This window comes from Rhamphochromis sp. 'chilingali' (genome assembly GCF_963969265.1).
Source record: "Rhamphochromis sp. 'chilingali' genome assembly, chromosome: 7".
In the NCBI taxonomy this organism is placed as follows: Eukaryota; Metazoa; Chordata; class Actinopteri; order Cichliformes; family Cichlidae; genus Rhamphochromis; species Rhamphochromis sp. 'chilingali'.
The window spans coordinates 12,748,335-12,810,658 of NC_137934.1; the positions used below are offsets into that span (position 1 = coordinate 12,748,335).

Below are 62,324 nucleotides of genomic sequence, written 5' to 3' on the forward strand. Positions count from 1 at the left end.
CTGCTTTTTTACGCCCATCAAACCATTATCTATGGCATTTTTAATAGGTTTTTACAATAAGCTGCCAGTAGCAAAGTGCTTAAAGATACAGTATTTCAGTCCAGGGTGCATGGACTGGACTGAAATACAGTAAATACAGTACAGGTAAATTTGTATTGTTCTTTGCATGCCATGTTGAATGTTAATAAGAACAAAAATATTATTAATGCTGGTGGCTTTATGTTTCTGTCCAACATTATCTGCTTTGTAAGGTGTGTGAGCACATAGACAAGAGGAAGGAATATAACCCTTTGCATGTTCAATTAGAGCCACTGAGAGGCTTTGCCTTTACAAACAAAGCAACAAACGATTTTCCATTTTATTTGAGACCACAGTTAAGTGTGCTTTCACTCAAACCACAGCAAAACCACCTAAGAAATGAAGCGAGACATTTGAGTGGGAATCTGCTGAGCTTTAATTTAACTATAATGGTGAATTGATAACAGAGGTTCATAGTGATGGATGCAGGTTTTTGGATGAGGTCCAGTGCTTCCACAAGTAATAAAAATCAATTCACACACATTTTGCCTCCAGGGGCTTTGACTATTGATAGCGGTGATGATGGACATGCGCTGACATAGGTCTCATGCGGGGAGGGAACTGGGTCAATGTCAGTCCCGGTTCGGGATCGACCCTTCTGAAACGCCTGACGCTCAGTGTTAATGAAAATTCGATCGATCGCCGTGTACAGTATTGTCACCACAACAGAACTCATCAGCCGAGCTCAAGTCATTAACCACCAACAGCCATCGCTTGAATTACTGTTCCTGCTCAGCCAGTTAAGTAAATGAATATCTGGCTCCTAATTAACAAAATTAATCTTGCTCCCCAGCTTTGTCCATGGGGGGGAGGGGGGGATACTTTAAAAAAGTATTGCTGATCACATAGAGTCTGTGAATATAGTTGCGAAATTAATACGTTTTTTAAACTTTAATTTCTGATTTGCCTGCAGCGGCTACAGTATGTTTTTTTTTCCCATTCTATATCAAGTGTTTAACCTCTTCAGAGTTTTCTAATATTATGGTTTTATATCAGGTATCCGTGCTTGTGATTGGTCAGATGCTTACAACACTGCCACTTTCTTGTGAGTTGATAACCAGCTTCGTAGGACCATTTATCTTTATTACTGATGTTACAGTAAATGAATCCAGATAACAGAAAGATACCTGGGGTATGCTGAACTCACTTTGTAGTACGGGCACCAGCAACATATGTGGACAACAAAGGGCAAAGGTGAGAAAGGGCTTAACACACAAGAGGGGTAATTTTACAGCAGGGAAATGAGGCATGGGTGAACTGATCCAACAACTGGTTGAAATAATGGGCGAATCAAGGGAGGGCACATAGGATGTAACACAGAATGGGGAACTAAAACAGTAAAATAGGAAAGAACCAAAAGACATAAAAACAGATATGAATACTAACCTTTAACTAGATAACACAAAGCATAAATAATAGCAAAACTAATACAAATATCAGTAATAATGGGCAAAAACCAAAACACAATATCAAGTGAAACTAACACTCATCACTAGAATGGACATCCAAGAGCTAAGACTCCCATAATACTAGAATAATGAATGAGTGAGAGTGAGAAATTCTTTATTTATCTCATATTTGATAAAAAGTTTAATACATATAGGTATTTATAACATCTGGTAGAGGATCCCCTGGCAGAATGATAGAGCATTGTATCATGGCGGTTGTTAGATTGTGGTATGAAAGATTTCCTGAATCGGTCTGTCAGAGAAAGTGTTGTGCTGCCTGTCCAGGAAGAGGTGCAGAGGGTGGTCGGGATTATCCATGATGAATAACAGTTTGTTCAGTGACTTCCTCTCCTCCACAGCTTCAAAGGTGTCCAATAATAATAAGGAATCAGAACGGGAAATCCCACAATTCAACACACACACACACACACACACACACACACACACACACACACACACACACACACACACACACACAAAAACAAACCTCAGACATTTGAAACATAAAATGACAAAATATTACCTTGGACTAAAATATATTAAATAAGAATCACAAAGAAGAAAATACTATACAGCTTAACCCCAAGGACCAAAGAGGTTAATCATGGAAACAGGCTGACAGGCTATTCTGCTGCTTGCTCTATCAGAGCTATGCTGCATGAGTGATGAATTTTAAATCACTTGCTTTAACATTGCCGCTAAAAGTTACATAAAACCATATTGGAAATTGTGTTATTATCTCAGTCTAAGATGACACATGCCTAAATTTGAAATATTGAATTGTTGCCCTGGGTGGTATTTCTACAAAGACACACAAATATACATGTATAATTTTTTTGGGTCACCGGTGTTTTGAGAGTAGCTTCTGCTCAGAGGGCCTGAGTCATTCTACTTAAAATTAAATAAATTATGGTCTGTTCCTGTTTCTTATCAAAAAATAATTTCAGTCCTCTGCAGACTAAATCATCGTGTTCTCCTTGGATCAGAGCCAGTTTGAATGGCCAAACAGTAGCCTGAAAGCAACTTAGTACCTTTAGTCACAGAATATAAAAATCTTTTTGTTTTGAAAATATGTATTACAGCAAAAACTAGATATATGATTGTTTTCCATATGGAAAGCACGTGTAGCTAATGTACTAGAAAGCATCTGCAACTCAGCCTCTGTTGACTTTGTTAAGCTTCAGTCAGACACATTCAACATAATCCCAAACACTGCAGTTCAACTATTTGCCTTGAAGGTTTTGTTTTGTAGGCGGGTACTGTTTAGCTTCACATTGAATGTAAGGACTTATGTGGATGTGGCTCCACTAAAGAGACAGGGACATCAAATATTGTCTGCTTCCCTGTTGTTCCTTGCTGATAAGATTCAGCACCAAATCTGCTCATCCATCTAATTATCTGTCTACCTGCCGTCCCTTGTCCATCGCCACCCCGCTCTATTGTTATTCACTCCAGGCAACACAAACATGACATGTTGACCCCTGCCCATTAAAGACCTTCCAAGCAAAACTGTTTTTACCTATAGTGTTCAGGGTCATTGAATGCCACTGTTTCTATGGAACACACCATTGTATCGTTAGAAAAGAGGATAATGGCCATTTGTTCTTGTCAGGTTTGATAACACCAACTATAGCTTCCAAGTAGACAAAAGGAACTAGCCCAACTGAAACCAGTATAAAACATCACTGAACCTTAAGACAGAGCATCTCCTGCACTTAGGGGTTAATATATAATCACATGCTCAGAGTTTCTTCCAAGATCTCAAAGACAAAGAGAGGCTTGACCTGGATTTTTGTAAAGCTCTAACTCTGAGCGATGGTCGTGCTATTCAGGGATATCAAGTCTTATCATCTTCTCTTTTTTTTTCTAAGTCGAATCGCTTACTTTCTTAAAAGCCCTGGCTTGTAACAATAGGTCTTATTCTCTTGGTGATTGAGGTGCAGCTTTATGCTATAGCCCTTGATGCATAGGAAGGTAATTTCATGGCTCCTTCCTGCAGACACGAATCAGACACAGCGCTCTATTATCAAGCTCTGGGTATTAGGCCTCTAGGTAGGAGATGGAGGTGGAGGGGATATTAAACCTCAGAGGGTGTGTATGTGTGTACGTGACAAGTTGAAGACCGAGCCAAAGAGAACGTGACTATATACGCTCTTCATGAAGCAATAGAAAGGGAATGGTGAAAGTGTGTGTGTGGGGGGGAGACTCCTCAGCGGTCCTGTGTGTGATGTATCACGTTCCCGACTGTGTGGCTGCTGCCGTCACATCAAAGAACAAAGGGGTGTTTATGTCAAGCCTGACTGATTTGGTTTTTATTAATGTCTTACCTCCCTTTCTCCCCATTACCATCAGCTTCCACACATCAACCCCCCCTTCACCCCATTATATTAGCTCCAAACGGTGCTTTGGAGACCACACTGATTTCTTTTGCATTTGTCACAAACCCTTCAACATACACACACGCACGCACGCACGCACACATGCACAGACTGTGCAGGGTTCTTGCACGATTCCTGACTTAGCGGGGGCCTCCCTGAAATGTGCCATGTTTTCTCCCAGATTGGATGAAGCGCACAGGCAGACATTCATTCCCACTTGACTTCCTCCTCCTCCCCCCCCCCCCCCCCCCCCCCCCCGAGCCATTTACACAGTGGAAAAGGTTAATTGCTTGAAACACCAGCGGTGTTATTTCAGCTGATTCCAGAAGCATTGCATTTGATATTAAACAGACAAGAAGATTAGTGTGATGATAACAGACTGTGAGCCAATGGATTATTTATACATATGACTGTGATATGGTCTAATTCTTGGGACGTGCAGAAGGAATAAGTGTTGGAGAAAAGGCACAAATAATAAAGCTAATCCGTGTTTTTGCTTTTGTTTTGTTTTGGGGTTGTTGGTTTTTTGTTTTTTGTTTGTTTTTTTGGGGAGGGGGGGTTACTTAACAGTCACAGTGCAGGAAATCCACAATCACACAGAGAAATGGAATTCAAGGCAGATGCAAAGTTGTTAAATCATTTTCTGTTGAAACTCCCTTTTTCTCTCAGCTGTCCTCACCCATGAGTGATGGGTCCATGTGCAGAGAGCTGCTCTAATCCCTTATGACTGCATTGTGCACAGTACCATCGCCCCATGAAGACCATTAGCATCATAGCTGTGGGTGATTGGTTTCCACAGCTCTGGGTCAATGCGGGTTTTACTTTGAGAGTCGTAGGAGCCTAGAAGTAAGAAATATGTTGATCCAAGTGAAATTATTAGAGGAGAATAAAGAGGACATGCTGAGACACTGAATAATTAGGGCAAAGAAACGTTTTAGTTTAGATAAAGGAGGAAAGAATGAATTGCTGACACTTGATTTCACAAACTGAGCAAACCATTTTTCCTTTTCTCTAAAGAATGATAATGCTGCATTCAAATTTGCCGCTAATCAATGACTTCTAAAATTCTTGTTTATTATTGAATATTATGAGTTTGAAGTTTAGTTATTATTTACATTTTTATCATAATTTATTCCTCAAGTATTTTGAATCTTTAGTGCCACCCTCTGTTTCATTATTCATTATCATTTTTCTCATTTTTGCTATGTAACTTTGCACTGTCCACTTTCTGCTGTAACAAAACAAATTTCCCACGTGTGGGACTAATAAAGGTTATCGTATTTTATCTTATCTTGTTACCCTGTGTCTAGTTCACTTTTGTTCAGTGTTACTGATTCTTATCTCTGTATCTCCATTTTTCAGTTATAGTTTCTTCTTGTTTTATTTTGACAGCCATTTGCCTCCATTTAGTTTGATTTCTTGGGTTTCATTACTTTGATTAGTTTCAATTGTTTCACATTACCCACCTGTTTCCACTTCCCTTGTTGTGTATATATAGTGCCAGTCTCCCTCTGACCTCTGTTGTAACAAGATACTATATTCCTGTCTGCTTAGCTCCCCCACGGTTTCCCTTCCATGTACCTCAGTGATTATTTGGACTTCTGTTTGCTCTTTTTTGGACTCTCTTTTTGAGTATCAGACACATAAATGGTTTGCCTTCTGTTTGGGTCAATCTTACAGCTCACCTCATGCGTAAATACAGTATATAAGGCAAAAATATTGTTTGTGCAATTTTAACAAGCTTGAAAGTCAATATTTAGCATGATCACTGTTATTCTTCAACATAGCCTGAAGTCTCTTTGTTCAACTTTTTAGTCATTTCTTTAAGTATTCTTCAGGAATAGTTCTCCAGCCCCATTTAATGAGACTCAAAGCTCATTTTTGGACGTTGGCTGACTTTTTTTTCCGTTCTCTGTCAAGATCATCTCACATTGCTTCAATATTGTTGAGATCTGGGCTCTGGAGAGCCCAATACATGACTGAAATGTTCCACTGCGTGCTTTTTTTGTCCAGGTATGTGTTCACTACGTTGGCAGTGGCTATGCTGAAAAATAAAGCTGTTGCTAATCAGACACTTTCCAAATATATTGCTTGGTGGATCAAAATTTGACGGTACTTTGCTGCATTCATAATTCCGTCACCGTTGACAAAATTTCCAACACTAGTGGATGAAATGCAGACCCAAATCACGTTCTTTCAGAACATACTGAGAACAATTCTAGCCCAAAATTTCCAGTTTGGATTGACGTGTAATTTGGCATACATAAGCCTTTTTTTCATTTCCCTTCCTTAAGAATGGCTTCTTGACAGCCATCCTTCCACTGAGACCATTTTTGATGAGGCTTCAGTGAACAGTAGTTGGATCTACTGAAGGACCAGATGCACCAGATGTGTCTGCTCTTTGCTACATTTTTCTGTATTTGTGAAGGACATGACCCTGTTCATCTTCTTGGATATTTTTTAAATTATCTTTATCTTAAAAGCTTTGGCAGGTTTACCCTCTTGTCCAGTTTCCTCAAATGTGAAACAATACTAAATTTACAATTTAAAATTGGTTCTTTGTCAAGTTTTTGGTAATGTGTGGGCACAATACTGGTTTATTCGTTGAGTTAAGTGCTTTTTCTGCTTTAATAATTGATAGGTCAGCGTTAAGTGGTTTAACTAACAGAGAAAAAAAAACCTCTAAAAATGGTCAGATACAAAGACCTGACTGAAAATGAAAGAAAAAGCCAATGTCCAAAGAAAAACTTTAGAAGGCCTTCAGAAAGCCTGGAGAGCTATTGCTCAAGACCATAAAAAAGGGAATTAGAAGTTTGCACAATCCTGTAGCTGTAACTAAAAAGATTTACTTTACGTACTTCTCATAGATTAATATTCCTGTTGATAGAAGTTTGAATCTGTGATAAAGCTTTAGCTCAACTTACAGAAATAAATTAGCCTAAAACTGATACTTGGACATCTGACAGTGACAAAATGCTTTCTGTTCACCTACACATACTGTGTGTGTGTGTGTGTAGGTGTCAGAATCTCACAATCTTTCCATTTTTCTTGCAGATGTCTCAAAAGCTGTATCCGCTCAGTTTTTCTTTTCAGCCCCTTATAAAAACGTAGTTCTGGGTTCTTTGCCCTTTTCATCCCACCACACTTCAGCTGTAGGTGATTAATAGACAACAAGTATTTAAGAGTCGATATAGAGCTGCAAATATTTTTTTCTGCTAGTGTTTGCACCGCATGATTTTGAGTAGTACTAGCAAGCTAAATTATAGCACTAGTAATGTTCATTATCGAGGATTAGCCTGCTAGCTACTAGGGGGTGGAGGTGCCCTCAGCCTCTCGGCCTGGGGCTCGGTCACTCTGGCACAGCTAGCTGCCGGCGGAGCTCACAAGCATGTCACTGCAACCCCCCCCCATGGCTTCTGCTCCGCGGCTGCTGAGTGACCCCTCTTCTGGGGCTCTCCTCAGCTCTTTCTGGGATAGTGGCACGGCTGCCCCTCTGTTGGTCTTCCTTGGTCTGTTGTGTTCTGGGGGCCTCTGGATGTCTGGAGTTTTGATCTCCTCCATACCTGCTTCATGCCCTAGAGGACGGGGCTGTGGCTCCCCACACCCTCTAGCAGATCATTACATGAAGGAACCTTTTTAATACAAGCGCGCTCATGCTCACAGGTGTACACACGGGTGCTCACACACACACACAAACTACACCCTTTTTGGCTCCTACCTCAAAGCACACTGTGCGCTGTTGATCTTACGTGCTGCACAATAATGTTTAATATTTAGTATTTACTGTTATATTCCCATAGATCATCATGATGTTGTTTATTATGTTGCTCTTTTTTTTCTTCTGCTTGTTATCTCTTTTTTCTTTCTCAACAGGTGATCCAGGTGATTGATATATGTATTTTTTGTCTGCTTATTTTGTTGGTTTTTGTTTTTTGCCCTTTATCCCCGTCCCTCTTCCCTGCTGTTTTTCTTGCCCTCTTTCTTTCTCCCCTTTCTTTTCCCCAGTCAAATCTGTCCCGTATTTAGCAAGTAAAAATAAAATAAAATATTTCACTCTGGACAAAAGCAACACACCAATATTGCCTTCTACAGAGCCATGCTACTAAAATAATAAATGTCCTACCTCACAACCAGCCTCAATGATGCATTAAAATACATTTTTAATTATATATATATTCAGTATATTTTATCTATTCAAGCCCTGGTCTTACAATAATGTGTAATAAATGCTGGCAGAATTGGCTGCTGCCTCGCCTCATGAATTAGTTATTTTCCCTGCATCCAGCTTAATCGGTTGTGTGCTCAGAGCAAAAAGGAAAAAAAAAATCATCCCAATGTATGTGTGTTGCTCTGTACATGTGTCCATGTGGGTGTATGTGATTCTGCGATTCTGTGAATGCTCAAACACATTAGGTGTAAGAGGCGTCGAAGAGGCTAGCGTCGTCAAACAAATTACACAAAGAGAGAGGTAGCCTGCGCTCTCCAACACATTGCAGTGATTGAGCCTGAGAGGCAGAGTGTGGCATTCTTTAAACACAGTGTTTGGGGAGAGGTGGCGTATTCAAACACATTATGGATAAGAGAGATGGGGGTCGTGTAGCAAAATGCATTACAGAGTCGGAGAGGTTGAGGGAGTGCAACATTTCTAAACACATTATGCCGGAGCGATGATGGCATGCTTAAACAGAGTGTTGATGGAGAGTGGAAAGAAAGACGGGGTCAAGAGAGTTTCTGTTTTATTTCGCCGAGGTGTGTGTGCTTTGTCTGTCCGCTGAGTGCTGACTGAGTTTTGACATCAGCTCAGCCTGGGTACACAAACCTACCAGAGTGACTCGTTTTTCCTCCAAGCACACTTGAGAGTTTATTGGCGCACACATAGTCATGGTGAACACAGTGAACTGACAAATGCGCACATACGTTCCCGCCGTGTAGGCAAATGGGAAGAAAGTCACATACTGTTGAGCACACCCTATTTTTCCTATGCTTGAGTCGTTCAATAGCACCAGCTTGTACAATCCTTTCCAGAACTACACTTCTGACCCCTCCAATAAAGCCAGTCATGAAAGATTAAGCACAGATCCAAAAAAAACCTCAAGACATGTTGTTCCATAGTTTATCTCAACACTTTGTCCAGCCCAATTAACCTTACAAACAGGCCCTTTTTGCATGTTGCCAACTTTGAATCAGTATGGGGTAGCTCATCCTTGGCATTTTTCTGTGCTTGGCAACAAAACACTTTGTACAATACAGAAAAACTCCAAAAAATGCTCTCTCCCACTCTTGTGTTCCTGTGGCGGAACTCTGGTCGAATCTTTTCAATTAGCCAGGTTGACTTTGCATGCCTAATTAAGTCCTCATCCTTGACGAGCTGTCTGACTTCTCCTTCAAGCCTCTTACTAGGAGCTTACAGCCCTGCAGGGGCCACCAGCCAGACGGATTGTTGTCCAGCTGGAATGGGATTAGCAGCACGCCAGGGGCCTGAGGCCCACAGTCCCTGGGCCTTTGTTTGAATCTGAAGTGTCGATTTGGAAGGGGTGAAGCAGGGAGAGAGGATTGAGGTAATCCCCTCTTCTTCAGGACTGCTCCCCAGAGGAACGAATCCCCAGTAAACCCTGAAGACTCTAGACCACCAACCGCCATCAGAACTGCTGTTTACTCATCACAGCCCAGCAGGTAGACAGCCAAATAAGAAGACTCGCCCACCCTGACATGAATACATGTATGTTTTAAATGCTATTGTTTAATCGCTGAAATCAAAACATGTTGGTTCTTGGTCAAGTGTAAAATAAAGGAGTTGTCTGGGTAGGATAAGAGGCCTCATGCTGTGTAGCAGCATGATGGGGGGTTTGTGTTGTAACTACCACATTTTATATAGCCAACAAACAGCCAAACTCCTCTTTACTTAATTATTTATAATGGTAATTAATTCACCCGAAGAAAAACCTTAAAGAATGCCAAAATTAGACTGGGTAAATTATCTTTACAGGCCTGGAAACTTTAAACATTTCATTTATTCTGCCTTCTGGCCTTTGGGAGCAAAGTTGCATGTTGTGGGTGGTTTGATTCAAGTCTTTGAACGAAATGCAAGAAGAGTAGTCAAGAAGAGGCTGCTGACTCTCTAAAACATTCAAACACACCTGTGGCACGCAGGTGTTTTTGGACATGTCCTTGCTGCAGAGATTACATAGCATGATTCTACAGTGTTGGTGCGTGCGGATTATAATAGATGACTCAAAGGGCAGGCATGTTGTCAGAGGGCATGTCTTGTTTTGAGATGTAGGCTTTGTCTTCATATTTGCTCTGACAGCTGTTTTTCTAAGGTGATCTCTTATATTGAACATATAGTCGTGTTAATCATTAATAGCTTAGCTGACGAGGTTAAACTTTTCAGCTGTTCAACATCCCACGACAAAGAATGCAATGACTTGTTTGTGTTAAAAACCTGTACCCTTTTAAAGGATTAGGGAGGGGATAAGCACAACACAGGAAACTGTCTAGTTATTGCAAAATCAGGTTCATATGGGTATGTTTTATGGTTTTAGGGTGAATGAAGTGTTCACAGAAATCCCCACACAGCTAATTGTTTTTAATTTCTTTTGGACGAACACCATATTATTTTGGTACAGTTTGATTTCAGAGTAAATATTATTGATGATGCAAATGTACTGTAAGACTCAGCGCCCAGTAGTGTGAATTTTCTCTCTCTCTCTCTCTCTCACGGTGCACCTGTGCCTGTGAGTCAGCCTCAGAATTAAGCCAATACCAACAGGCTGTCTTTCATCGCAGTGTGACAGAAGCACACGAGATTAGAGCAGAATCCACCCAAAACAACCACACTGAGCTCAGGGATAATCCAGATCCCAAACATCAGAGGGAAACAGGAGGACACTGCTCCATCTATCATCCAACGAGAATCCACCCTGAAGAAAAACACGGGGACGAGTGATGCGTTGCTATTGTCCGACCTAGCTGGCACAGGAAAAACAGGATGTGATGAGTTTCTGTGCCTGAGGTGACTGGTGAACCACAGTGGCACCAGCCTGGAAACTTGTATGTTGGCACAGCTTTTTGTGCCTGCACGAAAGTTTTCTTTCTGTTTTTTGTTTTGTCTTTGCTCCATTTGGAAGCAGACAACTGTGCAAAAAAAAAGAAGAAAAAAGTTGGATCGAATGCAGCTTTATCAATGAGTTGTGCATATGAAGCTCTGAATAGACTTCAGGCTTCGGGGTATTTTTAAATTGCGACTCTAGCTAAATAAAAGCCGTGCTAATTTGAACAATATACCATTATGCTCCATTCATCGCTCAGGTGAGTGATGTGGTCTCTTAAACTGTCAGTCTTCTACATCTTATTTTACAGTCATGACAAAGGCTGTAGTTCAAAGGGATGACTCGGTGCCAAAACATATGCAATACAGCTGTTTCTGACACTCAGTATATCCATATCATCTTAATCTTTTCTTTTTATCAAGAACCAACACCCCACCGCACACACACAGCCCCTTACTTATGTACAGTATTATGCTGGCTCTTCCTACTGAAGTGCAAGATGGCTAGAGTACAGTGAGTCTTGTATGCATGCCCGTGCATGATGCAGTTATGCGTGTGTGTGTTAGCGAGCTTTGCCCAGTTCTCACCAGCAGGACCAGAGGCTGTTTTTAAAGCTGCATTTCTCGCATCAGTTCTCCGAGACATCGGGACTGTCGGGTCAGAGAAAAGGAGCCTTTGACTGAAGAGGAATGAGACTGATCCCTTGCCAGACAGCCTCAGCTGGGGGGCTACCATCCACTAATATTTCCAATAAGTCTCCACCCCCACAAACCCTCCATCGTCCACCCACTGTCCACCCTCCCTCCATTCATTTCTGGACATGCAGCGATAACAAAATTTCCAGGGAACTGTCCAAACAGAATGCGCTGTGTGTGCTGTGAGTTGTTTTAGACGTGGCACAAGTTGGTATTAGATGACGGTCGGCTGTGCATTATCAGCACTTTAACAGGGGAAATAAGGTTCCTGTTTGCGACACTGAGTAGTGGAACAAACCACAACTCGTCATTTGTCCTGTGAATTGATTGTGTGTCTGCTTTCTCTCCTAATTTCCCAGATAGAAGACTGTTCAAGCTGGTCCTTTATGCTTGAGCTTGAGATATTTTCGCTCATGTCCCAGATGGACTGTGTTGTTCCGGTCAAAGAGAACATACCAATGACACACTGACTTATTTATTTTAAATAGGGCTTGTTGTAAACACACAAATAGCTGACCTTCGTGATTCTTTGTCTTCTTCCTCTCATTCTCCGTCTTTTTATTTCTTGCTTTTTTTGGTCACTTGAGGAGACAGCATCATGGTCATTCCTCCTGATCTCTGGACAGTCTTTTGTTTTTTTCAAAGTCACAAAGAAATTCTTTAAAGACATTTATTATAAGATAGTAAAGAGTAATGGGGTGTTTCATTTGCCATAATGAAACCTAATCATCCTCTGGATGGTCCTTTGAATCCATCTCTGTGGTTTAATAGTCTAAGTTGAGAATGGGTCTCGGTCTGCAGTCTGTCAGGAAAAGTAGTTCGAGGAAGGTATTCCTTTACATACATTAAAGGACTGAAGTGTGTGGATGATGAGGAGATAAGTAGTGACTTTTTTCTTTTGGAAAAATGGATTCTGACAGATGCTGGTGAATACTTTAAGAGAACTCTCAAGAGACTTTTTTTTTTTTTTGTCGAAATAAAAATATCTTTTTTTTCTGTTATGCTAATTCTGACTTTTGACCAACAGTGAGCCATCTTGACAGTCTTTTCCTGTGAGGAAAGGCAAAAAGGAAGAAGCTGCTTTAGACTTTGCCTAAATACTGGACAGGTTTTTAGAACAAGCAAGGTAATAGCTTGTGATATTATAGTCACATAATTTGTATCAACATCTCAGACGTCATTGAAAACTTCAGTTCAGTGGATCAAATTAACTGAAGTGGCACCGAACAGACAGCAAATGTCGGCAGCCACCTGTGGTTGAAGTATACACAGCTGCCATAATATAAAAGACACACATTATGTGGACAAAAGTACTGGATTAACTACACTTTACATCTAAAGGAGCTGCTCGGCCATGGAAACCCATGCCATGAATCTCCCAGTACATTTTGTTCATGCTGATGTTAATGTCAAAGGAGGTTTGGAGCTCAGCAAGTAAATGTGTGTAATTGGAGACTGCATGGCCAGGTGCCCTATTTTATACCCCTGTGGCAAATGGACTGAAATCACCTGAATTCAAAGATTAGAGGTGTGGCTTAATACATTAGTCCATAGTGTGGCTACAGTGATGTCACCTATTAGTTTGTGAAATCCTGTTGTGAAGCCAGGGTGAACATTTTGAAACTGAATTTAATGAGAGAGGAGTGTCTAACTGTGTTCATAGGCTCACGACCTGTCAGTCACAAGTCACTAGTCAATGAGCATAGGCTAAATAATCCTCCTGACTGAGATTTACCAAATAGACATAATTTTTTATTCAATATTATCCAAAATGAGAGATTGAGACGATAAAATTATGAAAGTGTTTATAGAGATCAAGTCATAAAACTGTTATATGTTTGCCAATCAATTCAATTTAGTTTAATTTTATTTATGTAGCACCAAATCACAACCACAGTCGCCTAAGGCACTTCATATTGTACGGGAAAGACTATGACTGGTGACAGTGACTGGTGTTTACGAGACTGGACTGGTTTGCAGGCTCGTGTGACCAGGGCCTTATTCACGTGACTTGCCATTGTCAACATGATCGTCACACGCCCAGCAAGCAAGTTAACATAACATGGTTAGCAGTCACCCGTGTGCAAAAATGGGACCAGAAGTTTTTAGAACCACAGCTTTCACCCCCAGCGGCCATTAAAACAAATGCAGGTGGTCACTTCTTTACTGGCGTCAATGTTCAGACCTGAAAGCTGTATCCATTTCATTTTTTATACAGTCAGTGGTGAGAACCCAGCTGTCCAAATACAAATCCTAATCCTAATGAGTGATTAAACAGATTCATCACATCATCACAAGGATTTAAAATGCTCATCTTTAAACCAGTCCAAGTGGCTCAACTGCTGATTTTAACTTAAAGCACTGGCTTCATATTTAAAATCCAGAGGTGTGACCAAAGTTTTCTGCTGCAGGAATTGACAGATTTGGAAGTACGCATCTTATGAAAGGTATTTTTAATGTAGTATGAATAATTGTAGCTGGTTAGAAATCCTCACTCATTAAATATTTGCTCTAGCATTACCTTTTTTCAAACAGCACTTTCGTATCTGCATACCGCATCAAACTTGCTCTACACTTTCGTGTGCAGCCAACAGTTTTCTGTTTAGAATGCGCCTATGTGCCAAGAAAGAGTGAAAGATAATTGGTCACCTAGGAGGTTTTAATGGAGCTGCTCTGATGGAGTCATTTAGTTGTACCGCTTTGCATTTCATCACTTCTGTCTGTCAATTATACTTGATTTACAAGGTGTCTAAGGGACGGCAAATGTGAAGCATCAATTTGTGAGTGGATGATTGCGCTAGAGAGAACGGAGATGGCAGGATATATCATTCATTAACGTGGCAGGCTGTCCTTCAATTATGCCTTGTCAAATTGGAGTGAGTCATTTCAGTCACTGCTCTTATCACGAATGACCTCTCCCAGGTTTAAAGTAAGAGTATGCATGATTGTGCATGTGTGACTTTTATGAGAACATAACCGCTAAGAAAGCCTGGGAGATTTTTCCAGAGGCATTGTGCTTTTGTACAGGTGGGACTCATCGCTCACCATGAAGGCCTGTCAGAAGTCTGTGTTTACACAGATGGTTTGTGTTCACCCAGGGCTCTATATGAATGCTGTAAAGCTAGCAGAATACCAGGACTTTGTCTGCCCTGTAATGAATGGGAGTACATGACAGTTTTGTTCTCAAGGTTACATGACACGAGGTCTCATAAAAAAGTTAAAGGTGACAGACGTGAACCCCCCCCCCCCCCCACACACACACACACACACACACACACACACACACACTCACTCACTGAATGAGGAACAAAGGTTTCCTGGAGTTCCCCAGGCTGCGCTATGAGCCTTGATAAAGCTGACCTGATAATACTGCGCTAATGGTTTTGGGAGAAGGCTGAGACAATAAATAAGAAAAGGTAATTACGGTTAAAAGGTTAAAAACAAGGGTCTAGAGCTCTGGTTAGGAGTATGGTTTTTATCTGAAGGTAAGACAAATGATGATGAGAGGTGAAAAAGTTTAGCCGCTCTGACAGAACGGTGGTGTACTTGTGATTAGTTTTGTTTCTCTTGATAAAACGCAGCGCACTTTTCCCTTGGTGAGGATGTGTGAGGCTGTTCACACAGCTGTTGCAAAGTGGGGAAATATGTGGTGGCTGAATCGCCCACATGGCACAAGGCATCTATTATACGAAAGGGAGACATTTGGCAAGCAAGCTCAAAAATGCACAATTTTACTTTCAGATAGCTTTAACTGCAATCATATGGTAGTGATCAATGCTGGCCTTACTTCTCAAGGTATATTATACTTCTCATTTGTTCGTTTAAATGGAATGTTATCACTTTACTTATTACTCCCTGAGAGCAGTGATTTATTGTAGCGTTCGCGCAATATATTAGTTATGCACACCGAACTGGCAAGAGCTGCATCTCCTACTGCTGAAAATGGACTTTGCTCAGTTTCCCAACTTTCCAAAGGATTTGATTATTTTAAGCAATAACACTGTACAAAATCTAACATTCAGTGCCAGAAAATAATTCCACATTGAGAAGAAAAGTATCAGTGTCCTTTACTTATCTATGCTTCATTAATGTGATGGATGCAGTCACATGCATAAACTGTAAACAGTGCATATGTCTTAAAAGGGCCAATTTAACGAAATCAGACTTTGCGACTCTAATGTTATTCCTGGAAAGTAAGACTTCATTAATCAATCTTCTTAACACTGACAAGTAATTCAATTAGTTATGTCTGCCAGGCTCAAATACTAACATTAATGACGTTTTGTTTTGATTTAGTTCTTTCACTTTAGAAATAAAAACGCATTAATGGTGGAAGCGGAAACTCTGTGCCAGCCAGAATCCCTCGGCTAACTTTCTCAAACATGCTCTAGTGAATAAGTCAGATATGTCATAAATAAAATAGGTTGAGACATTTTACATAAAGATATAAGTTTAAGGGGCGCTGTGGGATTTCACGCTTCAGGTTGACTTAAAAAACAAGAGAACTCCCATTTGACCACTCGCTCAGCAGGATGAACTCAGTTGGTGTCTCTGTGTGTCTGTATGTCTCTCCGGCTCTCCTCGTTTAACACACATATTCTTGGAAGCGAATGTGAGCCATATTAAATCTGACTCCTCTGCTGCGCAGTAATGCGAGCGCCGGCGGTTAGTTTTATATGTTTCACAAGCATGTAAATATTTAATAGAAGAGCGGGATGGAGTGCTGTGTCACTGTTCCGGCTCTGTCGGCCCTGCAGACGAAGACGGATAAAATACTAAAAGAATTTCTTCCTGACAGAATAAATTATGAAGCAGCTAAAAAAACGCAAACGTAGGCCTTATTCGTCATTACAGTCACATTCTTGGATTGTGTGACACAGACATGGACATACAAGCTGTTTATGCTTGGAGATGATGTTAGTTGGTATAGATGTTGTTACCTAACTTGATATGGATGAAACACGATGGGAGCCAACAGCATTCCAGAGTTAGGTTGTGTGTTTGGGCATCTGTTTGGCATTTTGTTGCTACATAGTGAGTGTGAAAGTAAATAGCAGTTATGACTCATCTTCATCCTCTTCTTTTTTCGTCTGCTGCCTATTAAGGGTCGCCAGAGCAGACCATTTGCCTCCCTCTCACCCTGTCCTTTGCATCCGTTTCTGTCAGCCAACTTTCTGCATGTCGTCCTTTCACCTCATCAATTAACCTTCTCTGTGCTCTTCTTTCTTCTCCCCTTAAAGCAGTCACAGTCCCTACATATAAAGCCTCTACACTCACTTCTTACCCACCTTTGTCTTTGCCCAGTAGTAGCATAGTTTTCACCAGCACCCTGTTGGTCAATAGCAGCAGAAAGGGGGTTATTCTTAACCAGAACTCAACCGATCTAGTATGGAAATCAAGTTTTTGATGATCCTTAAATTTGGTATGCAAGAATGTTCCACTTAATGCTCTCTTTTTTAATTCAGACCTCCCAAATTATCCAAGCTTGGAAAAAAAATACTGACAACTTTTAGTTATCAACTCCTGACGAAACATTAAAAAGTTAAAAATCATTTTTAAAATGCTCTTTAGAGGCTGTGTTGGTTGTCAAGGGTTTGTATTCCTTGTCATTATTATTTTTATCCAATGAATTATTATTATCCAGTGAAAAAATAAATAATAAAATTATTGCCAAAAAAATGTAAAAAAGAAAAAAACATTAATATAATATAATAATAACAATATTAATAATAAGAAGAAAATTTTCACTTTACCAAATTAGTTGCACAGTTTCAGAGTAATTTTGAATCAAAATAACAGTTAGTTGAAGATGCAGACAAGTTAGATTTAAAATTATATTTGACATCTTTGTCTGTTTGTTTGGTCGGATACTGATGATGTCATATATTTGTCATATTATTTTGAGCTGTCGTTATTTGAAGGTATTAGTGCCAGCTGTAAAAAATGTGTAGTATTATTTTAAAAACAATAACTTTAGTTTCAGGAACAGAAAGATGTTAGAGCAGTTTTTTTTAAACCTGCTTGTAAAAGCTGAAACTCCAGTACAGTGAAGCAAAACTGTACATGTGAGTCTTATAAGAAAGGCAAGTTGTTGCTATTAAAGTTTAAAGATATCTACTACACAGATTGTTTGGGTTTTTTTTAACCTGATTATTGCATGTGATGGACAATTTTAAGATTCTTCTTCTCGTCTGTGTCAAGATGACCTTAATAAAGTGAAGGCTCCAGATTTTTTTATTCTGTCTCCATGTAATCTTTCAGATATAACACATATTGTTCTGACTGCATTCTGTGACCATGACAGATAAGACAACTTGTCTTTATAAGTATTTCAGTCTTCGAGTCTCTCTTTATCAAAAGGCAAAAAGCTTATTTCAGATTTCCATCACGTGAACAAGGCCAGAACTGTGTAACTTTAGCCTCCTTTTACTTTGCACTACAGTTGGGGAAACATGTCGTGTAAAAGCTAAAGGCAAAACCTGTAAGCTGCACAGTCGCCTCTGTGTGTGCTAATGTTTTAAATTAGGCATATCCGCCTTGCGGCACAAATTTTCCATTCTGTATTTAGTGGCGACTCAAACATAATTCCGTCACGGATACAAATTTTAGTGAGTGTTAGATTACATACGGGCGACGTACGTTGAGAACGTGACACATGAAACAAAAACAGCAATGCAAAAATAAACATTATGTATTTAAAAAACTCAAAAAAATTGTGAGTTATAATAAATGATTAAAAAACAAAGGTATAGATGTTAATAGTCACTGTATGTGTGAGGATGTCCGTGGAAAGTTTCAATCAGATTGGCCCACCTGTTGCAAACATACACACATATGCTGTGATGATTAAAGCCAGATAACAGTTTTAGACATTTGATTTGTCTAACCAAATGTCAAACTTTATTAACAGATGGCAAAACAAATGCTATTAGGATCAAACTTAATCTCTGAGCCGACACGGCATGAACAGGGTTCCCCTCTGATGCTTTTTGTGTCATCGTTACTTCCGCACAAAATTCTTGCCACTCAGTTTATTTTCACCGACCTAGAAGAGAAGTTAATGCTCTTTGAGGAGATCTGTCACAGCCCCTATTCACTTTGACTCTGGGTGGAGATGGGAGGAAGGGGTGAGAGAGTTCTTAGAGGCCTATAAGCTCCCTGATTTAACTACACACAGGGAATAATGAGCTACTACGCTGTTGTCTCAGCCCAACTGCAGACTTAAGTCCTCCCCCAACAAACCCTCATTCAGAAATGCGAGTGTTTTGCATTTACATATACATACAATTTAAAGGAATCCTTTAGGTCCTGGATTAGTCCACTCCCCCCTCGCTTTAAGGTTTCTATTGGTCTTTTCCGCATCAGTGATGCTGCATGATGAGCTTTCTCTGGAACCAACCAAGTTGCAAGAAGTCTTTCACCCCAGAGCTGAAGGTTGCTCAATAACTAAACATAATTCTTTTTTTCTTTTAAGTCGACCTGAAGTTACAGAGAAGGACAGATTACACTTGTGACATCATCAAATTGTGGCTCAACAAGTGCAAGCCTGTTAATGTCAGCGAAAACAACTCCTCCACATCTCCCCCTCCCATGTGAACGTCAGCAGTATTGCGCAGGAAATAATCCCGTTTTTTATGAATCAGTGTGACACTTCAGTCAAATTTCCTTCCTTCCTGTAAACGATTCCTGATATCCCTCGTACCACCGTCATCAGATGTATGGGGTGGACACATCTGTGTGAGTCAGAGCTCCACAGGAGACCAGAAGATGGATTGAAATGTATCAGCGACGAATAAATACACCCAACAGCTTGCCTTCATCCATCCCTCCCTCACTGCAACAGATGTTACAGCTTTCCCCTCGTGCAATGTGGTTCCACTTTTGTTTATTTGCGCTCCGATTCCCGTCCTTGTCTTGAGTGGATGCGGAAACACCACGCGAAACCGCGTGTTAGTTTGCGTCGGCGGAGCTTCTCGCTAAAAGAGATTACCCAAGTTCTGTCATGCACACGATGGGGTTGCGTGACCCACATTGTAAACCTGAAGGACGACCTCTGACCTTTTGAGATGCGATGAAATGGAGGGAAACCTCCCATTTCCCTCCACCAGAGTTGGAGGCTCTTCTGGGGTAGAGGAAGCATTGTTAATGAGCTCTAGAATTGATTTTTAATGAAACCACCACTTTGTTTGACGAGTAAAAGAGCAGAGCCAAAAGAGCATGTGAGAGCAGAAACAGGTGTTGACTGGAGAGCCAGTAAATTAAGAGGATGATTTTATATGTTTTGTGATTTATTTATATTTTTTTAATTTTTCCTTTTAAAAGGCTTAGCAAGGGGTCACATAATGGCTTATTTCTGTCCCACTTAAGCTGCTTTTTCTTCAAAAATTCTCTGTTTCTCTGGATTTTAGAATTATTAGAGACCCTAATATTAAAACACTTTCACATGGTTACGGAAAAATACTTTCAGGCTTCATCTACTTTGATATATAGCTCTTTGTAAACTTCTGACAGAGAAATATACATTTACCGCGTTCCAATGATGATTGTCCACACAGATGTTTTGGTTTTTTTGCTTGCTTTCCCATACACTGCTACATGCTCAGGCAAATGCTTAATTGTGACATAGCATTCGCGCAACTGGTGGTGACATATAAAGGGATTTTCCTTTTTCACAACAAAATGTGTGTGATGGAAAGGCACGCAGTTGCAAAGTAATCAGTCTTAACTTACTCTTTCCTTCTCCTTCCCTTTGCAGTAAATACTGTCATGATTACTATAGCTGATATTTTACAGTTTCCTTTCTCAACTTGTCAAGTTACTGTATCTTTTAAGGTGTTACACGATCACCTCTTTCCTGCCCGTCCCACGCACATATGTGCGTATATGAAAAACACCACACTGACCTTAGTATCCTTCTTTTGCTTGCCAAATAAGCAACATTAGGCCCTTGGTTAGCTGTTCTCCAACACACGCACGCAAGGAGATGCCGCTCTCATAACTCCCACGACATACTACTGTTCTTCCTCTATCCTTCCTCCTATCTATCCTGACCTTTTCCTCTCATTTCCTGGATATGCCATTTGCTGAGTAAGGGGCTGCTGTGTGACCTTTGTTAACATAGAGTGGGTGTGGGTGTTTGGGAATAGGAAGTGAACAAGAAGAGGAACCCCGGCAGTATCAAGGAAATGATGGCTGGCCGTACCTTGAACTTGAAATGTCATTTATCGGGACAGCGAGGAGTTTTGCGGTGTTGCTCCCAGTGGCAATGGCCTCGGGAACTTGGGGTCAGTTAGGATATGAGCAGGAAGGTTTTAGGTGTGTGCTAAAGAAGAGAAGAGGTCAGAGGGCGGTGTGCGCGAAGTACTGGGTGGGACATTTCCGATGTTCTCTTTAAAACAGACATCTGGCATCATCTTACCATAATCATTTTCTCTAACGCGCACACAAGGCATTAACAGCGGTTTCCATACCGCCGGATGAAGATACACCGTCATATCAGTAACAGCACATTGACACTCGCCGCACACACAGACCCGCCTGACGCCGCTCTCCTATCTGCTGTGTCCTCATAAGCAGGGTGTCTCGTGTCCTCTTCTATTTTTACCGTCAGGCGCTGAAAGCCTGTGGAAGCTCCTTGTCAATGGGCATCTCATTCTGCCGCCAACGGCGTGTCACCATTTATTAAGCCGTCATTACTCAGGGCCGCTCCGGCTGCCGGCGTGCCAGGGGGGTGTCGCAAATAGATCCGCAACGATAGGTCAGACTGTTGCTGCACTCCCTAAAGGGCAACCCATAAAGGCGTGTTCCAGCACATCTCACTCCAGGGGTGAGGATCGATGCAGGTAGCTGCGCCGCTATTAGTTTGCCTAATACAGATAAATGGAAGGAAGGTGGCGGATCGGGGCAGAGGAGAGAGGCCGAGGTCGATGGAGACTGGCTGAGTGAGACGGGAGAGGGTACTTTCACGTGTCTGTCCACACATCTTTTTGTTGTGGGTAAACAGCTAAAAAGGCTGTTTGGACTAAAGGGGTGATGAGATACAAAGCCAGGGACACCACGATGGTGGAAGTGAATGCATAATGGAACAAGGATGCGCATCAAGATTCAGTTACACCCACTAAGACAGAAATAAGGACTGTAAATGTACAAAAAATAAATAACTTTATAATTTAAATCAACAGGTCAGTTCTCTGAGCATCATAAAAGGGGAGGGGTTTTAAGGAAAACTGCTTATCGCCATAGCTTTAATTAATTAAACTGTTAAAGTTGTGGTAATATTGGAGCTTGAAGAAGACCAATAACCCCGAGGTTTAAATATCAGACAGGTCAGAGGATCAAGATTATCATTAAGCCTGATTTTGTAAAACATTTTATGTTATGTTATTAAGATTTGAATTGTTCTTAATAGCCCACCTGACACGGCACACCATCTATCATAGTTCAACAGTTTTCCTCCATCTCCTCTTCTAGAAAACTTAACTAAGCCTCAACTAGGTTTTATTTAAACTCTTATATGCTGCTGCATTTCTTGACCTCTGTAGCTAACCTTTTGATGACAGAGCTATTTGCTTTACAAAAACCTTTTTCACCTGTGGAGCATGCGGTGTCATATTTGAGTTTATATTGCCACAAAGGTACAAGATGTGTTTTGAACTTTTTCTACCCAGTCTGTTTATGTTAAAACACTCCTCAGCGAGGGGTTTTTGGCTCCACCTTCAGAACCACTCGCTTAAAGAATACTTTAGTAAATAGAAGATGTTTGAAACTCCAAAAATGTAATACAAGTTGTAATAAACTGGAAATAACCTTCTTGAAAGAGGCAGATATCACAAACAAAACTTTTTGTTTGGAGGGGGGCAACTGATATCAAAGCTTATGCTAAAATCTTCCAGACAAACAGATACACAGATCAGATATGCTGTATGATACAGCAACAAAAGCCTCAAAACACAAACACACTGGTGGGAGCGCTGGCGTATAGGGGTGCCCTCATACTACAACACACTCACCGGCCCAGTTCTCAGGTTGTTTTCCTTTAGTGTCTTGAGGTGTGTGAGTTGACACATCAGCACTCCTGTTTATCAAAGCTTTTATCACCTCACCACTGCTATGTCACCCCTCAGAGGAAACAGGAGGTGCCCCCTCTTTCTCACACACACCAGCACCTCCAGGGGCCGGCGGGGGTTAAGAGGAGGGGGGTGTTGTTGACCTGCCTCGCTGATGTGAATGACTTTAGCAGAGACAGGATCCCTCTCAGACTATACAGGTTAACTACCAGCATGTGTTCCCTTTAACAATGAGGTTTCATCTGGATAAGTCGAAAACACACTGGAGCGCTACATTCTCCGTGTGCATGGAAACATTTATTTAAAATATTGCAATTCAAAATTCAAAGAAGTATATCAGACAGAAATCACATTTTAGGCCAAGCATGAATATAATATTGTTATTAAGGAATTGAGACTCACATGTCGGTACTTTTTCTAGCACCACCATCTTCATACTGAAAGTTTCAAATTAAAAAAAATGATAAAATAAATAAAAACCTAAAAAAAAAAAAGTCAAAAGTTTCACCTTGAATAAAATAATGCAAGACTTTTTATCAGACTTTCTCCTTTTATGTATTTAATTCCACCCATATTATTGGTTAGGTTCTGCTTGTTCTTATTCTGCTTGTCCATTTCAGGGTTGCATAAGTGCTACCGTAGGCTAAGAAGCAGGATACAGCCTGGACAGGTCAAAGGGCTAACATTTACACCTGCGGCCAATTTAGAATCGCCAACCCCATCCATGGCTTTGGACTGTGGAGGAGGCTGGAGTACCCGGAGAAAATCCACACAGCCGTGGGGTGAAGAACATGCAAACTCCACCAAGACAGTCCCCAGTCGACCGGTGGATTTGAACCCAGGACCTCCTTGCTGCGAGGAAACAGTGCTAACCAAAAAAAGAACAGGAAAACGGTGTGTTTTGGGGATTTTTATTGGGCGTATAATCACACATCCTGACGGCACCCTGAAACAGCTGCAATAAAAGATATAAAATGTGTTAGAAGATCGCAAAAAATCATAAATATGTGTATGATGTCTGTCAGCCTAAAAAAAAAACAAAATAAATCACACATTACGTAAACAATAATTTAATAAAAGGTGCCTTTTTTCACTGTTTCACTTAAAAATTGAGCCAATGATTAACTTTTTAAATTATTATTATAATTACAATTTCCAGATTTCAACCGAGAACATAAACACGTAGACAATAATGTATTTCATGTCTAAGACCTTTATGTAAAGTATTCTTTTAAAAAAAAAATTTTAATTAATAAGTAAATTAATGTATTCATTTAAAAAAATGTCGGCTCTGTCAGTTGTATTTATTTGGAGTTTTTAAATTAAAGTCAAGCTGTTTTGTGTGCAAGTATTTACTCTCCTTGTTAATCGTTACAACCTGAGATCAAGCTGTGAGTTACTGTACGTGGCCAGAGAGAAAGACTGGGTGAAAAACTGAAAGCGTATGAGTTTTAAAATAAGTCGTTAGAATAGCATTAGAGAGGAACTGATGACGAATGATAAAACAAAAGGAAAAAAACAGGAAATGGGGAGGGATGACTGGAAACTATAAAAACCTAACCATTCACAATAGTTCTATCCACTACACTGGCTTCATCATTTCTTTCAAGTCATAGCGCCCTCCTCTCTCTCTCTCTCCTCTCTCTCCCTGTCGCTCTCTTTCTCGCCGCTCTCCTTCCCCTCCCCTCCCCTCCCCTTCTGTGGATGGTGTAGCTCTCTCTCTCTTTCTCTCTCTCTCTCTCTCGCAGTCTGGTGGAGCTGCACACAAGGATTAGAGGGTTGCTGTGAGTGTCTGCTCAAAGAGAAGAAGGCAGAAAGAGATATCTATTTTTTTTTTAATCTCTAGGACAGGATAGCCTTACTGTTGTGGATAAGTGTTCTGATTTACCTTTGCACAGCATCTACCTCTCCTCTAAATCGCACCAAGCTGAAGCGCTGCTGCGCCTTCACCTGGGGGAGGACAGATCACCCCGGGGGACTATCTTGCCTGGACCTCCACACGGGGAGCCATGTGAGCAGCACCCCACCACCACTACCGACTTCACACTACAGAAGTCCCCCTCCACAGTCTGCACTCTGAGCTGGGGAGCGCAACCAGGATTTTTCACCCCTCTCCCTGGAATCTCTACTTTCAGGGCTTGAGTGTAGGGACTCTCCAAGCTTGGTGTACCCCAGTGGAAGGCACTCTTCTCAGGGCACTGGTCGGGCTGTGAGTGCCCCCCTGGTCTGGAGGCCAGCCAGCAGCACTCCAGCACCATGGAATACCTTCTTGGGATTGTAGTGCTGCTGTGTGGGGCGGTGCAGCCGGGAAGAGGAGTTAATCCAAAGCACAACGTACCCAGACTAAAGCTGTCATACAAGGGTAAGCCCATTCTCCATTCTCCCCTGGCTCCAGGTTATATAGGCTCACCGTAGTAGCTGGCGCTTTTAGCCAACACTAGCCTGTCCAGTTTATTTTTCTTGCCCATGGGTTCTCTTTTATGCTTTGCTTTTCATCTACTCTTCCTCATGTTGAGTATGGCTTTTTCCTCCTCTATTTCTGTGGATCTATTTCTGCCTCTGTGTCTGTCTCATTCACTCTTTCTCCCTCTTGGTCAGCATACATGATCTGACTCTCTCCTTAACCTACTGTCTTCCTCACTCCCATTAACTCACCCCTTCTTTCTGGCCAGTTCTGTCTGTCACTATCCCACTTACAAATAGTCAAATTGGTTCCATATGCTGCGAACGGCTCTTGCCTGAAGTTAAATGTATATATTGGCCCCTGTACCAATTTTCCCTTGTGCTGTCCCCTTGTGCTAGTACTGTACAGCCCTGTTAAGTGCTCTGCACGGGCAGTAGAGCCTCTGTTTTAATGGCTTCTGTCCCAAAAACTCCTGAAAAAAAGGAGGAGATCTGCTTTGGTTGTGACACAGAGCCCCTCTTTATGGGGCCAGGTAGATTTCTCTACTTCACATTACTGTATCCTGTACGGATCCAACAGTTGGAGTGTGTGTGTGTGTGTGTGTGTGTGTGTATTAAATCACCTTTTGCACTAGAGCATACATTAATGGTAAAAGAGACATTTATTAGTTTTCTCCTTTTGTTCATCTTCCTTTTTTTGTTTGTTTTACATCGTGCACGTGTAAGTTTTTGACGTATATAGCAAACATGTTATTCTCTCTCCTTGTGTGTTATTTTGAGGGGAGACTGCGGAGCGCCGGTTCTTCCTCTCCTCCTCCCTCTTTCTCTCTCTCTCTTTCTGTGTCTCGTCTCCTCTCTCACACCCTACACTAAATCAGGCTCTTTGTAATAGCAGACTTTTCATCGCAGCTAGAAATAACTGGCAACATTTTTGGCATTTTTTTTTTCTTTTGCTTTTTAATGTCAGTGAGGGAAGGCTATTGTGGTTCTTTGTCCTAAAACATGACCGAAAGTATATGCCTGGGAGTGTGGTCTCTCAATTCTTTATTTTCGTCCCGTTTCCCTCGTAAGACGTGCCCTCTGAAAATTTACGAACAGGCTGATTTGCCGTCGGGTTGCAGCCGAAAACACGAGCGTGCGGTTGAAAAGTACGCGACTGTCACCCAGAGCTTTTGCTCCTCACATGATTTCAGTCCAAGTTGAGGGAAAATCACATTTCGGGCTTGAGGAGGGTGAATATGATGTTTGTCACAAATTCATTCTCTATCTTTAGACAAAACCTTTACTATAACTTATGTTTAGAGGCCTGCCGTATGACATGCACGTTGTAATTTGGGAGTAGTATATTTTCATTTATCACCCTTTCAACTTCCAAATGTGTATGATTGTATGTGTTTTGAATCCAAAATAAAATCTGTGTGAAATAGTATTTAAAATTCTAAAAAAGAAAAATAAAGCCATCATCATACGGGAATTCAAAGGGTGATGACATGCATTTTCCACATGAGCTGAATAAATCTGGAAAGCATCATTCTTGAACTCACCTGCTGCAAGTCATGTATCCCCTGGGCTCCATCTCTTCAGTTCACACGAAGCCAAGCCTCTAGGCATGATGAGACGATGTCATCCCTTCTTTACCCAGCCATCTGTTTAAAGAATGTGAATATAGTTCCCTCCTGCCCCCTTTTTGTGATCCTCTTCACTGTTCAGTCTGACAAGTGAACATGTTTCTGACAACAGCACTAGACAAGAGATATGTCATCAACCATCAAAGTCTGTATTGACTGACTGTGTGAGTGATGGACGAGTGAGAGCAGGTCTGCTCGGGAAGCCTGTCACGCTAGACGTACTTTTATGGATTTCTTTCTTTTTTCTTTGTTGCGCTAAAAGTGCATCAAAGCTTTGTTGTTTATGTATGTGTGCGAATGTTCTTGCCACATCTTGGTGTGAGAACTCAACACCCTCTCTTGTGATTTCCTCCCCTTAGACTGTAAGTGGTGTCTCTGCATGCGAGTGTGTGTGTGTGGCGCAAATGTGTCAGGTCTTGCGTGTCCCCATATAATTAGACACCTGGTTGTGTGCATGTGCATGTGCCCGCGCGCATATGCATGAGCTCACAGATAAGTTTCTTTTATTGTGCCGTTGCATCAGTGTTTCTATAATTATGCGTGATTGCATTCTGCTGTTGGCTTGCGCCGTTGTGCATGTCACAGCGCGAGCGGGCGTGGGGTGTAAAGGCATGAGAGCGTATCGTGCGCCGCTCTCTTTGTGTGTCACCGCTCGCCAGCATCTGCGCCTGTGTCTCGGGCCCACAGGTGTTTGATGGCTCTCTTGATGTCTGTCAGGAGACAATTCGCAGTTCACACCCACATTGTGACGGATGGAGGGAGGAAAGGGAGGACGCTGGTAGAAATGGTGGAGGAGATGAGATTCGCGTTTAATGAAGGAAGAGCTGGCAGGCGTACAGTTGATGACGCAAAAGGATGGGAGGCCGGGCTTCGAGTGAGGTGTCGCTCATCCCTTCTCCCCATGCAAATCCAGCTTCGTAATTAAGTCAAATAAACAGCAAGGAGGAAAGCTCCCGGGAAGGACACTCGGGCAAGCACCGAGCAAAAAGTCCAGCACGAGAGCCGAGAGTGAAGGAGAGACTCCCAGGCATAGGACGGCCACAAGAACTAGCAAGGTTTGTTATTTGTGGCAGTCATATAAACACAGAGCATGTGAGCAGGGGCCCATGAAATCATTCTCAAATGAGCACTGATGACACGCCTCCAGGGGCCGATAGTCACACAAGACGGAGCGATTTTCTTCTTCTGGAAAGGACGGGCGGAAGATTGCAGAGTGAGCAGTTTGTGACGGAGAGCGACTGAGAAATGGGAGACAGGTAGATAAAATGACCTCTCATGGGACGGCTGGCAGGGCAAGCATGGAGTAAATGATTTCCCTGTGGGGTCAGTTAGACGTTCAGCAAAAAAGGGATCGTGCTCTGCGGGGACGGGACGCTGATCAAAAGAGTTAATGATTTTCTCGTCTCCTTGAGACTGAAATAGCGCTTACTTACGTCGCCTTGAAGTAGTAACACAAGCAAGGAAGGCGTAAGGTGAAACTCAAGTCCAAGTTCAAATGATCTTGCTTAAATTTGTGGCACGTGTTGATACCATCTCATCACAGTTCTGCTTGCGTGAAGAAGAATTTAACGCTGTGTGTGTAATGTTTTAAAGCAAAAGGCCGACTTGTTACTCAAAGTGAGTCATTACCACCTTGAGTTTTTGAGCAACACATGTGGAAATCATCACTTTAGAGTGAACTGCGACTGCTCCACAGTCCTGTTGCACCACTGCAATACGTCATGCATGCGAATTACAAGGAGAAAACACGGGTACACTCCCATGGATCAATGCATACCTGCACACACATTCCTGAACAATCGATGTACAGCACTCTCCCTTACTGTGCCATCAGGAGGAAGACTGACCCCTAAAGGTCATCTGAGGTGCATGCAGCATGAGGGGCCTTTCTGTGAAACTCCCACCAAGACCCAGTGTGTCGGTCTTATAATGAAATGAAAAGCGAGACTTAAAAACTTTAAAATGTCCCATCAAACAACCTGATAAATACTTTCAGTGTGTTTGATTATGGAGCCTAGGTATGACCTCTCAGCGCCGTCGCAGACGCCCCACGCTGGCTCGATGGGTGGAGCTGATGAGGAGCCGGGGAATCTGGAGTTGGCTCACAACCCTTCAAAATAGACACTTGGTGTGGAACCGCACTCGACGCAGTCAGTCTGGACTCAGCCCCCATAATAAGCCTGTCTGTGCGTCCATGTGTGCTTGTGTGTGGGCGTGCCTGCTCGCCTGTGAAAATATGTGCCTGTTTGTATGTTTGCGGGTGTTTGCATGTGCGTTGGGTTCGTCACTGTGTGTTTTTTCTATTTATTCTTTGATATGTGAATGAGCATCTGGGTGTCTCGCTCTCAGCTTCTCTCTGCTGTATCTGTCCGTTCTTGCGGGCTGGGGCTGACAGAGCGGATGTAGATAATTATAAGGTGTTCGTACAACGCGGCAACTTTGGAGATGCCTGCCTTCGTCTCTCTCTTTCTCTCTTTTTCATCGTCCTTTTCTCCCTAACCCTCCTCCCTCTCCTGCGGCTCAGTCGCTTCAGTTGAGGAACCACAACACCGCAGACCTTAAGTACAATCTTCAAGCAAGCTCTGTGTGTGTGTTTATAATTTTTTTTTTTATGTTCGTCTCCTTTTCCCGTCTCTTTGATTGCAGCTCACTTGATACATATCTTTTGGCTATCCTTCTTTTCAACTCTTTTTGGACACACACACACCCACACACACTGAACTGCCCTCATCTTTTCTCCCACACAGCCACATTCCAATAGTATAAACCAATGTTTTGCACTGGTTTGGTTTTCAACTATGCCCCTGTGTTACATCGGAATATATTACTTTTCCTTCCCCTGACTCACAAACCTGACCACAGAGTTTGGTGAGCTCCCACCACCCCGAGTCCACAAGTTTAAAGATGGCAGAATGAATTTGTGCATATGTGTGTATTTATGTGACACTCATTGCCCCACAGATACCCAGCTCCACTTGGGAAACAAAAACAAAAATCCATTCATCAAATCCATGAAAAAAAAGCAAATCTGTTTTCACTGAGCTTTTATACCGCACCAGCTGATCTCATGCTGTGGCATATAAGAATATAATGCAGGAGGAAGACAGTAGAACCCTTTGTGTAATTTGCAACTTCTATGAGCATCCGTTGCATGTGTCTTCTTCCCATCGCTTCCATTTTTAATCAGCTATTTTCTTTTTTAAATTGTCATAATAAAATAATCTGCATGTGCACTCAAATGTCACAATAGAAGGGAGCGTCAGCGCAGTTGGTGTTTGCCGGGAGATGAATATGTGTGCGCACTGCAATTGTGTATGTTCGCTGTGCATTTTTTGTGCCTGCGCGCGCATAAACACAGTACGGGCATGCACGCGGGAAAAATATCCCGTGTCTTTGCATCTGTGTTTGGGATGTAGGCTTAGGTTACAGCATGGTGCAGATTGCTGAACCGTGGGTATGAATGGGTCCCGCCACCTGCTAAGGCTTGTCAGTCAGATGGAGAAAGGGTGCACCGTTCAATCTGAGCAGAGTCGCGTTACAAATGAGGGGGACATCTCTGCAGAAAGACAGACCGAGGGACCGACAACAGACGAATAAAAGGGGAGCGGCTAACAAGAAAATGTTAAGAGAAAGTAGAGTGTGTAATGATTTTTTGCACAGGCTGATATTACTAAGCATTAGTGGCTATTTATAAAAATTATAGACACTGTTAACGATTTTAATCTGACTCTACCAATTTTAGTGTTATACTGTCAAAATCAGAGGTCAACTTGAAATAACAGCGCCTTAAAAATCACTTTAATTTAAGACTCAATTTAATGTGAGGTCATTTTTTCCCCGTTTCCTCAGACTTGCTGTTTTATTCCTGTCATAAATAACAGGAACAGCATAAGACATAATGAGGAGGGGTTGAAAACATATTGCTTCATTATGACAATATTAGTCTTGACAGTTTAAATTGCTGTCATTATCATTTTCCAGTGGAACTGCCTTTAACAAAGTGCACACAGCAATAATTCTTTTTTTTTGTTTTTGACATGAAACCTAATTTGTTTGCACAACCCCCCCCCCCCCCCCCCCCCCCCAAAAAAAAAAAAAAATGCTGCACAGAGCTGAAATGTGCATCCTCGCCCGTGGATTTGTGTCGCATCAGTGTGTTTGCTGTCACTTTCAGATTCCTGGCCCTGCCTCATTAATTTGTAATAAAATGGCAGAGCTGACATTCAGCTACACTGTACAGCTGACAGGCTGCACTAACAGGCAGTGGCTCCAGACATGACCACCATAACCACAGCCTGGTTCCTCTCAAAGTCCATCCATCAAACTGCCTGGTGATAGCACCAGTGGCTTTGCAAGAGGAGCGATTTTTTTTCTTTTTTTCTTTGAGTCTACGCGTACGTGTGCTTGGATAGACACGACCATTTCTGCCAGTTTGTTCATACTCCGAGAAGTTTGGATGGCTGACTGCTTACGTACAAAAGTCAGTGTTTAGATTCCCTTGTGTGTCTGTGTTTTCCTTAAAAGTAATAAGAACCAGGGCAGGCCTCATTATACCGTGAACATTTAGTGGTGTGTGAGTGCGGTAGGCACGGCCAGGCCTCGAGCCGTCTGTGGTCGTAGCCCTGGTCTGTGGTCCAGCCGTCCAATGACAGGAGGAGACACACGCTAATGAAACGGTTCCATATTTGACCGCTTTTTTTGTACGCAAGCTTTTTACGGGTTTCTGCCTCTGTTTTGTCATTATCCTTGATTTGAAGGAGGTTTCTGTCTGTTGCTCTTTCTCTCAGTCTCTCTGTTTTTTCCTCCCGTCAGATTTTCTAGTATACCGTCCTCTTGTATGCTGTATTCCTCCTCGCTCTGTCTTTTTCTCTCTCCCTCTCTCTCTCGAGGGAAAACAGGCATGGCATACGGTGACAAGGAAGTCTAGCATTTGGGTTGAAAAAGATGAATGAGCTGTGTGGTGAAATTCAACACATACTTAAACTATTCATATAGATTCGGTGCGGTTTGGGTTGTGGTCACGTTTTCCTTATTAGGGCCTCTGATGCATATTCTGTTTTCACATGCACTGAGTCATATTCACAGGACAGAATATGGTATTAAAATGTCCCATAAGATACGGTACTTGACTATGAGTTATGGCTGTGAGTCACTTTTGGTTAAAAAATAGAAAATTATTATTGAAACTGTGTAGAAATCAAAGGAAACTTGCTCATTCTTCCTGCAAAGCACCATCACTGTGGCTTCAAAAGCAAATTTGTGACATATTTAGAGTGGCTGTAGTAAATAGTCCATCAACACGGGCTTCATTCACACACAACCACACATACACACACACACGTGCTCCGTTCTTCTAGAGTAAAACACTCATGGGAGTTCCTCTTAATTGTAGAGTTCGGGGCACCGTGTGTAAGGAAGCACATTACCTGTCAGAGCTGTCACTCAGCTGCACCTGAATGAGAAATCCAACAGTCCAGGTTGTGTTATACAGACAGTCGCCATGGAAACCAACCCACACCTGCTACTGTGCTTAGAAAGAGAGCGAAAAGGGAGGGAGGAACACCGAGAGGGGAGGTGAACTTTTAAGGCATGTGTGGATATCCTTGAGCTTAGGATAATGTTTGAGCACTTTGTTAAGCAAAGCTCTCTGCAAATTTCCATGCGGCGGCTGTCTCCTCTTTTTCTGCCTCACACCTGCGTTTTGTGGCCGAGGCCATCACGAGAGAGGCAAAATGTACACTGCACCACACACAGAGAGAAAGGAAAGCATTCAAGAGCTGAGATGCCAAACCAAACCGCTGGAGATATTATAGTACTGTTCGCCTTTGCTTCTGCAAAGCTAAGCTTGATAAACACGTGCCATTTTTTCCCCCCGCGTGCATGTGAATGGAGTAGGTCTTTCGTAATACTTAGATTTACACACTCGTTGAATCCACAGAAACGGCACCTATGAGGTCTAAATCACACACCGTGCAAGAAAAAAGAGGATATAAACAAGACGTGGTCGAATAAAACGAGCATTCACTTGGACGTATGAACAAGGGGGGAAAAAAGACTTTAAAAAAGAGCGACATTGTTTTAGTGGAATATTATCCATCTGTTGATTCCCAGTCAAGTGTTTTCCTCTGTCGGGCTTTTATGTTTCGTGTCACTCGCACAGCACACACATCCTCACATACACGCATTCAGATAAACATAATTTAATGCCTCGTCGCCTTTCTTTCATGTGGTTTCATTATTCTGCTATTGCGTGGCATGTAGGCGTCTAAAACGCCTGGCTGTTTGGAGAATGGGGGAGTGAAGAGTACTCCATAGACAATTGCACTTGAATTTTGAATGTAGCTTTTTTTCCCCTCTAGCTTTTTAAGACAAGAGCCAGGTTATTTTCCATAATGGAGTATGACGGTGAGCAAATGGTAATTTATTTGAATGAATTGCTTGTATTTGCCTGTTTCAAGCTGCGTCCTTGAATATTTGTTTGCAGTTATTGAATATGAAAACAAAGACGTATAACGGCTGTCGAGTAGCCTACACGTGTCATAATGTAGATCAGCATATATGGCCATTCACTCTTGTGTTAATGTCAAAGGGAAAAGAATACACTGATGGCACGGAATTTCCGGTGTGGTTGCATATTTGCATCTGCGTGTGTAGGTGTGCCTTTGGCATATTTGTCTGAAGCCGTCCGCATCGGCCGTTGTGCCTTTTACAAAAGGAAACTGCGAGAGAAAGACAGCAGACAGAGGATGTGTGTAACAAGAGACAGTGAGGAACAGACACAGAGTTGTGTGTGTGCATGTGTGAAATGTATAAGCATGCACCAGTATGTGTTCAAACGTCTCCGTGTTCAATGGCTAGTGTAAGCAGACGAGGGGGCATGTGGCTTTGTATGAACACATACGTGAGCAAGAGTGTGTTTCTGTGTGTGTGTCTGTGTGTGTGTGTCGGGGGTCCGGGCAAGGGAAGAGCGCTGGAGGTGGAAGCTGCTGAGTGCGCTCACTGTTCCACGAGTTCGTGCTGCATAAGCACAAATTCTGATTGGATTACAACTTGGACTATGTGCATGTGTGTGTATATATATATGTATATACATGTGTGTGAGTGTGTGTGTGTTTGTGTTCAGAGAGAACTAATGTGGTGTATACATTTAGGTCAATATCTGCATGTAAGTTCAAGGGTGTGGCAGGCATTTTAAAAACTAGAGCGCCGTGAATTCATGTCAGACCTGCTTTTCTTTTGTGTGTGTGTGTGTGTGTGTGTGTGTGTGTGTGTGTGTGTGTGTGTGTGTGTGTGTGTGTGTGTGTGTTCGTTCTATATGTCCGCTGACTGTGTGAGCGTTTGCTTGGTTACTATATTTTGTATGAGCTGTGCCTTGTGCTCTCTATCTTTGCTTGTTCCCTTTTCCAAACGAGTGTGTCTGTGTTTAGGTTGGAGGTCCTTAGGTGCTTACGCCCCAGTTCCTCCGATTTTCCAAACCGCAGTAGATCCTGGCCCCAGATAAAGGCTCTCTGTGTGTTTTTGTGCGCACAGGCCACCTTGTCTTTGTCAGAGATTACCACGTGTTGAAATATGTGTGCAGTGATTTTTTTTTTTGATTTTTTTGGCCCATTTGGAGGAAACTTTTCATGAAGGATCTCAGATACTGACAACTGGACCGCAATTCGAACTCAACTCATATTCACACGATGATGAAACTGAAATGTGTCCTCTGGTTTGTTATTTTGCTGTTTTTGAAATCGTCCAGTCTTCCTCTCTTCCTTTGTTTTTCATCTTCTATTTTTTTTTTTTTCCATTTCATTCTCATTTTTTATGCCCAGCTTGGCTTTCTGCCACGTCCATCACTTTTTCCGTTACGCCATAGCGAAAACAAGAGAAGACCTCTTCTGGCGTCCTGTCGGCTGGAAACAGCATTTCCTGACTTCCCTTCTCAAACTCATTTCCTGACCCTGCTATGTCATGTCTTATTGGTAAACTGAAAAAAGTGGGTCCCGACTGGTTAGCATATGATAACAAAATGTTTATGAAAATTGCTCTTAAGTTAAACCATGACTTCCTTGAGCACTGTGGATTTATTTTCCCGTGGCAGCCGAGTGTGTGCAAATGTGAATGCCAGCATGTCAGTGTGCAGGGAATGGCCCGCGTAGGAAAAGATACCTACACGCACTGAAACCCCCACACATGCGCTCAACCCATGTGTGGTACAGTACAAAATTTCACACAAATTCACTCCCACTCCCCTCCAGGTTCCTTAACCTCAAAGGTAGCCTCAAACAGAAATCCAACTGACACAGATGAGCTGCGAGCGTCTTTATTAGGTGATGACCGCTCCTTCTCACAGCCCTCATCCACCCGGCTAGCCCTCGATCCACAGAGCTGGTTGACACACCACTTCCTCCGTATCCCCTTTCCATCAATCCACTTTTTATGTGGACACAGATGTCTAAGATCTTACACATTGTGAGCGGGCACAGATGGCTCCTATAGCAGCCCGTCAATCAGAGCTTTGTCGGGAGAGCACGGAGATCACAATCCACTGGACTGTATACTCTTGTGCGTGTTTCCAGATAGATGGATAGATAGATAGTTATTGGAGCAGTATACAGTGAAAAGCGAAAATGATGGTTGACATATTGGATATTCATTTTTGTTGCCATGTAATGATGTTACAGAGTTTTATTCACAATGATAATTAAATATAATTTAATGGGTTTGGTCAACGTATTCTCTCCACAACAGAAATATGTAATAAATAAAAACATCACATGAATGGCCGTACTAAAGTGTTTTTATACACAGTAAAGGATTTTCTTTCATATTTAATTAGGACTGCAAACAACAATCTTTTGATACATATTTTCTTTCTTATTCTTGTGATAATTATTATATTATTATAATTTAGTTCACGTACTAAGCAGTTAATCTAATATCCATGTCAGGTCATGTCATGCTGTAGATTTTTTTTTTTTTTTTTTATGAAATTCCCTTTTGACTTTGCATAATTGAAAAAATTGGTTTTCTTGGTTGTTTCGGGCAAGTAGGTTCACGAGCATAAACGATTAGATAATCCGGGGTGGGAGTGCTGTTCTTTGTTAATATAATACTGTTGCTCTTGTGATAGCTGACCCTGCAGAGTCTTTGCTGATTAAACTTTAACTGACTGGCTAGACTTCAGCCAATATGCCAGGTCTTTGGTTTTCATTCAGGTTGACCACATATTATAAGTTTATGCATGATAGCTTCGCACACATGTGCTGTAGTATACGTCCAGCCGCAAACTCGTTTATGTAACATAGTAACCCGTTTAAAGATACATGGACACCTCCGCACATACTTGCTTACACAAAGTGTCTCCCCTGGCCTTTACTCCATATGAATTATTCAGCCAATCACACGGCTGAGCAGTCTGAACCGCGTCCCTGATTGGGACATGCTGTGTTCACTTAAAATGTCTCACGCTATACTTGACTGACAAGTGTCCGTGCCAGTGTTTGTGTGGAAACACAATTAAGGAAACATGAAATCTCCTTAATATCCTACAACATTATCATAGATAGGGAAGAACTCTTTGTTTGTTCTTTTTTTTCCTGCCATTGAAACTTGGCTTTGATTAAAAAGCATTCACTGGTACCGATATGAATAATTGTGATTTCATGCAATATTTAATCCAAAAGATACCGTGTGTTGCAAATGCATTTTTTACACTAGTCTTTTGTGGTTACTCCAAACTTGGTGGAAGTGCGTTGGATAAATATAGACTTGTTTTTGTCATTTAAAAAAGCTTTTCTTCTGTCGTATAGCCTTTTATTCACCCTTTCTGTGCATCTAAGAATCACCGTGTTTTTCTTTTTTCCTTCCAGAGATGTTAGAGTCTAGTAACCTCATCACCTTCAATGGCTTGGCAAACAGCTCGAGCTACGACAGTTTCCTATTGGACGAGGAGCGAGGGAGACTGCTGGTTGGAGCTGAGGACCACATTTTCTCATTTGATCTCGTTAATATCAACAGGGACAACAAACAGGTAAAACTCTCGTTTCAGGTTTGTCTAAAAGTCGTCTCTCTCTTTCCATCTTTCCCTGCCTGCTGCTCCCTCTGGAGTCCATTACTCCATCACTTTCTCCCCTCCCCTCATCCCTCCCACTGTCTGTCTCGGTCCAGACGAGGCTGTCCATAATTCCATTACTCCACCTGGACTAGGTTAACAGTCTCTTTTATCTGATTCGGGCTTCTATCACAGACACACAAGACTGACACAGACTTGCCTGCAGGCTGCAGAGAGCTGAAAAAGGGAATGAAAGTGCTGAAAAATACATAGTCAATGCGGAAAGGGGAAAGTGCGTCTTTTAAATCTTTTTCCCTTGGCTCAGATGTGTATTTTCTCCCCCCGCCTTTCCTTTTCGTTCTTTTGTTCTAATCTTCGCATCATTACGAGATAAAGGCCAAAAAAGCAGTGATTAAGCAAATCTAATGTAATTATCCTAAAAAATGTGCAATGCAGAATCCCATGAGGGGAACAGTCAGCTGATCTAGAGAGGAGATAAATCTAGGAATAGAGTGAGCAGTGCGTGTGTCTATTGTAAGCACATAACAGTGTGGATATGTGTACGTGCATACATTTGGACATGGAGATATGCATACATTTCCATTGTCTGCAGACATCTGTGTGGCCAGGAGCAAAAAGTTCAGCTCTGTCGCACCCATTTTTGCGGTATAATTAAGTATAATCTTTCCCGTACTTATTACAGCTCACACATGCATGCTCATACACTTCATATGCCCCATGTGTGTTTAATTCATGTGACACCAGAGGCCACAGATGGATGACAATGAGACCTATCTCTTCCAAAGCAAAGTAGCAAAACCCTGGTTTCTTTTCATATTTGAAGTGAAAAGTACAACCTTATGGCGAGGATTTCAAGCGTAGACACGCTGTAATTTAAACCAGAACCCCTGTTTAGACTGTATAAAATGCCTGTATTGACACAGCAAATGTCAGAGAGGGCAATAAAACGTATATTAGTCAATTTCAATAAAACATCAGATTTTTTTTATTTTTTTCATTTTCATGTCTGTCAATGAAACTCTTCTTTACTTCCCTTTAATGCAGTCAATCTTGCGCTGTTCTACAATCCTTATATTTATTATATGTGCACATATGTTTCTGATAGAATTGCCAAAGATATGGAGCGAAATAAAGAACTGGGTAATCCAGGAAATATCTTTCTTAATCATGTCCTGGAATTACACGAGGCTTGCTTCTTTCCTCTGATTCACTCTATCGACTCACTGCCTTCCAGTTTAGTGTTTCATGAAATGACTTTTAAATGTTCCTCTCAACCTCCAGCATGATATGACTTTGCTTTTCTTCTTCTTTTTTTTTTTGTTCATTTGCACAGATTGCGTGGCCCGCCACCCCCTCTAAGAGGGATGAATGCAAGTGGGCAGGGAAAGACCTAGGGGTAAGTCCACATTTATAACAGCGTCATGATTAGAGCTGTTCCGTGTAATGTTTGCTTTTTGTCACGGAAATGACATGTCTGCTCTGTCTTCAAATTTCCCTTTTTTGTTTTTTTTAACATCCTAATAACAATATAAGACAGAAATAATTTCAGGGACCAGCAGCCGTTAAAGAAACACTAGCACGAAGAGGTATTAAATTAGCTCAGATAAAAGTCGTGGTGCAGCACTCGTGTTCCATTTCACCTCTGGCACGCTGTACTCTCTATAGGCTGTCCCACAATGACACCTACATCTAAACACACTGTACAGCAGATGTTCAGTCACACGATAGTGTACACAGCGTGTCGGGGGCACAAGGACAATGAGCTTATTTGCTTCTGCGATGTACAGTTTAATTTTGGGAGCATGTTTATCTATGTGCCTCAGAGTGCGCGTTTGTGTGCATATTTATGTGGGAGTGTATTGTTTGAGTTCTCGTTATCTGACGCGATGTGTTAGCTCACATGTCGCAAGTTTGCTGAACGCACTCTATGCTGCTGACTTTGTAAGCACAATGGTGTTAGTGTGCTTTATTTGTATGTGTGTGTGTGTTTCTGTTTGGAAAGGCCCTGGCTGCATTGTATCTGATCCTAATTTCATAGCTGGATGAGTCTCGAATGCGGTGCTGCTGGGTTTTTTAGGATTATCAGGAATTGCGCAGTCTTTTTAAATCATAGTGGTTCCGCTGGGATCTAACTCACTAGCGACTTTTTGGGTTTCGCACAACCACGTAGGCAATACTTCACCTTCACTCCCTCGTGCAGTGGAAAGAGTGTGCTCTGGCAGCACAACATCACACAAAATGCAATGATGAGGTATTTGCCTGCTGTGAAAATGTTTACCCTTGAAAATGAGGCGGTGAGAGCAGAGACAGAGTACAGCATGGAGAGGCCTTGATTAGGACATTACTAAAGCATTCAGAGCTCCCATAGTGATGCATTTCCCCAAACCACAGTTTACAGCGGCAGAACAAATGTAACAGCTGCCCCCTAAAAAATGCCTGATGGCTGTATCACTATCCGTGGTAGAATGGCTGTGTAACATGGTCCAAGTTGTTGCATTTGATTCACCGAACAAAGCGTTCAGAGTGTGGATTTACGATTTCGTAGAAGTGCCTGATGTCATTTCGGATTTGCTGTCCAGCTATTGTAGACATTAATGGGAAAATAATACTCTCGAGTTATCCCACATTTCCAGTGCATTTTCTTTATTGAACTAGAGAACTCAGCATTATCTCAAAATTCATTCAAGTCATTTAAATGTTTACAAATCTGTCCACCTATTTTCCCCATGGGAGGTCAGCATTAACAACCAATCCAACGAGAGCCATTAATATCATCCGGTAATGACTCATTTATCCTCTGCGGGTGTTGCGGTTTTCACATAATGACATGGTTTGTGATCAGGGAAGTCATTTTTCTCCACAGAATAAGAAAGAGCCGCAATTTTGAGTGACCATAACGACCGTCTCTCAGTGTTTAGGTGTGACCTACCTACCACATAGCTAATGATTCTAGCTGAGACAGCCGTGTAAAATCCCAAACAGAGCTGACCCTGGAGGGGATTATAGAAGCTGATGAAATGTATATAACGAGGGCCGTGAGAATGATGTGGGGGGACATGCGCGCTCGCTGTTCAGCAGTACACAGAGGGAAAAACCATTAGACCCACAGACACACAAAAACTTGCAGGGTTAAGGTCAGTCACAGGGCTTCAAGTTAAGTTAATGATAACACACATAGTTAAAAGGTGTTTAAATACATGGAAAACCCCAGTCTGTTAGCATGTCACAGATTTTATATTAAGAGAACAGTTAGACTTAAAGGAGATAGAGTTATTTGCTTTCTTCCAAAAGTTAGACAAGAATATTGATATTACAGTCTGTAAGATAAATTTTAAGATGCTGTAACAGCAAACAGACAGGAAGCAGGAAATTAACCAGTCTGCCCATTTCAACAGGTAACAAAATCTGCCTGCCAACACCTCTAACACTCACTGATTAACATCGATCTAGTTTGTTCAATCAATGAAATATAAGTGGAAAGGACTTAATGGAGTCTCCACCACAGACGGATAGATGCACAGTACTGCGCAAAAGTGTTGGTACACCCCTTGTTTTTTTTTATTTTTTATTGGAAAATGTAAATAGGTGCAGAGATTTACTGAAACATCTATAAATATACATTATATATACAGTATTATAGGGTAAAGCTGAGTTTTTACAATTCTAATGAGCTTGAAAATCAATATTTGATATGACCAAAGCTTAAACTCTCCTGAGCCTTGATTTAACTTGGTTGCACACACGGGCATGGATAACTGGAGATACAACAGCCCAGACATTCCCGTTATAGTTCTTTGAAGTCCACTCGAAGTCCGCGGCCTGGGGCACATGCATAGTTAAGGCATTGAATTAATTCATCAACTATGCATGTGCCCCAAGGACGGCGAGACCACATGCTCACAAAACACAGGCAGGCAAGTGGAGTCCAGTGGACTTGTGGATACAAGTTTTTTTTACACTTTTTACAATACAAACAAATGCATGGACAAGCTCATTTTTTTAACCTTCAAACAGACCTCCAGCTAACAACCTTGCTAAGCTATTTAACTCTCGGGCACAAAGATATGTGAGTGGTATTCATGCCTTTAAAAACAAAAAGTCAGTGGTTTTCCCAAAATGTCAAACTTTCTCTTCGTGCAGGTTACTGCTGAGGAGAAATAGTTAGAGCTAAAACAACAGTTTTTACCTTTTAGAATAATTACAGAAAATTCTGCTTTTTTTTGAGGGGGGGGGGGGAGGCGGCTTTGCAGTGAGTGATCCCAGAGTTTATTTTGAGCAGCACTGGAAAATGTCAGCATCCATTTACGGCTCATATAAGAGACACCATCAAATCATCAAAGCGAAATGTCTGCGAGCTTGAAAAGACTGAACAGATACATGTGTTTTAGGGAGGGAAGAAGAAGGATAATTTGGCTGCCTGTGTGACGAGGGCTGTATTTGCAAATCCCTGAGCAAATGTGTACTTATTTGTTAGGTAGATATCCAGCATGTATTTATAATTAGGCAAACCCCAGCCTAATCTCTTAAACACATGTGGCCAAATCAGCTCCTCAAGGCTGCTAATAGGCCTCCTACATTAACCAATCCCGTTGATTAGCACTCTAATAAACAGTCTCACACCACTGGGACTTTCAACACGCACTGCAGCGCCAACCCAAATATCCTCAGTAAATTCAAACATATGGGTCGTTAAAGATCTGTGGTAGATTTGCCTGATTTTCCTTACAGGTGGGATTTCCTTAAAAGAGACTCAATTTCACACACCAACTGGAAAGTCCCTGTTTAAAATTAAATTCCAGCAAATCTTTGCTATATTATATTCTGCTTTCTATTAGTCTCTATTTTCAGTTTTTCTCTAATAAAAACGTCAAGTTTATTTTCACAAAGCATACCAGTTAATTTAAACTTTATGATATGAAGGTGGCAATTGGCAGAATGAGGTTACTGTTAACATATTGGATCTTTCATGAAGACCAAAGGTCACAAAGTTGCATGTGGCTGTATAATATCCTACCCTGGTAACATTACAGCATAAACAAAGATAGGTATCACATTAACAAAAATGTATTCAAAACAGTTTTCCAGCCTTATATCTCACGGTATCCTGTAAGCCACAGCCTTATAGCCAAAAACTTCACATTTCTGGCCAAAATTTAGGTCTGTTTTATGCTAGTTTTTATGATTGTTTAACTTTATTGTCATGTGAAATGTGGTGTAAAACTTTATGCATGCTGTACAAAACTCCACCAGCCTGTAACAAAATTTAACCTTATGCCTGCAGCATAACTGCAGCATATTATAACCTTAGGATATATAAAAGTTATAAATAATTCAGTCTTTTAAAGTAATAGTTTAGCCATGCAACAGTAACTATAAAGTTATGCACTTCACACATATTGACATATAAACATATTAATATGAAGACGAATTATTATAGTCAAGCGATCTTCATGCATGCTGTAAATATAATATTCATATAATAAAAATATATTCTCAGTAATTGCAAGTTTAAAAAGTATTTTTATTATATTTAGGATTTGTGAAAAATTGTTTGCTTGCCACACTCCAGTCTCCAAAATAAAGAAAGGTTCTTATTTTTTACTTTTTACGGTCATAAAAATGCTTAAATTTCTAGCAAACTGCTATTAGAAGAAATGCAAATTTTACGTCATAATTTGGTAAAAAGTATTTGCATTAATATATAAAAAAAACAACTATTTACATTTGACGATTACCACTGAAACCTGTGTGAACTTCATCACTAGAACAAACTTTATATCACCAACACCAGCTTGTGTAAAATTGGATTATTCACTGGAAAATCATGTTTTTTTCCACAGATAAACACAGTTTTTTCATTTGAATATGCCTGATCCGTATTAAGTTATTATAATAGCGGAGGCTTTATGTTCCTGTGTCTCATTTCTTTTTTTAGAAGGAGTGTTCTAACTTCATCCGTGTCCTTCAACCATACAACCAGACCCATCTGTACATCTGTGGCACAGGAGCCTTCCACCCCATCTGCGCTTATCTGGAAATGGGCAAGAAGGCAGAGGTAATTCATTCGGGGCTTTTATTGTAACCAAATGTTTTGGGGTTTTAATCAGTTATATATATGCAAAGGGTCATTTAAATCTTAAACTGACCATTCATTAAGAAGGCATGAAATGTGACAACAGCGCTATAGTAAATTCATGTGAGAGAAAGTCTGAGTATTGTCTGAAGTACAGCCGTGTTCATTCTCTCTGACGATTATCTTCTCATCAGTGTTGTCTTTTGTGCGAAGCAGTGGAAAAAAGCGGTCACTACATGGTTCAATTACAGCTGTCGAATATTTAACAGCCTTCCATCCTGCATTAAAGTTTAATCAGTCATCTTGAGAAACTTCTACAGGTTAATCAATGTACTAGCATGGATCCTGCCGTCCAGCAGTAGGGAGGGGTAGACCATAGAGGCGTTCACTTCAGTTTAAAGTAGTGCTGACAGTCTGTAACTGATTGAATAAATTAAAAGCCACCAAAAACTCACTCGCTTTTCTTTAAAAGACTCAGAGGTCGTGTCTGTTTTTACTTAATTTTACTGCTTATATTCCCTTTTTTGGTGCATTTGGTAACCAAGGGCAGCAGTGTAATAAAACATTTCTTGTTTCTCCTGTGTGGAGGAAGTGTTTTTTTGCATCCCACTCCCCCAAAGTAGCGCGCTATAATGAGAATGTATGGTAACTTGAAACACGTGCTATAAATGTACCTTTAACCATGCTCGTTGTGGCTTTCACTGCCCTCATTTCGATCTTTGACCTTTTCCCACCGCAGGACAACATCTTCCGACTGGCCTCACAATTTGAGAACGGCCGCGGGAAAAGCCCCTACGACCCCAAAATGCTCTCAGCCTCACTTCTCCTTGGTAAGTTTGATGTGTGCTTTTATTACTTCCAGGGAGGACGCAGTCACTTCAGAGCTGGTCATGTGTTCCTAACTATCCTTTCTCGCTGGCAGATGGAGAGCTGTACTCGGGCACATCTGCTGACTTCATGGGAAGGGACTTTGCCATTTTCCGTACGCTGGGAGATCATCATCCAATCAGAACAGAGCAGCATGATTCAAGATGGCTGAATGGTAAAAATAAAATAAAATAAAATCGTAGAAGATGAGCTAAGAGTGAATTCTTTTGTTTCTCATGTTCAATTCAGCAGTTGAATTTTTCATCATGGTGTATTCTGCTGAACACTTCTCAATTATATTTATTCCTAGTAGCAACAGTTAAGTATAAACCACTTGAGACTGCAAAAACTAGATAACATGACTCAAAATACTTTGCTATTAAGGTAAAATTAGACCATTGTGGTCTCTATAGACCTCAACCTTTCCCTAAAAGCTGCATGGAAATCCCTGTCATTGGCCATTATTTGGAAAAGTATACCATTGAGCTTTTCAGCAGACTTTGAGACATTAAATTCTCTCGCAAGCCTCAAGTCTCCAATCATTTCCATTCATGTGCAGACATCAGATATCAGAGCCCATTCACAAAGTCAGTGGATTTGCCTGTGCTAGCAAGATTAGCGCTGCAGTGAGGGTTATTGACTGCTCAGTCTGTCTGGCTATCTTTCGGCACCGCAGAGGACTTAGGGAGCCACAAAAGGTCAGTTTGAACCTTTCCCTCAAGCTGTGCCATCCCCCCCCCCCCCCCCCCCCCACCCTCTTTCCCACAGAACTAATCCGCTCTTAGCTGTTTTCCTCCTGTAGTGGAGTTGAATTCCTCCCAGTCCCCCTCAACCGCCCACGTCCCCCTCCCCAGGCACCATCAAAAATCACAAACACTGGTCTCGCCAGTGCTGATTACTGTGACATATTAATAAAGAGCAGTATAAACCGAGGAAGTCATTGTTATAGCGTTAATCCTCATCGATCTTTCACCTTGTTCAAACAAATACGCTGGGGATTGTATCCATTCGGCTCGGCAGAATCCAGCGTCTTCTGCACAATGAGGGGATTGTAATTGCATGGATTACCGGGGTGGAGATATTCTATTGAGGCTTTATCAACAAGGTTATATGGTACTCAAATGTATCAAGAGAGAAACCAGGGAATGAATCCCTAATAGCAGCTGATTCTAAAAGGATTTGGGGTTAAACTGTAGTTTGGTAGTCCAGATTCATTTACGCATTCCTTCACATTTTAATGACCTCTTGCTTATATGGATGGTTGGATTTCCTTTGAATAAAGCAGCTTTTTGTTTGGATTATAGGTAATCAGTGGTATGACTTCAGTGGTCAGCAGCTTGGTTTTGTTTTATCTGTGGTGTGCGCACACAAATTTATGGTGGTCTGCATATAAGGGCAAACATTCATGATGGAAGTATGAAGTGTGTGCGGGTTGGGGGTACACACAATTCACAGCAGAGGTCTCGCACCTGCGCAACCCTTATAAATCTGCCTCCCACTTTGGCCACATGCTCCTTTTTCACAGCTACTCTATATCTGAAACGCCCATGGAGGTGTAACATGGCACTGCTTGTTTCTCTCCGCTTAAACCCCCGAGCTTTTGGACGTAGGCTCACTGCGGCGACTTTTCCTCGATTCCTACGCCCCCTTTATGCCAAAAGATCCCAGCCCTAAGGCCTTGGCTCCTACGTTTAGCTTTGATTTCCTCTTGCGCTTAAAGTCAGGATAAATTTATTCAAGTGTTACCCGGGACAATCAGAGCCATGTGTGTTTGCGAGGATGTGGTCTAGAGACAGGGTTTATGTGGGATTTGGATTTGGAGCGCTCACTTGAGGTAAAGTCACATACTATAACACCATGGTGTAAAGTGACGGGCTGCTATTACCGAGCCGTGACTGGAGAATATCGTGGGGGGGGATTGGTTACAGAGGTGTAAAATAGGGGTGAAATGATTGTCACCGGGGCAGAGGTTGGATTGTAAAATTGTATTTGTGTGTCTGCTGGGGTGAGTTTATGAGTGTGAACAAAGTTTATGTGCTTTATTTGTTTATTTTTCCTCTATTTTCTTTCTTGTAGATCCCAGATTCGTAGGCATACACCTGATCCCTGAGAGTGACAACCCCGAAGATGACAAGATCTTCCTGTTTTTCAAAGAGAACGCCATGGACGGGGAGCACACTGGGAAAGCTACTATTGCCAGAATAGGACAACTGTGTAAGGTAACATCACACACAACCCCACAAAACTGTTATAACAGTGTGATGTGGTGTCAATACGATTCTGTTACACAAAAAAGTAGCATACTTCTTATAATGTGCCTTAGTTATCAGTTTATAAGCCCTTAAAAAGCCAGTTATTAACATGTACGTGTCCTAATGAGAAAATCAAAGTAATAATGAACAGCCAGAGTCATAGTTGCTGAAAAAAAGTTAACGATCATATGCCCATAGTTAACCTTTACCTTCCTTATAAATGCCTTATATAGTATAAGTTAGAGGTGGGAATCTTCAGACACAACGCCCCACAATACGATATTATCACAAAACTTCACACATGATACAATATAGAAGGAGACTGCAGTCCTATTTTTATTACTGCAATATGTTTTATAATCAGAAACTTAATACTTCTGTAACATTTTTAATAAATGTGATATTTGCAAGGACCTTACTAACAAAAGTGCATACGGAGGTTTGAGCTGACAGCACTTCAAATGTTGTTGCAGAATGACATGGGAGGTCACAGGAGCCTGGTCAACAAATGGACCACTTTTCTCAAAGCGCGGCTAATATGCGCGGTTCCTGGCGTCAATGGCATTGACACACATTTCGACGAACTGCGTAAGTGCGTTTTTATTTTATTTATTTGTGTCTTTGTTCGATGTGACCTCACCTCAGAGCTTCACCTTCACACATTATTCTTCTCGCTGTTTAGAGGACGTGTTTCTCATGAGCTCCAAGGACCCAAAGAATCCAGTTATCTACGCCGTATTCACCACATCCAGGTACAGTCTTTTGCCCTTGACCTCCAAAGTGAGCATGCAAGGGTTTCAAATGTTCAAACTGCGTGACAGATGCTGGTAGTATCAGAATTGTTTTGTTGATGTGTTGCTAAGAGATCAGAAAGACTCGATTATTTCAACGGTCAGCCTTCCTGTATAGGTTTCATCCTCTGCATTTGAAAAACACGCGCCTCGTATTTCTTTTCAAGAAGCCTTTCTTTTCTCCTCCTTTATCCTGCCCCTTTATCTGTAATTTCCTAACCATTTTAAATGGCACGGCACGATGCAAGCGACCAAGTGCGCCTCTGTCAAATTCCCAGACGGCGCTCTCGTAATCCACTTACAGGTGTCTCACGGATGCTTTTCTCTCCGAGGGTAGCCCTCCCCTCGTCTCAGATTTGGAGATTGCTTTTATCCGATTCCCCAATTCCTCACTACCTGTCCTGTTTTTCACTGAAACCTTGGCAGGCTTGTAGGAAAATCAGATTATGGAGCAGGAGGGAGCGAGAGAAACATGATATTCACTTAACAGAAATCCACGGAGGGTTTTTGTTGTTGTTTTTTTTTTTCCTCCCACCCCCCTCGGCCACCGCCCCAGCTTCGAATGGGGTTTTCAGAAGCCGGGTGTGTCTCTACTGAAGCATGTGGAGAGGTGAAGGCATGGGGCAGGGCAGATAAGTGAGTTGAAATGGCACAGATGGTGGCACTTATCGTGATGATGAAGATGATGAATGTGATGTGTGTGTGTGTGTGTGTGTGTGTGTGTGTGTGTGTGTGTGTGTGTGTGTGTGTGTGTGTCCGGTACTGTTTCTGCACTGCTTCATCAATCACTGCTAATGATAAGACGAGCTGAATAGAGGAGCGGTGCAGGCTAACGCATGGTGACAGGCGCCTTGCTTTACCAGACCTGTTTGGCTTTTCACTGCTTTCAGGGATGTATTAAAACCCAGAGGTTGGTGGGCGCTGGTGGGCGTACACCCACGTATCCACGTCTGCCCACACACGCACGCACACACACGCGTACACTTTAAAATTCAATTATGGGGCATTGAGGAATTAGAGTGGTTTAATTGGTTTTCTAAGTGGCCGGTTTTCAGAGATGAATAGAGCAGAGATTCAGAGGGACCGGCTTTTAATATCACTGCTTAATGAGGCACAAAGAAGCTGCCACTGACAGATCAGGGTCTGATTGTGTACCTCTGTGTGTGTGTGTGTGTGTGTGTGTGTGTGTGTGTGTGTGTGTGTGTGTGTGTGTGTGTGTGTGTGTGTGTGTGTGTGTGCATTCTAGGGGTGAATTTGCATGCCTCTTTCTGTGTGTCTGTGTGTATCTGCACAAACACATTTTCACCCTTCTTCATAAGCACAGATATTGGAGCGTCTTTTTTTTGCCCCTGGAGTTAATTGAATTTCTCTGTAATTAACATTTTCAAATGCTAATCCATTCATCTTCCATGCTTTGTGGAGTACTGTCGGCTGTGTGTTTGCCAGCCACATCCCTAATTAGGCTGATACAACTTCCCATTGCAGTCAGCAAGACAAAGGACATCTCGAATCATTTTGAAGCATTCGGTTCCTGCAAGTGAAGGAGATTTGCTGTCCAAAAGAAAATCTGTAATTGTAAAATGTGACACCTGGAAAGTAAATGAATGATTATTTGGGGGGCATTTATCCTCATAAAGTAAATAATTCTAAATCTATAAAACTGTGAAATAGATGAATAGATATGACGGAAGGTTTATAGACTTCACGCTCTCCAAAGACTGCAAGCATCGTGCTTATTCTGTCATAATCTCCACAAGAATATTTAATAACTCTTGTGGAGTATGCATGTTGGAATATTCATGTGAAACTCCCCGATTCTCCCATTTAATGACTCACGACTCAAACTGCTGTCTTCTGGATGACCCGCGAAAGAGCTTAAATTGAAAAAATAAAATCCACATCACTTCCCTTTTTTTTAGCATGATTGATCGACCTTGCCTGCTTTCCTTGTGAAAGCAAAATCCACCCATCTGGCTCAAGCAAATGCTCACAAAATATTGGAGGGGATTTCAAATATGCTCTGAACCAGGTCTCCTGGTTTGTTGGTGGTGTGCCCAAATTCCTGTCTGTTCTCAAGAGGCTGGAAGCAATCAGAGAGAAGTTCCAATCTGTCATTGCTGTACTCAAGTAATGACAACTTTGCTCCGCTCTGTCTTTGTGCGATGATGGGTCATTTTGTTGTCTTTCTTCAGTTTTTAACAAGCTCCTAATCCCTGTCTTGTGACTGATCATTTATGAATCCCCTTTGTTTGTCTCTGTCATCTCTTTTATTTCACCACCCTCTTGCTTCCTACCCCTCTTGATCCTTAAACTCACCCCTTCTGGATTTATTTCTTTTTCTCTCCTTCCACAGTAACATATTTAAAGGCTCAGCAGTGTGTATGTACAACATGGCAGACATCAGGAGGGTTTTCCTGGGTCCCTATGCCCACAGAGATGGACCCAACTACCAGTGGGTGCCCTTCCAAGGGAGGGTGCCCTACCCTCGCCCTGGAACTGTAAGGCAATTTAGCAAAAATGTTGTAAATTTTTAAGTAATAATGAGACATTATAAGACGATATTAGAAGAAACAAACATATCACGTCTTGATCTCAGTGCCCCAGCAAGACATTTGGAGGTTTCGATTCTACGAAGGACCTTCCGGATGATGTCATCACCTTCGCCAGGGGTCACCCTGCCATGTACAACCCGGTGCACCCAATAGGGGGACGACCCATAATGGTACGCACAGACGTGGACTACCAGTTTACCCAGCTGGTGGTGGACAAAGTGGAGGCAGAGGATGGGCAATATGATGTCATGTTCATTGGCACAGGTATGCAACAGATGACACTGCAATAAATATACTGCTTCTATATGTTTATTTCAGGGTGGTCCGCCATAGGTACTTTTGGCATATACTGCAAACAAAATCTGTTCAAATAAAATCCAGTGTATTGTTTTAAAATTAAAGACATTTTTAACCACAGATAGATTTTTACAGATATTTCCACTCAAAAACAGACACTGAAAATTACAATAATATTTTTCTTTTTTTTTAACTGACTTTTAATTAATTTTTCAATTTTATTTTTATTTACAGTGTACTGGCATCAGTATCTAATACTCTTAAAAAGCTTGATCTCACTAACAAATGTCTATGTTGAAATAGGGGGAGCTTGGGTGAAGATGGGTTTCAAAGCAGCTTGCAGAATCCAAATTTCACTTTTTGAGATTGCAACCCGAGTGTGTAAAAGGATATCATCATGAGCCATCACATGGCATTAGTATCAGTTGATGTACCAGTTGATTCCAATTAACTTCTTGGCCTGAACCACTGAGCTCAATTTGTTTTTAATTAAAATGGGATTAAAATAATCAGAAATTTGGGGAAAGACAACTAACGACTAACAGGACTGTTAGTCATAAATTATTAGGGATTTTTAATGGAATATCTGTCTGTGTTCCAGTGGTTCTTTGTGGTACTTAATTCCAGTTTATCAACTTTATAAAGCTGACTGATCGGTGGGAAACCCCTTTCTCAGTGATGTTAGCACATCTGAAAACTGTTGTACTGATTAAAGGAGCAAAATGTTTGGATAGTTGAGCATCTGGATTATTGTAATGGACAAAGAAAAGACATTTCTTTGAAACTCACAGAGTATCATTGTTCCAGGAAATAAGAATAGAGAGAGAAGTGGGAGGCCTCTTTGTGCACATCTGAGAAAGAGCACATCAGAATCTATAGTTTGACAAACAGATGCCTCGCAGTGCCTTTACCTGGCAGCTTCATTAAATGGCAACTGAAAAACACCAGTCTCAGTGTCAACAATGAAGAGAGTCCTGGATGCTGGCTTTTCTCTGCAGAGTTATAAAGAACAAGCTGTGTTTTAGACTGGGCAATAAAATAGAAAGATTAGGATGAGTAAAAGAACACGGACGTTGAACAGAGAAAGACTGGAAAAAAAACCAAACAGAAAGAAAAGTGACTGAACAAAGGAAAATATGCTGGAAAGCTTAATGCACTTGTCCGGCATGTCGAAGATTCCAGAGAATCTATTTTAATCATTTTTAATTTTTTGATCTATTTCCATGTTTCTTCTTGCACTTAACATGTATTTTGAAGAAGGCACACACACGTATTTCTAATCTATTACTTAAACCGTACATACATGCACCACGGATGTTAATCTATGACCAGCACAGGCCTGCATGTACACTAACTGTATGCTGTCTTTTGCATTTCAGATACAGGAACAGTGCTGAAGGTGGTTACGATCCCCAGAGAAAGCTGGCATGACCTCGAGGAAGTTGTATTGGAAGAGATGACTGTCTTTAGGGTATGACGTTTTGTAATTGCGTGCTAATAGCCTTCCTATAAAAACACATATTGTCCGTAGAAGTGGTGTTAAATGGGGTTTATTTGCTTTGTACAGGAGCCTACTCCCATCACTGCTATGGAGCTGTCCACCAAGCAGGTAAAAACTTGCTTTCTCACTTTGTAATTAATCCAAAAGCTGTTGACAAGGGTAAAGGTCCACGTGAAACAAAAAAGCGAGAAATTCTCGGTCTTTAAACATACACTGTTACCCATAAGCAAAGAATGTGCCCACTGAGAACTAAACCCACAAGCACCTTCTTTTTTGCAAGAACCCTTCCAACTGAGGCGCACAGGAACATTTAATTTTTACATCCCTGCTCTCTCTCTGACTCCCACAGCAACAGCTGTACCTTGGCTCAGCCCTGGGTGTATCACAGATGTCTTTACACCGTTGCGAAGTGTATGGGAAAGCTTGCGCTGAGTGCTGCCTGGCCAGAGACCCTTACTGCGCCTGGGACGGTGCTGAGTGCTCGAGATACTTTCCTACTGCCAAGAGGTAGGAGCCGGCAATCGCTAAACACCCTTCTTTAACCTTTATGTATCCTCGGAGGGTTTGCTGAGCATGCACGCTGCTTTTCAACAACATCCTGTATTAATGTCGTCACATGCAGTCACACCTGGGACTTATCAGTACACCTGCATTCTGCTGTTTTGGTTGGCTTTAAAACAATTGGTTTTAAATGTTATGCTCAAGGGCATCCTGATGTGCAGCCTCATTTCTCTAGCGTCAGACCTCCACTGGCTTATTAGTAAGTGTGGCGACTCCCAAAAAACAGACACAGATAGCCATTGTATGCCAAAACTTCTAAACATGGAAGTAATCTGAATATTACACCAGCACGAAATTGAGTCATTAAACACACATACGCACTAATTATGCGTTCCAAGAAAGTACAATCCAGCAACTTAGCCAGTAACAGTTGTTCTGAGTTGTGCTTCAATCATCCTACCAACCAAGACGCATTAAGAAATATGCACAAATATCCAAAGACAAGCAAACACACAATAAATTATAGCCACCAGGAGCTGCCTGACCACTTCACCCTTCAGCCAGGAGGAACATACACTCCCTCAAATTACCCTCTGTTGTACCCAGCAGGATTAAGCTGACCACTACACCACTACTACCCTCCCATACACACACATGGCGCGACACCCCCACGTTGTCTCATTCATCTAGAACTTCTCACACCAACAGAAGTAGGCCAGTGGGTATACTCCAGCTTGGCAAGATTACAGACGAGGTGGCACACCCCATGTTTAAAGTGGGGACAGGCTTCTCTCAGCTCTCCACTGCACTGCAAATGTTTTCGCTACCAGAATGAGAACCAGACACCCAACCTTGCACGTGCTCAGATGGCCAAAAAAGACAGGAATGTTAGCCCAGGAAATGTACAGACGAGGGACACGTGTGAAAAAAGTGGGATGTAAGTGGTCATAATTTTGTGTGGAGAATTCACACAAACATGCTGAGCATTTTTTATCTTGTTTTTTTTGTTTGTTTGTTTGTTTGTTTAGTCTTTTTTTTAAACCTTCAGTGGTTCTACTTTTTATCCCTACCTTGGTTCTTTCTCTTCTTTCCAGCCCTTGCCTCATGTTTGGCTCGCACCCAATTTGAATTTTGCAGCCACCATCAGCGTTTTTTGAACCATGACAACTAGGAACTAGGGAGCCATTCACAGCTAGTCAGTAAAGCCAGACTTTGAAAACACCTTGCCATCGCATTAAAAAGCCAAATCACACAGTAGACTTTTTCATATGGAGAGGACAAAGACTGGGCCTGCTTTTACAAGGCGTTTCAAGGGCAAAACAATGCTGTATGTGTTTCATAATAACGGCTCATCGGAAGGCAATGAAGCGCATTGTTTCACTGCTCAGCAGGTTTATGTTTCTTACATTCTGCTGTTTTGTTTTTTCGTCCATGTGATTTAACAGTGGAGTTAAAGGTTGAGTTAGTGCCTGTTTTCTTGGGAATTGGGTAAACATTGCCCCCAAGTGGTGAGAATAAAAAAGTACATAAGAAATAACTTGTCATGTACAGCAATGATTCCCAACCAGGTTACAAATATACCACTGGATACTTGCAAAGCTAATCTTAGATAAGTTAAGTAAAAGTATAATTTACTAAGTAGTAGCAGCCAAAAGAAATTCATAGAAGATATAAATAAAAAAGCAATGGAAACAAAGTGAATAAACGGTTAAGATCTCTCACTTACTGTAAAACAGTTGAACAGTTTTTACCTGATAGCATGGGTAATGATTTTCAATAAAATTTTATTTATATAGCCCCAAATAACAACAACAGTGGCCTCAATGTGCTTTATATTGTAAGGTAATAACCCTGCAATAAAGAAAACTGAGAAATTAAACAGAAATCTAATGACATGGGTCAACAAATGAAACAGTTGCAACACATTCAGTAACTAAAAAGATGTTTTTTGTTGGGGGTTTTTTGCTAAATGTACAACTAACTATTAGCTAATGTTGTATGTTAAAGGCTAAATAGCATTTGGATAAAAAGTGATTTGTTGAATTTGTTAGCTAACAGTGTCGGCTAACTCTTAGCTAAACGTTATGGAGAAGCAGGTCAAATCTGTTCACTGTTTGTGTAATTATATAGCTATGAAATCAAGTATTAGCTTACAGCAATGGAATTGGAAGCTAATAGTTACATGTGGTTAAAAGAGTTAACTGACAGTAATTGAAACATTTTAGGATTGTCCAGATCCACTTTAATTAGTACAGTTAAACTCATTTATGTACAAAAAAGAGTTGGGTTCCACATAATTCCACAATCTTCCAGCAAATTCACCCCAAGGTCAGACCTCGCAAGGCTCAGATAAACTGTAAAAACTTTAAGGGCAACATCTCCAACCCTAACATTTAGCATGCCAACTGAGAGTAAAGATGATAACAGTACAATTGAAAAAGGACTCAAATATGTATGCCTTGTGTGGTGTGATCACCTGGAGAAAGTTTCTTCACTCTAAAAAGAACATGACAGCATAGCTTAGGTTTGCAAAATTGCATGTGAACAAACCACTAGACTTCTGGAATTGGCCATAATGCACAGTACCATGTTTGGAGAAAACCAAACACAGCATATCAGTGCAAACACCATAAACCAACAGCCAGCACGGTGGTGGGGTATTAATTTGGGTTTGCTATACAGCCCCAGGACTTAAGCAGCTTGCAGTCACTGAGTCCCCCATGAACTCCTCTGTGTACTAAGGTATGCTAACGTGCGGTCATCTGTCCGACAGCTGAAGCTTGGCCGAGACAAGATCACCCAACAGGTCAATGACTCCAAGCATAGCAACAAATCTGTAACAGAATGGGTGAAAAAGAAAAGAGAAAAGTGTTGCAGTGATTCAGTCTAAGTCCAGCCCTCAACCTGATTGAAATTGATCTCAAGAGAGCTGGACCTAAATGAATGCTAACAAATCTGAATGAACTGCAACAGTGCTGTAAAGAAGAGTGGGCCAAAATTCCTCCACAATGATGTGACAGACTGATGAAGTCATACAGAAAACTAGTTATTGCTGCTAAAGGTAGTGCTGCAAGCTACTGAATCATGCAGTTTACTTAGTTTTCCACAGGTCCTCATAGCTGTCTGTTTCCACCACTTCCATTCAGTTTCACTGTCGTTTTTTCACAGGCGAACCAGACGGCAAGACATCAGAAATGGAGATCCTCTTTCCCAGTGTTCAGACCTTCAGCATCACGGTACCTTAATAATTTCATACAAGCACATACACACTGTCTCCTCCTCATGCCATTTGCGTCTCATTAGTCTGTCTGCATGTGCTTTGCATTGAGCAGATGACATGGATGGCTTAGGGGACAGCGTGGAGGACAGGAGTGTGTTTGGTGTGGAGAACAGCAGTATGTTTCTAGAGTGCAGCCCCAAGTCTCAAAGAGCGCTCATCTACTGGCAACTGCAGAAGCCCAACGACGAGCGCAAGCTTGAGGTGTGTATGCCTAAGATGACTTGCTAATATACTGCTAGATGATTATAAAATATATTACACATAGTTAGATTTCTTCAGACAAAATATCTCCATCCAGGGCTCCACCTTTCCTGCTCCATCATGTAGTGACTTATGACACTTCTAATCTTTAACCTCAGAGACCCAAAAGGGTGAAAACCACTGGGTGTGGGTGTTTAGATTAACTTTTGTACTGCGGCTGTATTTTTATAGCTGGCCTTTCTAGGCGTGGTATTTTAGGTACCAATAAGCAAAGAGAAATACGATACAAAAAAGTCCAGCTGTGTAATAGATCCACAAGTCAGAGGGTGTATTAAATGTGAAACACAGCTGTTAATAATTTTATATGGAAGGATATTACTGTTTCAGCAAAAAATAGTGTTCAGCTAAGAAATTAACCTAATAAGAATTTGCTGTGCCCACCCACACTTGCTGCATGATTTGCTGCTAAGTTTAAGCCAGCTTCTACTTTTTCTGGACAACATCACTCTGTGCTGACAGCCCAGGTGATTGATGTAGCTGCAGTTTTTCCAGTGTGAAGCAGCGTTAGCTTGAAAGGAACCTTTGGAGTTTGCTTCAATCTTTCTTACCAATACTCATGTATTCAGTGAGACCTGAAACAAGGCATTTCCTTTGAACCCTTGTTCATTGTTCTTCTTCTTTCCTGACCAAATTTGACATTATAATGTAAAACGTGTTTTCTTTTTCTGATGTGACTTTCCTCGGTTAAGTGATACCAGCTGTAGAGCTATATCCCTTCCCCTGAATGTAAGGGGGGTAAATGGCAGTATCTCCTTCCAGAAATCCTGATCTGATTATTAGAAATTGGTTTGGGGGTGTAATTTAATAGAAGGAATATTGTATAGTTCTGTCACAAAACTTCTCACATCAAACTTTATGGATTTTTCTGAGTAACTGGGTCATGATTTCTGGAAAGAGTTTTTCTAATGGGTTATTTTTGGGTAGTTTTGAGCAGTGCAAGACAAGTGTGAATTAATTGAGTCAGACATCTCTGATATAGATTATCGAATATGTACGTTTAAAAACTCTGGTTCATTCTCATGTTCCATCTTTATTTTTTTCAGTATTTTCACCCATTGTGTTCTTTGTCTTCCTCTTTGTTTCATTTCAGATAAAGCTAGATGACCGAGTGCTGCGTACAGACCAAGGTCTGCTGATACGCAGCCTCACTCAGTTTGACACCGGGGTCTACCATTGCCAGGCTGTGGAACACGGCTTTATCCAGCCTCTTCTACGCCTCAACCTCCAGGTCATCCCCACCCAGAGATTGGGTGACATCCTGCCTGGAATTCCTGGCGCGGGAGGTGGCGCAGGTCACTCGGCCAAGCACAGGATGTGGTACCGAGATTTCCTGTCTCTCTTGGACCACCCAGAGCTAAACAGCGTGGAGGAGTTTTGTGACAGAGTGTGGAAGAAAGAGCGCAAACAGAAGAGGGTGAAGACACCTAACGGCAACAGTCAGGGCAAGCCTGACAGCGCAGGCGGGTCCAACTCTGCATTACAGCCTAGAGCTTTAGCCCCCACTGCTCAGAAACAGCAAGCCAGTCCACCTCTCAGTCGGCCATGGCATCAGGCTGGAGCTCTAACAGTAGAAGAGCCAACACTCAGTCAGAATACCCAAAAGGGTATATTGAGCAGTGAGGCACCTAAGAACAACCAGAAAACCCAAAATGGCCAGAAGGGGCAGGCCAGGCTAGCTGGTTCTCAGCTCGCAGGGGGATCTCGGGCGAGCAGCCAACATGCAACCAAGTGGAGACGGATGCAGGAAAATAAGAAGGGACGCAACAGGAGGACCCATGAGCTTCAAAGACCTCCACGCAGCGTTTGAAAAAAAAGAAAAGAAAAAAAAAAGGACACATTATACCAGACCGACACACATGCAAGCACAAACCCACGCATCCACACAAAAACACACAAATACGTTCTATAGATGCAATGTGTGATTCAGTGACCTCTCCATAACAGCAGAAAAAGCAAAACATCTGAAACACTTTTTAGGTAGAAACATGAACTCCACACATGTAACGTCAGTGAAGCTCTCATTCAGACACAAAAGCACACAACCTGTGAAAAGGACAAAGATGAGAAGAGGACTGAAAAACTGGAATGCATACTGTAAATGTGTGAGGATATGCTGGTTGCCTGGGATACTGGCTGGCAGACACTTCAACCTCCTGTACATAAGCTACTAAAATAAGACCGGGACAAAAAAAATGTTTAGTGAGGTGTTTGTTGGTAAGCAAATGGACATAGCATGCTGGGAGGACAGCCGTGGAGACGTTGAAAGAAGCGGGAATTCAGTGCGAGCCGCTGGCCCGTTTGACCTGAGCATAGAACTGCTAAAAGAAAAGGATTCAAAACTCTTATTTTGAAGAACTGCTTGAGAGGAGAATAGAACCTCTCATGTCGTCTTTCAATTCAAGACGAGCAGCACGCTCACAGGAGGGCACAGAGGGGCTGCGGTTCGCCTCGACATGTGCACAGATGGCACCGGTGTTTTTCGCAGGACAGAAGCATTATTAGATGGAGAAATGAAAAAAACACTGCAAAGTCATGCAACTGTGCAAAAGTGCTTCATCATAACCCTCTCCAACTGAGGCTCGGAAAGCATCGTGCATGTTGTTGTTATGTTTTAATAATAAGCTAATTATTTTAAGAGGCTCTTTTTTTTTACACCCTTCCTAAAAAGCAAAAAGTTACTACTTTTTTTAAAATTTGCTTTCCTTTCGAAACCAGTGCTTCTACTTTTGGGGGGCAAAAATTGCAGGCGACATAGTAGTCTTCAGCGTGCGTAACCCCTTCTGCTCCCAAGGATTCTGTGTATAAGTTATTTTGTTGTTGCTTTTTCTGGGATTTATAGGGCACAAATCCCAGTTGTCCGCTATGCTAAAAGCCCAGTCTGAAACAAGACTGCCAGTTGTTTGTGTACATATATACGACAAACGTAACTCTCTGTGTATATACAGTACATATACAGTACAAGAACACCACTTGATTATTATTTATTTGCTCATTGTTTTGTGAAAGGGTTGCATTTATTTTTGATATTATGGTATTTTTGGCTCATCGGTATATTGGAGAAACAATGGCAACAGCAGCAAAAAAACAAAACAATTTTGATGGACCAAGTGGCCGGATGTCTGTGTGTCAAGAAGGAATCCCCCTTTTTGAGGGAGCTGAACATGAATTAGAAGCATGAGTGCAGGGGTTTGCGTGTTCATTAAACAAAACGTCTGACAGAGATTCCACCAACAATAAGCACAATTTTGTCTCTTTTTGCCTTTCATACCAGATCATCTCACTGTTTTCCTCTTCTTTTATTTTCTCCCGATCCCATCAACATTTTTCATCCAGTAGCTATTATGTGTAAGATAATTTCCCCAAACTGAAAAACATTAGCTGTGAATTTCTGTAAGAAATAGTGGAGAAAAATGTTAAATCTAGTCTGAGGAGAAGACACATTATACTGCATGTGAATGCTACCTACAGTAAGTGCATCTTTTTTATTGTCTTTTTACGTGTTTTGTGTGAGAGGTTAAAAAAAAAAAAGAAAGGGAAAAAAAAAATTCCTCAACGCAATGTGTGAATTAATTTTGCCAAACAGTGATATTAACAACTCATGATATCCTAGCCAAAGCTGTTTTAAGGTCCAAGCTCCTTAATCTTTGATTCAACAATGGTACCTCCTGTCTCCCCGCGCCCTCTGAGTTCATGACAAGAGTAATGTGTCAATGCAATAAATTAGGGCAAGATAGTGTTCCCTACCAACGCTCAAAAGTTTGTTGTGTCCCTAATCTGGTCTTTCCCTCAGAGTTAGAAATGTGAGAGAGCTGAAAGTTACCACTGCTGTAACACAGTTCTTTTTGGCATGCATTCAGTTGTCTAAATAAACATCTCTGTTACAAGAACAAGCGTCTTTGTTCTCATTCATGCCAAAAAAAACCTTTCGATCCACCCTCACCCTCCTACAATTAAAGGTCCCAAGGGCACCCTTCTGACCCTGGAATGTGTCTCTCAGGTTTCTGCTCATAACACCATGTAGATTCATTCTTTCATGTGTGTATACACCTGTTTTGTTGTTGTTGTTTGTTTGTTTGTTTTCAAGTTATGCTCTAAAATTGATATTCCTAATGTCTGTTGCGTTACACTCCGCCATTCCAGAGCTGGACTTTCCTGAGGAGAGGTGACTGGCCATGCCTTTCAAGACATCACAGTAGGCTGCCAACCAAAACAGCTCATTCAGGCACTTTATTACTGATATAAGGAAAGAAGCATGGCCTTTTCTCTGATTTTGAGAGCCTATAGAAGAAGTGACTCTTGCATAATGGAACCCTTTTTACAATTGAGACAGTTGTGTGTTAGTTTGAGAAAACACAGCTGTGTCATTCTGATTAAATAATTACATTTTTGTAATTTTGGATTCTGACTGCATTTAAAGTCATGTTGGAAGTCTAGACCCACCAGCATTGGATTCATCTTCGGGGAACGTCCACACAGAAAATGAATTTCTGGAGAAGAGTCACTGTTTATTTATGCTCAACTTCATTAGGTAAACTGGCTGAACTAGGTGGTTCGCATTGCACCATCAGCCTGAACTTCTGCTACATGGCAGAAAGGATCCATGCTTTCACGTTGTTAATGCCAAATTCCGACCCTACCATCCAAATGTTGCAGCAGAAATAAAGAATCAGCAGACCATACAATATTTTTCCAATCTCCCGTTGCCCAATTTTGGCGAGCCTGTATGAATTGTAGCCTCAGCTTCCTGTTCTTAGCTGAAAAGAGTGGTGCCCAGTGTGTTTTCTGCTGCTGAAGCCCATCTTCTTCAAGGTCTGACATTCAGAAATTCTCTTCTGTATACCTTAGTAGTGGTTATTTGGGTTATTTGTTGCCTTCCTTTAAGTTGGGAGCAGTCTGGCCCTTCTCTGGATTCAGCAAGGCATTTTTTGCCCAGAGAGCTGCCTTTCAATGGATATTTTCTTTCTTTCTTTTTTCCCTCAACATTCTTTGTAAAGCCGAGAGATGATTGTGTGGAAAAAACATTCAGATCAGCAGTTGGTGAAATATTTTAATACTCTATTTGAACTTCAACAGGTAGTCTTCACCATACTGAAATGCATCGAGCTGCTGCCAGAAATTGGCATTAACATACAGTTGGACAGGTATCTCTAATGAAGTGGCCAGTAAGTGTATTTTAGACAGATGAAAGCTCTACTGGTGATGGTAAGGGAGCATAGCTAACATTTCCACAGCAGTGTATTAAACTCTGCTTATTAACTTCGCAGAAAACACTTTCCATCGGGACTATTTCTTGGAATAAAAGTTTAGCATAATAAGCTTCTGGTTTTAAAGAGTCATTACAGACATTCTGGCAAACCACAGTCGGAATATCCCTGGCACAGCACATAATGAGTTAGGTGAATTAGTTTGCAAGGTTCTGTGCATGTCGGCTCACTGGCACTGTTTACTGAGGCATCGTTACCAAAATATTGTCCCTTGTGCGTGCCCGGCTATGACAAGTGTCCAAATGTCTGCCTGTTCTGGAAAGCTGGAATGTCTTGGTGTTACATTTTTAAAGTGCAATCTGCATAGTGCTTTAATAATGAATGCGCCTTTATTGTGTTGTGATGCTGCCAAAAATCTCAGGGGCAACTTGTGCAATAGAAACTGACTGCAAGGCTCGATGCCACTTGAGATAAGTGAGATTTTTATTTCTGGAATTTGACTGAACTAGCTCTTCACTGCTAGCAAACATCTACACCCACATTTGAAGCTTTCTGGGGAGTTAACTCGAGTTTTGATGACTTGCAAAACTGACCTTTTTACTTGCCAGAGTGGATGCATTGTTGATGTTTATTATAATATCAGCAATCTTCCTGTTCTATATCCTGAAACTGCAACGCTCGTCTTTCTTTAAAAATATTGTTAATTATGTGTTTTCTAGTGATCACGTGCCATCTATAGACAGCCTTAAACTCAGACCCAAATATGCTTCTCATGAAGATCCACCAGAGGTCGCTGCTGGCCCACCACCTTATACCCTTATAACGCTATAACATATAGATAGATAGATAGATAGATAGATAGATAGATAGATAGATAGATAGATAGATAGATAGATAGATAGATAGATAGATAGATAGATAGATAGATAGATAGATAGATAGATAGATAGATAGATAGATAGATAGATAGATAGATAGATAGATAGATAGATAGATAGATAGATAGATAGATAGATAGAAATAGAAATAGCTTCCATTCAAATCCAGGTGCAATGACTTCAAAGGTAACATGTGGATGTGTAAGTGCATGCATGTTGTATGTCAGCTGAAGTGATTAGACTGGTGCAAACAGTTTCCCTGCCCCTCAAGTTTTATGCACATTGTGAATTTACTGCTCCTGTTACCATGACTACTGTCCTTGAATGTCCTGTGTGTCAGTCTGAGTTCTTAAGATACTCACTTTCAGCTGTAGAAACAGGATGTCTTGACCATTATGTTTGGTGATTTTATTCCTCTTTCCTTTGCTTCAAGGGGGCTTCTCACTGTCTGAAGGGCTTTCCTCTAAACGTCTCCTATCATATCCGTGCCTCAAAGCTACATTTCTATTTGAAACCATATTATTTCTTTAGGGGGTGGTACTGATAATCCACAGTTTTTTTAAACTGTGGATTATTAAACTGTGGACTGCTTACGAAAGTGTAAGAGCAACATAATGTGTGAAAAGTTTTTGAAATGTATTACTAAAAGTCTACACACAAATGTATTATAGTAGTATCTCAGACTGTGTTTTACAGTAGGTACTGGTAGAGTCAAAACGTCCAGATTCAGATTTCTTCTAGCTAACTGTACTTTATTTAAATAAAGTACATGATATGTGCTAGTGCATTTGCAATATATGTGTATTCACATCCAAAGCGCCTCACGACTTTTAGAAAGTAGGCTCTGCACTGCTCAGAAGCTCTGACTCATTCCTTCTTGCCCAGGAGCTAGCCCAAGGGATTGTGGGAAATAAAGTCTGTGGGCAAGGAGAGAGGAGGAGATTTAGGTCAATGGCAGGACATGATAGCGGCAAAATGATGAGCTCACTGCTAGTCCCCTCTCTCTGCTACTTTAGTATATTTCAAAGATACAGAAGATACAGTGCAGCTTCCCCCCCCAAT

General features: G+C 41.4%; 1 protein-coding gene across 1 annotated transcript; it reads left to right on the top strand.

Annotated features, from left to right (window-relative positions):
• Positions 1 to 24,396: 24,396 nt before the first annotated feature.
• Positions 24,397 to 59,070, top strand: sema3aa (sema domain, immunoglobulin domain (Ig), short basic domain, secreted, (semaphorin) 3Aa). The gene is made up of 17 exons (XM_080887076.1): positions 24,397 to 25,076; positions 36,603 to 36,763; positions 38,139 to 38,201; positions 42,741 to 42,860; positions 43,618 to 43,708; positions 43,801 to 43,920; positions 45,822 to 45,964; positions 46,471 to 46,585; positions 46,680 to 46,749; positions 49,142 to 49,286; positions 49,385 to 49,604; positions 51,017 to 51,108; positions 51,205 to 51,246; positions 51,488 to 51,645; positions 54,808 to 54,875; positions 54,972 to 55,120; positions 56,271 to 59,070. The coding sequence occupies exons 1-17, from the start codon at positions 24,971 to 24,973 to the stop codon at positions 56,985 to 56,987; spliced, it is 2,580 nt and encodes an 859-aa protein (XP_080743202.1). The 5' UTR covers positions 24,397 to 24,970; the 3' UTR covers positions 56,988 to 59,070.
• The last annotated feature ends 3,254 nt before the right edge of the window (positions 59,071 to 62,324 follow it).

What these genes read in the sequence shown, in the direction of transcription:
- sema3aa (XM_080887076.1), top strand. Translation starts at nt 24,971, where the DNA reads ATGGAATACCTTCTTGGGATTGTAGTGCTGCTGTGTGGGGCGGTGCAG. An exon ending in CCTACCCTCGCCCTGGAACT is followed by an intron (nt 49,287 to 49,384) that starts GTAAGGCAATTT and finishes TCTTGATCTCAG; the next exon opens with TGCCCCAGCAAGACATTTGG. An exon ending in ACGACGAGCGCAAGCTTGAG is followed by an intron (nt 55,121 to 56,270) that starts GTGTGTATGCCT and finishes GTTTCATTTCAG; the next exon opens with ATAAAGCTAGATGACCGAGT.